Raw genomic sequence first — 72,089 nt, 5'->3', positions numbered from 1 at the left:
CCCTAAGTTCATTAACTTTGGTGGAGTAGAGTTTCTTATTGAGGGCATATTTTGAAGAACAGAGCAGTCCCTTGGATAGCAATATGGTATTCATAGGACTAAGGTCATATCACACTCTAAAGGGAGCATCAAACTTCTGTGCATGGAAGGACAGGATCACAATATTGTTGGAAAAAAATGGGGTGGGAGATTTTATCAAGTAGGCGATAGCGCCACCTCAATATGCCCAACAGCTGGCCCAACATACTAAGAATGACACCAAGGTGAAAAGGATCATTATAGACAGGGTTAGAGACCATATCATTCCTCTTCTCCATGAGAAGAAGACAACATATGAGATGCTTAAGGCCATCTTAGATCTGTTTTAGGGGATCAATGATGCCAAAGATCTAGCTCTCAAAGAGAAGTGAAGAAGTATCTGTATGAGAAAATATGAGCCCATCACCACATATATTTATAGTTTCACTCAGGTTTGAGATGAGCTAGGCGGAGTGGGTTTGATTGCACTAGACAGTGACCTGGTGAGTTTTTCTCTACTAGGAATTCATTAGTCTTGGTATGGCTTCCAAGATGTATTAAGTGGCCAAGAAAATTCTCCTAGTTGGGAAAGGTTATGGACTGGTTGTGTTCAAGAAGAGATTTGGAGATGAATCAGAGATGGTAGATCAGCAAAGACAGAGGACAAGGAAAACCTTTCCCTCATGGGCAAGTCCAAGGGAAAAAATGGCCAAGGAGAGGTCGAGTATAGTGAGAAGGGTAAGAAGAAGAAGAAGGATCTAATCAAGATTAAGTGTTTTCATTTCCATGAGTTTGGGAACTATGCCACTAAGTTTCCTAATCTGAAGAAAGAGTCCAGGAAGGATCATGTAGTTGCATCAGTGAAGGTATATGCATTTTCTGCCCAGTTCGAGAAATACTTCTCATTTATTGCTTGCATGGCAAGCTCAACAAACAACAATGTATGGTATATTGATTCAAGATCATCCTTCCATATGACCAGGAACAAGAAGTATTTCAGTGACCTAAAGGAGAAGGGCATGCAGTTTGATATTGAACTAGGAGATGATGGCATGTGTGTGACTAGAGGATTTGGTATTGTTTTTTTTTAGAGGGATTCACGAATTCCTCTCCATCTCATAGATGCCCTCTATGTTCCAAGACTCAAGCAAAATCTTGTTTCAGTAGCTACCCTTAAGGATAAGAGTTATGATGTCATCTTTAGCAGAGGTAAGGCTTACCTCCAACACTTAGCTTATGGATGTAAGAATCAGATAGGTGTGAGAATGAAGAATCTCTACAAGTTGCAGGTAGAGACAGGTAAAACCTTGAGTGACAAGGCAGGAAGTTCTCAAAATAGAGAAGTGATGGTTGAGCGAGAGTGAGATAGAACTCTCAAAATGGAGTCTCAGCCAGTATCTCAATTTGAGTCTCGGCTACTTGATAGTTGAGTCAATTAGTGGGATGATGAGGACCATAGCCCAGGGTGAGTGGAGGAAACCACTCAGTTGGTGAATCCAAATATAGGGAGAGTTCAATCCAAGTGGACAGAGGATTTTTTTAAGGGAGATCGGGAGAGAGTTGGATCTTCCAGTATCACCTTCAACCAGAGGAAGTAGCCACAAAGGTACACAGGGTACATGGAACTTATGACTAAAGTGATAGACTCGCAAAGCATGGTTGGAAAGAGTAGGTCTTCAGATCATCTTCCACTAAAGAAAGAAAGGAATTCTTCTAGTTCAAAGAAATTAGCTAAAGTAGTGGAGAGCAGAGAATGTGGTAGTATTGGAGATAAATGTAGGTGAACAAGGTTCTTCCAGAAGCACCTTCCTCACTAAGAGGGAGTGTTAAAAATAGTACTGAGAGAAGGTCCTTGACTTTTTCCTTAGTCAATAAAGACTTCGATTTGTTTTCGTTTTTTCAATTACGAGTTCATGAAGTGGATGAATTAGTTTATTCATGTTCAGATATAAAGGCTCAGTTATGTGGCTATCCAAGTGTGAGTTCATATTTAGAAAACACCAAGTTGATGAGCTTCAGTTTTGATTGAAGCAGGGATGAGTTGAACTAAAAGTTGACTTAGTTAACAAGTAAAACTCAACTTGTGGTTCTAAAATTGTATTTGTTAGTTATAACATGTCAATCGAAATGCATAAAAAGAGGACAAAGGAACAACTTGTATCATTCTTGTATGCACAAGGTTGTGTGTTAGAGAGAGCTTGTTTCTAAGACAGTGTATTAAGGAGGAGCCTGTACGCAAACTAGAAGAGAGAATTTCCTTATTTTTTTGCGTTGGGATTTAGGAGTAAATTCATAAAAGATAGGAACCTATTATGCACTACAAAATAGGAGATTTCTAGCACTAGGACATAAGGAGAAACAACTCAAGGAAAGAGTTGTATCAGTGTTATGTGCAGGGTGTTTCAAGCTTAGTCTAAGTAAGGAGAACTAGTGTGTTTTCTAGTGAAACTGTATTTCCTTGTAAGAGATAAACTGCTCAAATTCTCTCAATAAAATTCTACAACAAATAGAAGGTTTCCCAGTTGTGTTTCTCAAGAAAAATAGGTTTGTTTAATTTTGTGTGATTTTTTTTTTATTTCTAGTTCTATTCCACTACAAATTTAAATTAGAGAAATTCAGTGTCTTGGTGAATTGAAGTTGTTTCAGATTGTTCATCATAACAGTGGCAGAATTTCAAGGAAATTGTACAAAATGATCTATGATTGAATCTATAATGATACTTCTAGTTGTAATATCATATTCTCAAATTTTGATTTATCTTCATCTTTTTTTGGTTTAGTGACCTTTCCCTTCACGATACCTAAGAGATCTTCCTTTCCAAGAAGAATATCAATCCTTGTTTTCCAAGCCCTAAACTTTGTAGCTCCTAATTTGTTTTCTTCCTTCATATGGGAACCCATAGCCATAAACAAGCAAATAGATTGTATATATAGGTATTCCTTAAGAGTGATCTCTTACCAAAGCTTCTTCAAAAGTGATCTCAATTCCCTTTTTCATCACCGAAGCTCTGAAACCATGTTGAGTTTTCAAGGGCAACATATACAAGAACAATATCTCTGAAATACTGATAATTACTTCAAATGATATAGATCTTCTTCTAACAATTCCAGTGTATCATTAAGAAATTATACTTTATAAATTAAACCATAAGGACAGTAGGAATCACAGTGCACAAAGAGAACACAAGATTTGCCCTGGGAAAACCCACTTGAGGGGGGAATCCAACAACCTTTTCTTGAGAGAAATTCTTCAGTTCAACAAGAGATACATCTAATGCATCTATTCAACTATGACATACACCAAGCTATGGTCAAACCTGGTCCATAGCCCTCAATTCAAGCCTCCAATCCTCCATGCAACTTGGCCTGATATGATCTACGCTAGGCCAAAATTTGGCATCCCAGAAACTATCCAAAAACGTAAAAATTTGGCCTCCCAGTCTGCGTAGAAATTCAACCCGCCCAGAAAACTGCCCAAAAACACATGTGTGATCTAGAGAGAGAGAGAGAGAGATGTGAGTTAGAGAGAGAGAGAAATATTATCTTCGCCCTTCTTTTCGTCCTTCTCTTCCTTCTCTTGGATGCCTAAAAATTGTCTTGCTTGTGAGAGGTTGAATGGTGCCTTTGTGGAGGATGTTGAATGTCATTATAGTGTTATGCCTTCATAAATGATTGTGTCTCTTCACTAGGGCCGACTTGACAATCTTGGAACCAAAAATTCAAATTTCAAATTACAAAAAATTATCTTTTAAACCTGGCATGAAGAACATGTCATATATAACTTATTCCAAGGGCTAAAAAATAAAAATTACATGAAGAACATTTCTTACAAAATATTTATACATTACAAGGGCTAAAATGTAAATTATGAACACCAACCATAACTAGAAAAATTCAACAACTAGTGGGACAAACACTCTTTGGGAAGTCATGGACTCCAAAGATAATATGGTGGCAATTGACATTTGTTATAACAGAGAACCCTAACAGTTAGTTCGGAGGGATATTATGTTTATTTTTGTAGCATCGAGAGGTATTCTTGCATGCCAAGGAGCCTTTCAAATCAATAAAAAGGAATTATATTGAAATAAAAATTTATTTTCAAAAAGTTCATGTAGGCTTCAAAAATCCAAGTCGACTCCGCCATTAGGAGGAGGTGACCCTTGGTCAAAAGGGCACCCATTTGACCAATATAAATACACATCAAAGACATTCATTTTCATCATCCTATCAATCAACAATGAAGATCTTATCTAATGTTGTTGCACGTGTGGATAGAGAGAGAGAAGACCAAATTTGACTGAGTTGACCATAGTTTGATTTCTTTGAATTTGGACCAATTTTGATTGTTGACCAAATTAACTGCAGCTCATATTTAACCTCAGTATGTTGACCGCAGGTCGAGTTTAGCTTAGGACCATGACCGCAAGTACGAACCTTTCTATTGACCGAAATTATGTATGTAGACCAACGTTGACCAATATTGACCAACATTTACTTCTTTGTCTTGAAGAATTTGACCAACAGTTACAATTTGGTATAATATTGACCAAGTTTCACTGGTAGTTAGGCTTGAGAATTGGCATCGATTTCTAGGCAATATTTATTATTGTAAGCTTTTGTTGAAAATTGAATTATCCTTAAAAGAAAAGTTTGTTTGGTTTTCCCAGGGTAAATTTGTGTCTCCTGTGTCTGATTGTCTCTTTACATTCCTATTGTTATCATCGTTCTATTGTTGAGATTTTCTATATATAATTGCTTAATGATATAAGTTTAACAAGACAACTTGAGAATATAAATCATTGGAAGTAATTATCAAGATTAGAATATCATTTTTTTATAAGAAAAAATCAACATGGTATCAAAGCCTGGTGAAAGAGCAGTCGTCAAAGTGACTTGAAAAAGCCTCCTCTAGTAAAGAAGGTCATCCTAATCTTATTAAGGATAGTCAATAGTGATGTATTTTTTGGAAACACAAATAAATATTGCATTGTTCATTTAAGATAAGTGTTGTATTGAATAGATAACTCGAGTTGAAAAAGAAAAGTAAAATGAGTTTATAACAGTCTTGTAATCGGATAACAATCATTTGATACATCTAAGTATCAAATTCTGAAGTACCAACAAGTTTGGTGATAATATTTGTCAAAGATGTGGGTAAGCAACAGAAAATGAAGAAAGCAAGCTTCAAGAACATGTGAAGAAAGACATTCTGAAACTACAGGGAGTTGAGGCCAAAACAAAGAAATTTCTTTTTTTCCCTCATAAAGAGTGCCAAGGAAATTACAAATAATACAAAGTTTTGTGTTCTAGTTTGAGATTTGAGTTCTAGACAAGGTGAAGAGTTATGTTTGATATACAAAGTTTCATAATGAAGTTTCAGTCTTGATTATGGTCAGCGGTTGTGTTATAATATAACTGGTCAAGATTATGAGGATGTCATATGCAGTGAAGGTCACAAGTCTAAAATACACATATATGGTAGAACGTTGTTTTGGGTTTAAGGCATCCTTGTCATACATGTTCAACAACAACAATATATATATATATATATATATATATATGCAAGTCTGGATGCAACATCGCTGACATATTTCTGGTTTGGAATATCTCATAGCATTATGATTTGTGGGCTTGAGTATGAATAAGAACTCGTGAAGAAAAATAAACGTTGTGATTGATTGATCTTTGAGTATGATCATTAATAGCATTTTATGGTTCTATTCATGTTTTAGTGTCTTGGCTTCTCCATGGTTATAATTGTAAAAAGTCTGGCTTTATGCTTGTCAAGTGATCCATCTTCTTTATAATTTCCTTGAAGACCCACTTGCAGCCTATTGGTTTGGTTCCCAATGGAGGATCAACCAGCTTCAAGGTGTCATTCTTTATCAAAGCATTATATTCTTTCTGCATTGTTTATTTCCACTCATCATGAGAAGTGGATTCTTTGAAGGAATTTGGTTCAAAATCTATAGATAAATTTAATTCGCAATCATACTAAACATCCATATAAATAGTTGAATCAAAATCGTCTACATCACCTCCATTTTATCTGGTTGAGATTCTTGTTCCACTCTTCCCAACCTTATCAAGATGAACACTTTCAAGTGTCTTTGTCAGGGATTTTAGAGGACCTTTCTGAGATGGCCCAGGATACTCATTTGACTGAGATGGGGCTAAATCAAGATTTAGCCTCCCAATTGTGTCAATCACATCACTCAAAGTGTCATATTGATCAATGGTTGGAACTTTATGTGAGTGAGAGAGAGTGCTTCAGAAGAAGATTCCACAAATTGATCTAGTAGAAGGATTCCCCCTTCAATATATGGAATCTCATTATCAAACTCTCGAAAATACTTTGCATGTTTGAATCTATCTAATCAATCAAATTGTCACTCAACAACATTGTCAATCTTGTAAGATTCAAGAAAGATCACATCTCTAGATATTATAAAATTATTATTCACTCCATCATAGAGATGGTATGATTTGGAGGTATTTAAGTACCCCAAGAGGATACATTTGTGACTCATTGCACCAAGTTGGTTTCTTTTTTCCTTAAGTATCAAGGCATCACAGGTGGAACCAAAAACCTTGATATGCCACACCGAAGGAATGTGGTCATACTACATTTTGTAGGGAGTCTTTTTTTTATAGCATGAGATGGACACTTAATCCCTTATATACACAACACATAGAACCACATCAACCCAAAACATCATCTTAGAATTCTTGAAAAACATCATTGAATGTACCATATTTAAGATTGTCTTGTTCATTCTTTCAACTACATCATTATGTTGTGGATTATAAGGCACGGTAGTTTGATGTTGGATCCCATGTTGGCGAAAATAGGTTCCAAATTCATTTGAAGTATATTATTTTCCATTATCGGTACGAATAGAGCCAATATGAGATTGTGCATCATTTTCAATCCATGCATGAAAGTTCTTGAATGTTTCAAAAGTTTCAAATTTGTTCTTCAATCAATAAACCCCAACACATTTTGGTGTAGTCATCAATAAATGTCATCACATATTTATTACCATTTGCAGAAGGAATGGGCATTGGGCCACATAAATTAGAATGAATGAGTTAAAGTTTTCTATGTGATCTAGAATGAAAATCATGAAAAGATTGTTTGTTGTGTTTTCCTCAGATACAAGCATCACATTGCTTAAGTTTCCTAGGAATTGTAGGAAAACTAGTAAAACCATTTTTCTTCAACAAACGAAGGTTGTCATAGTTCAAGTGCCCAAATCTAACATGCCATACAAGACTTGATGGAAGTTTACCTTCATTATAGTGAGAATTGTATGAAAAGTTTTGAGCACGAGCAGAGGTTCATTGTAGCTTCAAAAGTCTCTCTTCTTCTATCCTAGTCATGACAAGTGAGTGATATGATGATTTTCTGACCTTAACCTTTCCATAAAATATGTGAATGGAGTGTCCTTGCTGGAATATGTGGACCAAATACAACAAGTTTATCCTCAACTCCAGGAGGCATAGAACATCATGCAGAAGAAAGTCTAGAAGACGAGGCAGTTTGAGCCTAATGGTGCCAAAACCTGATAGATTGAGTTTTGACTTGTCTGCAAAGTAGACTACTCCATCAACATTGTCAGTGAATTTTTCAAAGAAATCTCTTCTGAAACTCATGTGGCAAGTTGCTCATTAATCAAACAACCAAGCATATTTTTGTGAAGCAAGTGAAGCATTGAATAAGTTTTCAGTTACTCCAATGTCGCAATGTGCCACAACATAATGAGCGAACTTGGGTGCTTTTCCTTTCCCTTTACTAGGTGTTTTACCTTTTTCTTCATTTCTTTCCTACTCAATTCCGTCCCAAGAAATCTTATATGTGGAAGCATCATGTCCATTTATATTACACCATATGCAATGAATATTAGACTTTTATCCTTGGAAATGTTTGCCCCTTGCCTCTAAAATTCTTCCTTTTTCTTTGGCCACCTCTTCCTCTAGAAGAATCTTGCACATGATTCTTCTCTTTCTGTGTAAGACACACATTTTCTTCAGAAAACTTAAGAGTTGTCTTCTTCCCAAAATCCTTCTCTCTTTTAGCAAACTTCTTCTCAAGGGAGTTCAAATAAATCTCCTTAATTTTGTCACTTGCTTGCAATGACACAAGATAATGTGAATAAGTGGGATATAGTACCTTTACATAGGCTATGAGAGGAAATTTATTTCAACACCAATGTATTTTATGTCATGCATAATGGATCTTATTTATGATGCTAACGCAAGAGGGTCATTATTTTTCAACTCGAGATTGAACAACTTGATCATCAATTGAAAAACTTCAAGTTTAAAGTGTGAGTCATATAATTCCTTCAACTTCTTTAAGGCTTCAAAAGCATTTGAAAATGGTGAAATATGACAACTCACCTCTTCATTTATTGACGCTACAATCAATGCATAGGCATTGCTATTTATAAAATTTCAACGCACAAAGGGAATAGCTTACCATTATACGATCACCTTAAAAACTACCAACGCGTAGTCATGCACCAAACTCCATTGAGAACTACATGCAACATTCCACGCACAATGATTGAATGATGCTCCCTTCAAAGCATATGAACCAAAGGCAACATTCAACTTTCGTAGAACAGGAGTTTCCGACAACAACTAATATGGATTCTCTCAGCTACCGGAATTAACCAAGATCTTTTACTTTTGTGATGTTAGGAGAATTGCATGTGAAAGAGTATGAAAAACCACGTGCAAACTTTAAAGAAGAAGAAACACAACAAAAACCATCAAATAAAGGAACAAACGCAAGTTGATAATGGAGTTCACCCAATGTGGGTTACATCTCTGGGTTCGATGTCAAGAGTGAGGAGGTCGCTTCATTAATTGTTGCAAGATGATGATGAATACAGGAAGTGTTCTTTATCAATGCAAGGAATAACTCCCTCAACTAGAGTGACATGTCTCTCCACGAGACGCTTTTCTATGAGAACTCTAACTCATAAAATCTCTCCATCGACATGAAAAGACACCAAACTTTCACATGAAGTGGCATACAAGGATCCTCCAAAATAGTAGGAAACAAGGATCTCAACATCAAAGCATCTGTAGTATACCTAGGGGGGATAATATGGAATACAAAGGGAGGTACCCAAGGGAATAATGTAATAACATGATGGGCCATAGTAATAAATAAAGTGGTTAACCCGTATCATGTAAGGGACCACAAGTAGTTAGCAATAATGTATTAAGCCCATGGTATTAGATAGATGGTATTGAGGGAACCATGGTAATGAACCATGGTATTGTAAGTATGAGACCTGTCTATTCAATTTAACGTCTTAAATTTCTTTACATAAATTATCAATGCGGGTATCGTAAACTGATGAAGTGTGGTGCACCATATGTGCTTAGTTAACCCTTTTTCTTACTTCGTTGTTTTATAGTTTATGTTGTTTTGGAGTTTTGCTTTTGTTGGTCTCCTAAAGTATTCTAATGCAATGGAAATCCTAGTTTCAAATTTTAAGAATACTCTTAAAGATCAAGTGTGGATGTATAGTTAAAGACAAGGTTTATGCTTCTTATGATAATTTTCAAACTTAGCACTTCAAAGATCTCAAAACATGCTATCTATAAATCAGAACTTAAACAAAAGTTTAAACATGCAGCTAAATAAATCAAGCTAAAGATGAAGTACTGAAAATGAGGTTACTGTATTTGCTATCCATCTAATTATAGAAATAAAATGTAAACTACTGCACTCAAAACCAAAAATTGCAGACTAATGAAAGCAAAATCAAATTACTTCACTTATAATCCGATAGCTCGCCAATTAACTTCTCGGGTTAAGCCATGGCACCAGAGATAATGTCAAATAACATGAAGAATTGATATCTAAATTACCTAGTTGCAAATTAATGAAAGAAAAATCAAATTACTTCACTTATAATCCGATAGCTCGCCAATTAACTTCTCAGGTTAAGCCATGGCACCGGAGATAACGTCAAATAACATGAAGAATTGATATCTAAATTCCCTACTTGCAGATTAATGAAAGAAAAATCAAATTACTTCACTTATAATCTGATAGCTCGCCAATTAACTTCTCGGGTTAAGCCATGGCACTAGAGATAACGTCAAATAACATGAAGAACTTGATATCTAAACTAGCTAATAGCAGCAAACAAATCTCACTGAAATCAAAGCATAACAACTAAAATTTAAAAGCTAAAAAATTCAGCAGAGAAGAAAATCTCAGATCACTACTTGATGCAAAAACTACATTAAAAAGCTCGAGCAAAAACTAATAAGCAAATACTAGAACATGTAAAGAAAAACTAATCTACAATCAACTAGTTGAACACACTTGCATGAATTAAAATTGCACGAATGGAAAATATAAACTATCAAACTTGAAAGTAATAAAATGACATACTTGAATGAAATCAAAGCAAAATCTACTCTACCTTACATTCTAATGTGCTCCATGACATCTACTTTATATCTCCTTCCATGTTGAGAACATCAAAGCTTTATTCAAATTCTTCAAAATTACGAAGTATAACAAAGCTCTCTAAAGCTTTCTAAAGCCATCAAAGAATAACTACAAGCTCCAAGCTACCAACTCTAAACTCTAAGCTAACAAATGAAAGAGAAACATCTTCTATTTATATAAAAAAATGAGAAGCCATCTCATTAATGAGAGTCCATGAATCTCTCCCTCTATCTCTAGAGTCCTAATCAAAATAGGAACTGATAAGACACATGTCTTCTTAGAGTTTCAATACAATTAGGAGATGTGACACATATCCTCATGATTCTCTCCACTCAAATTCGAATTTGGTCTTAGGGTGCCACACAAAGGTCCTTTAGAAGCCTCCTTTTGACCTACACATGTCAACAATCTCAACCCAATTGTTAGGTATAAGCATATGCACATTATTTTCTAATTTTTAACCACAAATTCACTGAAAATGGCTTAAAATTAATAAAGTTTGGAAAAACATAAATGTGGCCCAATGATAATGAAAGTGGGATGAATGTGGTGACATAGTAGTGAAATGGAGGTGATATAATGGACATAATAGTGAAAGTGTAATGGAAATTAATGACATTTTCAAGACCCAACATACCCCCCAACTGAAGCTATTGCATGTCCTCATGCAATATATATTACATTAATTCTTTTGACCCTTGAGCTTTGGCTTAACTTTGCATGATATCATTTGATAGCTTCAAACTTTTGCAAAGTGTTTTTCTGGTATTGCAACATGGTTGGTTCTTGTGTTACAACCATTTTTTTTTTTTACATTCTATTTTGATCTTTGAACTTTGCATAATGATATTTTGATTATTGTTGCAAAATATATATTTATTGGATTGCATGATGGTTGGTTCTTGTGTGACAACCACGATTTTGTTTGTATCCAATTTATCCTTTAAGCACTTTTTGAAAAGCCATTGTATGCTCATAATAACAATGTAATAGTTAATATATGTTGGAAATATGTGGGCTCCTGAATATGATATGGACATAGCAAGATATGAATATGAATGTATTTCCCCCCCAACTGATGGTATTGGCAATTTTATGAAAAGAGGAAGAGAAATGTTTTTCCAACAATTATCATTCTAGCTTTTTATGGAATTCTATGGTCAAAAGTTAGAAAATGACGTGCATTAACTTACCCTTTGGAACGGATGAGTTGTATGTGTGGTGGCTACAAAATTTTGATCATATTATTCTTCAAGTGGCTGAACAAGAAGAGTCATGGATAAAGAGTTAAAATGACTTTTTATTGCTCTACTAAAACTTGTTGAATCTGCCCCAAAATGCTGAAAATAATAGTCTTCATGTCTTCAAAACTCATTGGCACAATTCCTACTATGTGAAAAGATGTTCTGATGTCTAACATAGCAGGAAATTGTTGACTTGGTGGCCATTAATAGATGCCACTAATCAACACGAAAACTCTTACCATTGATGACAATGAGAGTCAAGATGCCCAAACACATCTTGCTAGGTACGAATAGTTTTGCCGATGTCGAGTCACTTAGAAGATCTGATGAACAAGGGAAATTAATGTATTCCCATTGTTTGTCAGCATGAGAACTTGCCATTAAGGCATGCAAGCCTCAAGGTGTCTTTACAAGGAACTTGGACTCAAAGGACTATGGACTCAATTTTTCATTGAAGCAGGGCTTATTTGCGAAATGAAAATGACAAGAAAGGGAAGGTGAAAATGGAAGATGGCAATGGAGAGTAGAAATGACAATGGGAAATAAGCATGTGAATGAGTCTCTTACTTTTATTTTTGGATTATGAATGGACAAAAAGAGATGGAAAGTGTATGTGAATGTAAATGGAAAATATGAAGTGAAATGAGGTGAATGGTTTATTATGAGGTATGGATGTGATGGAGACAATAGTATCTGAAAGTTTTTTCAAGTGTTTGGATCTGATTTTCCATCAGCATATTTCCTCTTTGTTGCTGATCATCCTCTTATGGAACAAATTGGTCTCTTAGAGAGACACCATTCTCTTGTAGTCATTTGTCCTTCCTCTTGGAACCTGCAAAAAAAACTAATACTTCTTCTACAATGGAATGTAAGATTATCAAAGGAGAGAGGTGATCAATCTCTCTAGTTATGATATTTACACACAAACTAAGAATTTGTATTAATGAAACAAGTTTTCAAAGGAAAAATCAAAAGAATTTATACTTGCTTTGAAATTAGTGCCTCAAGTTGAATGTTGCTTCTTTTCAGCAATTTATTTCATTATTTACCATTTCAAACTCTAATGATGGATTTCTCATTTTGTAGATCTTGTTGAGATCTTTCCAATGACACTTGAATCATCAAAATCTGATTTCGTATGAGAAAGTTAGGCTGATTTGAACAATGAGATTTTTCAACTACGGAATGGCTTTAGCTGCGGAATGTGCACAGTTTATGTAGCTAAAAATCTTGAATAAAAAGTTAGCCATTCATCTTTCATCATCAGTCCAAAATTAATCAATATCTTCATAAAAGTGAGAAAATATCTTATTCATTTCATTGATTCAAAATTGTTTGTTTTTTTTTTACATGCGGCAACTCAGTGTGGCGACTTGGTGATAACACACTCCTTGACTTCCCTTTGACCAGGGTTTTTTTCATTGATTTGGATCAAATGGATAGGACACCATTCATGTACTGACATTTTCCCAGCTACCCCTGTGGTTCGTTTTGTCTCTTGACACCTATAACCTATAGAAGTATGAAAATGGTTGCGGAATTGCCAGTTCGTTGTGGAACAGAGCTGCATTCCGCAGCTAAAAGACAGTAAACCATCAGTTTTGAAATGCAGCACGCAATCCTCCAACTTCTATATGATCAGTAGCAAGATCCATTGGTACCAAGGCATAGTTCTCAAGACCATTGATTAAAGAAATTCTAGAAACTGGATTCAGCTGTATGCTAATTGTTGATTTACTCAATTTGCTTAAAACCAAAGCATATAATCCAACCTAGCTGTAAGTACAGTTTGATAAAGATGAAGTGGAAAATAGTCATGAACTTGATCAGTGCTTTTTATGGGATTACAGGTTAATAGAGGTTGTTTCATTGCAGTGTTTTTCACGTCATAATAAAATCAAACATGTAAACATTTTCGTTTCAGGTTGAAAGCATAACAAGTGATCGCTCACCCAACCATATCTCTAAGAAGGAGGCCAGTAAACTCACTCTATAGCACCAGCTTAGGATCCCTTTCTTTTGACCCAGATCTTTGACCCAATTTAGCCATGAGTACCAACTCTTGTGCCACTGTTTTAGCAAGTAAAACGCTGAGCATAGGAATAGTCGTTAAACAGATCAATCGGAAAGAGTCGTATTCGATTAGGACACGTCTGACAGGTGTGAAATGAAGTATGAGTTTATTAAAGATGAGAGGTGTGTAATTGAGATTTGAATGCCACCACACAATTGATTCCCAAATCGAAATTCCCCTCTCCAATCATGCCGAATTAAATCAACAACATGTTCATTAATTTAAACTCATTTTTCTTCATGCAGCATACAAAAAGAGGCTTTAGAGAACCGAGTATTTCTCCCAAACTGCTGTGAATTTCTTAAAACCATTTTTGGGTTATCTAATTGACCCTGTCCCCAAAAAAACCCATGTTTTATTTTTCTCAAATTCGTCTCTGTTTGGCTAGATCGTGCAGTTGAAGTTTGACATTTTTCAGTGTTTTGCGTTTTTCCTGAGTTGCTGCATTCGGCTGTGAAATGAATTTCTGAGAGAAAAATTGTTTTCAGATGTATTCTCAGCGTATGAACCAGTGAAACAAATCTCCAAAATGGCATACAATTGTCCTCCAGCATCATAAGCAATCGGTTTTCCAAGTCGACTCAACTCTGTTTCAATATCAGCAATAGTTTTGTTGGTAAATGACTGAAGGCTTGGGATGGTGACTTAATTACAGTTTCAAGATGCTTTGAAAGCATCTTTGCAAGATGTTCTAATCCCATTCTGTGTGCTATATGTTTATAGTCTAGATTATTTGAAAAATATTCCAACTCTCTTCGTCTTGCAACAACCATTTCAACACTTTTGTTGATATCTGCTTGAGAGCGATTCATAACACCAACCCAAGGAAACTACAAACACTATTTTGAAAGCCATACAAGAGTTTTTTTCTTTATTTCAATTAGCCTCATCTTATTTTTCTTTACAACAGTCCAAACAATTCAATCTATTGAATTTGCACTTTTGATTTTTTTTTTTTTAATGTTCTTGCAGGTTTGTTTCAAAGCCAAAGCTTCAAACAGGAATGCAGATTTTCTATTGAGGCCACAGTGGAAACTAGAATTAGGGATAGTCATTGTTTGTTTCCTTTTTTTTTCTTCTTTGAAATTATGAAATTTTATAAAAATGATTAATGATTTTCAATTTCAGGCAGGCAAAGACTTCAAGGTAAACATGCTAAAAACAAGACTTTGACTAAGGTCTTAAGTTGATTTTTTTTATCAATCTGGGTTGGGTGACTAGGATAGGAGCCATGTCAGGACAATTCCGGAGATGCCCATGTGGTCGGTTTCTTCATTGGATGCCTGTAACCTGCTAAACCTTGGAATTAGTTGTGGATTTCACAGTTAGCTGCGGAATCAGGTTGCATTCCGCAACTAATTTACAGAATCTTATTAAAACAGGACACAGTGTTTTGAGGACCACCACAAACCATATCTTGGACAGTTGAACCTATCAAAGCAGTTGGGTTTCATTTTTTTTTTGAATCAACTGAAATGATGAAGTTTATTTTTCTCGTTTTTTTTTTACATAACAATCCTTTTTCTGATCCTCCAAATCACACAAAGTGCAGGAGGAGAGCATACTCAAGAAATTATTACTTTTTTTTAGATGTAAGAAACAAGGTCTCCTAATTACACTTACCCGGCAATGGCGCCAAAATGTCTAGTCAATTTAACGTCTTAAATTGCTCTACATAAATTATCAATCCGAGTATCGTAAACTGATGAAGTGTGGTGCACCATATGTGCTTAGTTAACCATTTTTCTTACTTCGTTGTTTTATAGTTTATGTTGTTTTGGGGTTTTGATTTTGTTGGTCTCCTAAAGTATTCTAATGCAATGGAAATCCTAGTTTTAAGTTTTAAGAGTACTTTTAAAGATCAAGTGTGGATGTATAGTTGAAGACAAGGTTTATGCTTCTTATGATAATTTCCAAACTTAGCACTTCAAAGATCTCAAAACATGCTATCTATAAAATCAGAACTTGAAAAAAAGTGTAAATATGCAGCTACATAAATCAAGCTAAAGATGAAGTACTAAAAATGAGGTTACTATCTTTGCTGTCCATCTAATTACACAAATAAAATCTAAACTACTGCACTCAAAACCAAAAATTGCAAACTAATGAAAGCAAAATCAAATTACTTCACTTATAATCCAATAGCTCACCAATTAACTTCTCTTGTTAAGCCATCGCACCGGAGATAACATCAAATAACATGAAGAATTGATATCTAAATTACCGACTTGCAGATTAATGAAAGCAAAATCAAATTACTTCACTTATAATCCGATAGCTCGCCAATTAACTTCTCAAGTTAAGCCATGGCACCGGAGATAATGTCAAATAACATGAAGAATTGATATCTAAATTACCTACTTGCATATTAATGAAAGAAAATCAAATTACTTCACCTATAATCCAATAGCTCGCCAATTAACTTCTCGGGTTAAGCCATGGCACCAAAGATAACGTCAAATAACATGAAGAACTCGATATCTAAACTAGCTAATAGCAGCAAACAAATCTCACTGAAATCAAAGCATAACAACTGAAATTTAAAAGCTAAAAAGTTCAGCAGAGAAGCAAATCTCAGATCACTACTTGATGCAAAAACTACAAAAGCTCGAGCAAAAACCAATAAGCAAATACAAGAACATGTAAAGAAAAACTAATCTACAATCAACCGGTTGAACACACTTGCATGAATGGAAAATCTAAACTATCAAACTTGAAAGCAATAAAATGATATACTTGAATGAAATCAAAGCAAAACTACAAAGCAAAATCTACTCTACCTTACATTCTAATGTGCTCCATGACATCTACTTCACATCTCATTCTATGTTGAGAACATCAAAGCTTTATTCAAATTCTTCAAAATTACAAAGTACAACAAAGCTCTCTAAAGCTTTCTAAAGCCATCAAAGAAAAACTACAAGCTCCAAGCTACCAACTCTAAACTCTAAGCTAACAAATGAAGGAGAGAGATCTCCTATTTATACAAAAATATGAGAACGCATCTCATTAATGAGAGTCCATGAATCTCTCCCTCTACCTCTAGAGTCCTAATCAAAATAAGAACTGATAAGACACATGTCTTCTTAGAGTTTCAATACAATTAGGAGATGTGACACATATCCTCATGATCTCATCATTCTCTCCACTCAAATTTGAATTTGGCCTTAGGGTGCCACATAAAGGTCCTCTAGAAGCCTCCTATTGACCTACACATGTCAACAATCTCAACCCACTTGTTAGATATAAGCACATGCACATTATTTTCTAATTTTTAACCACAAATTCACTTAGAAAGGCTTAGAATTAATAAAGTTTGGAAAAACATAAATGTGGCCCAATGATAATGAAAGTGGGATGAATGTGGTGACATAGTAGTGAAATGGAGGTGATATAATGGACATAATAGTGAAAGTGTAATGTAAATAAATGACATTTTTAAGACCCAACAAGGCCTATATAGAGGCTAGAGACTCCCCATTGAGAGATGTCAAGGAATATTGTATGAACAAGCATATGGCTTGTGGAGTGTTTTCTTTCCTTAAGGAGTGAATGTATGGTGTTGTCCTACCTTAAGGGTTTTATCAATAAAGAAACATTTCTATATATATTCAGATCTTGTTATTTCTTGGGTTTATTTGCATTGTCTTATATTTTCATATCATATCTATAACAAGTGGTATCAGAGCACTTTTTTGGGAAAAGTAGAGAATTTTTTTAATTTTTTGCAGGAATCTTTTGGGCGGCGAGTTTGTAGATCAGATTTATATGTTCTGGTGAAAAATCTACAAAATCTAATTGTAGATTTGAGTTTTTGACGAAAAAATACTCAATTTGGAAAAAAAATCAGTCGAATCGAAGTCCGGATGAAGGAGATCTCACTGATTTAAAAATCAGTGTTGTTGTAAACATTTTTTCGGGCCAGCGAGTTTGCAGATCAGATATGTATGTTTTGGTGCAAAATCTAATTGCAAATCTAGATCGTTTGTGAAAAAATACCCAAGTTTTAAAAAAATCAGCCGAATCAAAGTCCGGATGAGGGAGATATTGCTGATTTAAAAATCAATTGGGTTGCAGAGATTTTTCGGGGTGGCGAGTTTGCGGAGCAGATCTGTACATTCTGGAGAAAAATTTGTAGATTCTAATTGCAGATCTGGATTGTTTGTGAAAAAATACACAAGTTCAAAAAAAAATCAGTCGAATCAGAGTCCAGATGAGGGAGATATCGCTGATTTAAAATCAGCTCTTTTTTCAGAAATTTTTTGTGACGACGGGACAGTTGCAGTGCGGATCTGAAATTCCAGTGCCTAGATCGGGATTTCTACCACATGGGAAGATGCAGAATGGTTGTTCCATTTCCGAAAATAGGTCATAATAGGGATTCTGAGCAATATTGACGGAATTGTGGCCATTTCAAATTTTCATCAAGTATGCGATTTGTTTTATAAACCCTCTTCATGGCTTATAACAGTAAGTTTTTTAAAGGACAATATGATTGGACTTTTATTGAAAATTTTATAACATATCATAAGTTGGACCGTCCAGGGTGTTGGAAGGACAAAATAGGGTCTTATTTGAGAAATGGTGCCGCTATGTGGTGGCAATCACTTGATAGTGAGTTTTTGAAGTTATGTAACGCTAATGTAATAGAAGAACTACTTTTGGACGAATGGTTTCATACTAGAAAGGAGAAAACCACAAAACTTAGCAAACGTTTTATTTGTACAGGAAAGAAGGAAACCAAGAAACCTAAAGGGTTATTTTTTGCTAGTATCTCCTTATTGCATGTTCATGGATTGATTCAGAAGGAGAAGATCGTTGTGTCTATAAATCCTAGTTGCAAGCAAAATCTTATAAGTGTTAATTTGGCAAAAAGATTGCAAGTTCCAGCAAAACACATTGAAACCGCACATATTGATAATGAGGATGCTCAAATTTATAAAGATTCGAAGATTTCTATGGACAAGTAGGTATTGCATTCTGATTTTTATGCTTCAGATATGGCTATTGAGGATGTTGTTTTGGAATACACTTGGATGGAATCGGTGAGTACTATAAATATTAATGTGCAGAAGAAATTTCTGAAGCTCTGGTATAAAAAGAAGAAAATTACATTACAGGATATTTCTATCAATAAACAGGTAGAGTCTAAGGAGGCTGACGCAGAAGATGTTCCAAGGACTGACATATCAGATGATAAGTTGTTGACAGTCGAAAACCAAACACAAACATCAAACCAGGTACCAGAAAAATAGGGAGAGTCCAAGGAGGATGAAGCAGAAAATGTTACATCGGATGAGGACTCAGTGGTTGAAGTAATATTGGAAGATAAGAAACAACAGCAGGCACCACAACATGTACCAGATACCAGTCAAGTTCCATTAGGTGGTGAATTAAAGAAATATACACCGTTGGTTAACACTTCAGCATATCACCACCCACATCACCCCGCAAGAAAACAACCAACAAGATGGCAAAGACTTAACCACAGGGAAAACAACCCCTGCATGACAGATAGAGAGGGGTAACGATCCACCTACTACGCATCAACACAAAAGAGCTATCAGGGTCAACCTCCATTTCAAGCGAGCGAGGCACCAGCTAGATCGAGATCTCACTTTTCTCTGGGATGGCTAGATGCACGTGCATGGTACCAATGGACTACTCTTTTCAGTAGATCTTATTATTTGTGTTCTTCCCATGTTTCAGGGATGAAACATGTTAAGGGGGGTGGAATGTAGTATACATAGGGGAGATAATATGGGGTACAAAGGGAGGTACCCAAGGGAATAATGTAATAATGGGATGGGCCATAGTAATAAATAAGGTGGTTAACCTGTATCATGTAAGGGACCACAAGTAGTTAGCAATAATGTAATAAGCCCATGGTATTAGATAGATGGTATTGAGGGAACCATGGTAATGACCCATGGTATTGTATGTATGAGGCCTATATAGAGGCTAGAGACTCCCCATTGAGAGATGTCAAGGAATATTGTATGAACATGCATATGGCTTGTGGAGTGTTTTCCTTCCTTAAGGAGTGAATGTATAGTGTTGCCCTACCTTAAGTGTTTGATTAATAAAGTGAAACATTTCTATATTCAGATCTTGTTATTTCTTGGGTTTATTTGCATTGTCTTATATTTTCATATCGGATCTATAACAGCATCATCTCAACAAAAAGAAAAGGAAGACATGACCTCAGTGCATCTTACACCTCTACATCCGGGGATGGCCTAAAAATGCACACCTCTGCTAAAGAAATGAACTACACAGTTGAATTCCTGGCAAAAAATCGTGAAATCTGACTGCAAACTTGACCCCTTTCTCACTTTGTTAAACTTGGGCTCCCCTAGAATCTCAAATATTCCCCAAAGATTCTCTTTTGCGGGCTAACTGAAATTCGGTTGCTTAGATATTGATCACTTCATCACGTTCTTTGCAAAAAACTGAGAAGAATGAGTATAAAGTCGATCTAGTTCTGAAGCTGACATTTTCATGCCTTGATGGAATCTTTTAGCTTCTTCAAGATTCCACAAAAATTATTTTCCGCAGATTGATTGAAATTATGTTGCTCAAACGAGGAAAAATATTACACTGTTAGACTCCTCGCGAAAAATTATGAGTAATTTGAGTATAAAGTTGCCATGATTCTGCCACTGTCAAAAATCAGCTCCAAGGGACTATTAAAAATTCCTCCAAGATTCCCTTATGTTAGGGTTTCGCCTCATTCACTGTCTTAGATCAGAAGTTCTGTTGGGCACTCCCTCCATTGGGTGAATGATGAGTTCTAGTTCTTAAATACATTTGGTGGGTGAAGAAGTCAAAGAAAAGTTCGTTGGGTTGTTGGCTAAACTGGGCAACTATTACCTAGCCCGCCTGGGGTCAAACCCTGTGGCTCCATGTTTATTTTTGGTGAGTAGTATGGAATGGTTCGTTGGCTAAGGTTTGGAGGGACACCCGTTGGTGGGCTAGCCGCTTTGGCCAAGTGAGTTTGAATCTCATTGGCCTTATTAATATGGTGTGGCCATGGTTTGGGATGATCGTTGGTCATTATATATGTTATATATATAACAAATAGAGGTTGGGGGTTGGTGAGAGTGGTGTCCGGCCACCCCACATTTAGTATTATTATATTTTTTATGTTTTTTTATACATTAAAAAAAATGGTCAAAAATCAACGTACATATTTTAAGGGTTATTAGAAAAATTAAGTAGGCAACAATTTCATCAATTCCAGTGGTCAAAAATCGTCGCCACAAAGTGCCAAATTGTTGCCTCATTAATTTCTATCAAATTTAGTGGCTCCGCGAAATTTCGTTGGGCTCCAAATTTAGGTAGCCCATGAGCCTAGTTGACCAAAACTTTCACTGGACATAACTTTCACATACGATGTCGGATTGAGGTGTCATTTACGCCGTTAAAAAACTTTCGACGAGCTCTTTGATTTGACCTTGGTTTCATTGCAATAAAAGGATTTTTTTATTTTTTCTTAAGCCCTCTTTGATCACTAAGTGTTTCTGGAGCCACCTGGATCATTCCTCCCCATTGAAGAGTTTTTGGTCCTCCAAAAGCATGAACACAATTTGAAATTCGTTGTACTCCCTTGTCTGCACAACAAGTTCCCTAGCAATCCACATTTCCTTCTCCTTCACCTTTGTTCTTCGGAGCCATAAGTGATGAACCGGAACATGTGTCCTCTACAAGCTTGTAGTACAATCTTTGCAAACTACATGTTCAATTACATGACAAATCATGACCCAAGCATCCCCATACTTTCCAATTGTTTATAACACACACTCTTTGGTCAAGTTTACATCATAATAGAAACCAATACCCAAGCTATCAAAAAAATGGCCAAAAAAATCATCATGTTGGTTTCATAAGTGATGGAAAACACATCATCATTTTTACAATCATTTCGCAACATATGACTTACAATAAGATGGCCATGAAAAATTACTAAATCTAATAAAAACATCTCTCACTCATCAAAGTGAATGGGTCATCATCATGGAGCTTATTCACTTGTTGAAAAAAATTTCCAACTGATTCCTACACGGGCACTTTTTCCTTGAGACGATGCTCTGGATTGAGCCTCCAACATGTGGTTCTCTGATGTCAATCTTTGTTGCAATGGATGCAAAAAATATTCTTCCTCCAGTCGTGCTTAAGCTTCTTCCTTCCCTTATGTGGAGAAGACCCTTCACGTCTTGTCATCTTTCTTGCTGCCATTCTCTTCTAGCACTCGGAAGCCACATGGTTATATAAGACACAAAAACTACATGGTTTTTTATGCCACAAATTATGATTTATCCTTAACAATGTGCTTGTAATCAAAATAAACATTAGCATAATGAGACTTTTTATACCTCCCTTGGTTGTCTATGATGCAATCCTACCGATCAGAGCTTGCCTCAGCTCTTCCTCTGCAATGTGCACAGTCATGGGAGGATTGTGTTGTGTTCCCATCATCCTCTTTCCTTGATGATTTCGACCATGGCTTGGAAACTTTTTCTACCTCTGAACACTCTTTTAGTGTATCCCAATCCTGCAAATCGAGGTCTTTGTCGAACCTCCATTGGCTAAGTCATTCCTTGGCTATTAACACCAAGTAATCCTCCTTTATATCCCATCTTGGTAAGGAGTCTCATGTCGGATCTTGAAATGGGCACCTCAAGGCTTCCAACAGAAATAATGTCATGTGAAGATGAAATTGAAGAACCACCAACAATTTTTACCTGAGTTGTTGATTCTGAAGCAGGTGATGATGTATTCGCTAAGCCTCCGTTGCGCTTGAATTTTTCTGATGCCTCTTCCATGGCTTGTAATTGAAACTGTAATCTATGCTTCTCCTCTTCTACTTCTTGTAGAAGTCTCTTCAATTAAGCATTCTCTTCTTGAAAGCTCTTGTTGATCTCTTCATTTGCATGATGAGAAGAAGAAGAAGAATATCCGCTCGAAGATAGAGATCGAGCATCGTCCTCTGCTCTCTCGTTCTCATTTTCCTCTTTTGTCATTTTCTCCTCATAATCTGTATACGTTATATCTACTATGTGTGTCATCCTAAGGAGGTCCTCGTAGATATCTTTGTGGTCCTCCATTTTATTTCTTATTGCACGTTCAATCTCTTGTTATCATTCACACTCGCAATTTGAATCAGCAAGAAGACCGCTTTGATACCAAACTTGATCTGGATTCTCTCAGCTACCATAATTAACCAAGATCTTTTACTTTTGTGATGTTAGCAGAATTGCATGTGAAAGAGTATGAAATACCACATGTGCAAACTTTAAAGAAGAGGAAACATAACGGAAACCATCAAATCAAAAAACACACACAAGTTGATAACGAAGTTCACCCAGTGTGGGTTACATCTCTAGGCCTGGTGTCAAGAGTGGGGAGGCAGCTTCATTAATTGCTACAAGGTGATGATGAATATAGGATGTGTTCTTTTCCAATGCAAGGAAGAACTCCCTAAACTAGAGTGGCATGTCTCTCCACGAAATGCTCTTCTATAAGAACTCTCACTCATAAAAGCTATCGATCAACATGACAAGACACCAAACTCTCACATGAAGTTACATACAAGGATCCTCCAACATAGTAGAAAAAAAGGATCTCAACAGCAAATCATCATATTAGCAAAAATCAAAAGAATACATAACATCAGTGCATCTTATACTTCCACATCCAGGGATAACCTGAAAATGCACACCTTTGTTGAAGAAACGGATTGCACGGTTGAATTCCTGGTGAAAAACTGTGAAATCTTACTATAAACTTGACCCCTTTCTCACTCGGTCAAATTTGGACTCCCCAGGATCTCAAAGATTCCCCAAATATTCTCTTTTGCAGGCTGACTGAAATTCAGCTACTCAGATGAATAAATTGATCACACCATCATGTTCTTTGTGAAAAATTGAGAAGAACGTGTACTGTCATTTTCAGACCTCAAGGAAATCTTTTAGATTTTTCAAGATTCCACAAAGATTATTTTTTTGCGGATTGACTGAAATTTTGCTGCTCATATGAGGAGATTAATTACACCATCAGACTCCTTGTGAAAAATTCTGAGTAATTTGAGTACAAAGTTGGCATGATTCTACCACTGTCAAAAATTGGCTCCAAGGGAATCATAAAGATTCCTCTGCATCAGGGTTCCCCCTGGTTAATTGTGTCGAATCAGTGTTCCATTGGGTGAATGTTGAGTTCTGGTACTTAAATACATTTGGCGTGGGAAGAATTCAAAGAAAAGTTTGTTAGGTTGTTGGCTAAATTGGGCAACTATTACCTGGCCCCCCTGTGGTCAAACCCCATGGCTCCGCGTTTATTTCTAGCTTGTAATTTGGAATGAGTCGTTGGTTAAGTTTTGGAGGGCCGCACATTGGTGTGCTGGCCAGTTTGGCCAAGCGGATTCGAATCCCACCGGCCCTATTAATATGGTGTGACCACGGTTTAGGATGGTTGTTGGCCATTATATATGTTATATATATAACAAATAGTGGTTGGGGGGTGGCAAGGATGGCGGCACACCACCGCACATTTATTATTATTATTATTATTATTATATTTTTTATGTATTAAAAACAAAAATGGTTAAAATAACCGAACAAATTTTAAGGTTTATCTGGAAAATTAAGTGGGTGACAATTTCGTCAGTTCTGGTAGTCAGAAATCATCATTACAAAGTCTCAAATTGTCGTCTTGTTAATTTCTTCCAAATTTAGCAGTTTCGCCAGATTTCTCTGTGCTCTAAAATTAGGTGGCGCTCTGCTAACTTTAGCCAATGGGCCTAATTGACCAAAACTTTGACTAACCATAACTTTCACATACGATGTCGGATTTAGGTATCGTTTGCGTCGTTGGAAATGTTGCGACGAGCTATTCAATCTAACTCTAGTTTAATGGAAATAAAACGAATTTTATTTTTGAGCCTTTCTTGAGCTCTCTTTTATCACTAAGTGTTTCTGTAGCCACCTGGATCATTCTTTCCCACTGAGGAGATTTTGGTGCTCCAAAAGAATGAACAAAATCTACAATATGTTGTACTCTCTTGTCTACACAAGAAGAGCCCTAACAGACCACACTTCCTTTCCTTCACCTTTTTTCTTCAGAGGCATAAGTGATGAACCGACAAATGTGTCATTTGAAAACCTATAGTACAATCTTTGCAAACTACATCTTTAATTACATGATCAATCATGACCAAATAATCCCCATACTTGAAAAGAGTTTATAATGCACTCTTTGGTCAAGTTTACATCATACGAGAAACCAATACACGAGCTATCAACAAAAAGGCCAAAAACATTATCATGTTGCTTTCATAAATTATGGAAAACACATCATCACTTTTACAATCATTTCGCAACATATGATTTACAATAAGATGGTCATGACAAACTACTATATCTAATAAAACCATCTCTCACTCATCAAAGTGAATGGGTCATCTTCCTGGAGTTGATTCGCTTGTTGAACAACTTTTCCAACTGATTCTTATACGGCCGCTTTATACTTGAGGCGTTGCTCTGGATGGAGCCTCCAACATGTGGCTCTATAATGTCCATCTTTGTTGCAATGGCTGCAAAAAATATCCTTCCTACAGACCACCTTACCCTTCTTCCTTCCCTAATGTGGAGAATATCTTTCACGTATTGTCCCTTTTCTTGTTGTCATTCACTTCTAGCACTCAGCAGCCACATGCTTATATAAGCCACAAAAAATGCATGGTTTTTTATGCCACAAGCTATGTTTATCCTTAACAATGTGCTTGTAATCAAAATGAACATTAGCATAATGACATTTTTTATACTGGTCCTGGAGATGAGAGTTTGCCTTAGCTCTTCCTCTACAATGTGCATTGTCATGGGAGGATTGTGATGTGTTCCCATCATCCTCTTTCCTCAATGGTTTCAGCAATGTCTTGGAAGCTTTTGCTACCTTTGAACACTCTCCTTCAGTGTATCCCAATCCTGCAAATCGAGGCATTTGTACAACCTCCAATGGCTAATTCATTCCTTGGCCATTAACACCAAGTCCTCCTCCTTTATATCCCATCCCGGTAAGGAGTCTCATGTCGGTTCCTGAAATGGGTACCTCAAGGCTTCCAACAGAAATAATGTCATGTGAATATGAAACTCCAAAACTACCAACAATGTTTACCTCAATTGTTGATTCTAAAGCAGGTGATGGTGGCTTCTCTAAGCCTCTGTTGCGCTTCAACTTTTCCACGCCCTCTTCTGTGGCTCGTAATTGAAGCTGCAATCTATGCTTCTCCTCTTCTACTTCTTGTATAAGTCTCTTCAATTCAAAATTCTTTGCTTGAAGGTTATTGTTGATCTCTTCATTTGAATGATGAGAAGAAGAAAAAGAATATTCACTCGAAGATGGAGATGGAGCATCATCCTCTGCTCTCTCTTTCTCTTGTTCCTATTTTGCCATTTTCTCCTCATAATTTGCATACATTATATGTACCATGTGTGCCATCCTGAAAAGGTCCTCATAGACATGTTTTTGATCCTCCATTTTCCTTCTTGTTGCACGTTCAATCTCTGATTATCATGCACACTCGCAATTCGCATCAGCATGAAGAACGCTCTGATACCAAACTTGATCTGGATTCTCTCAGCGACCTGAATTAACCAATATCTATTACTTTTGTGATGTTAGCAGAATTGCATTTGAAAGAGTATGAAAAACCACGTGCAAAATTTAAAGAAGAGGAAACATAACGACAACCATCAAATCAAAGAACACACGCAAGTTGTGTTAAATTATGGTATGTTCTATGCTTAGAGCAGTTTACTTATCTTTCTTATTATTATCCACGGAGTAGCAATCACATGTACATTAAGTAAAGCACAGATAGAACATTAAACGGTCGACAGAAAGCAAGCCAAGACGAGAGACACAAGATGTGGCGGCTAGCCAGGAACAAACCCCAATATGGGGAAACCATTTGATCAAATCTTCTTTTATCTTCAATAATTCATCAGAGAGAAATAGTACAAAAATCTTATTTACATCAGCAGTAGCAAACCCTAGACCAGCCCTAAACTAGGGCAGTCAATATCTTGCAAACCAATCATCGGATCGCCTTGATTCCTTCACCAAAAAATGCAGCCTTCCAAAGAGAGTCAGGTTCACCTACTATGCAGTCCAAAGAGAGAGAATGATGGTCAATGCTGGTCAAACTTTCGATCTGTAGTTGCAGCCCTAAAATCTGCGTCCTTCCTTCCACACGTGTGAGAGAAGAGTCCTTTCTGCGCAGGGGAGAGAAGAGACTCTTTTCTGCGCAGGAGAGAGAGAGAGAGATGTGATGATAGTGAAGTTTGCAAATGAGGAGAATACTCCTTGTATTTATATGCAAAATGTTGGGGTTGAATAGATGCGACTGTTGGGCTTCTGAGCCTACATAAGTTGTTGGCCGACTTTGACAATTAGTCCATAATCAAAATAAATTCATATCTCCATAAATACTTATCGGAATCGTATGATCTTTAGATCAATCCTACACCTCTCGACGAGAGGAATCTAACAAAAATATCATCATCCATGAATAAGATGACCCACATGAAATTTGGCCCTAGTTGCCAATTTTAACACTCCCTCTCAACTAGAGAGAACTTCATTTGCAATCTATTGGACCATCACCGTTTTCCATCCATCAAATGCACTAACCTGTATGGCTTGACCCTTCTTGCTCTGCTCTACTCTGCTTTGCTCTGCTTGGTTCTGCTCTATTTTTCTCGAATTATGAAGTAGAAGAAATGATCGAGGATGTAACATACCATCCTCCACTAAACCGAAGTTAGTCTCAGAGTGTGTACCACTCTCACTGGTCCCAGACCAGTCTCATTAATCCTAGATCAATGAAGTTCATCCTAGCATAGGGAGTACGGTAGATACAACGATGCATCCATCGGTACTACTATGGTCCCTATCCTCATTTCCCTGCTCATTGATCAAATGAAAGGTACTTCCCATGAGTCCCAGACTGCATGAGTAGGATCAATGAAGGTCATCCTAGCATAAGGAGTACGGTAGATACAATGATGCGTCCATCGGTACTACTATGGTCCCTATCCTCATTTGCCCGCTCATTGATCAGATGAGAGGTACTTCCCATGAGTCCCAAACTGCATCGGTAGGATGCCTCGATAGGAGAACTAATCATCCTGTCCACAGGAGAGCGAATCATCTTGTCCACAGGAGAGCGAATCATCATGTCCACAAGAGAGAAAAATCATCTTGTCCACAAGAGAGCGAATCATCCTGTCCACATGAGAGAGAATCATCCTGTCCCACAAGAGAGCGAATCATCTTGTCCACTGGAGAGAGAATCATCCTATCCCACAAGAGAGAAAATCATCTTGTCCACAGGAGAGTGAATCATCCTGTCCACAGGAGAGCGAATCATCCTATCCACAGTCGCCATGGAGAACACATCATCCAGGCCCACAGGATAACTAATCATCCTATTCCATAGTCACCACAGGGTGTCACAAGGGAAGGTTAAACCTTTTACCCTGTACCAAGTGCACCAACAGGGGATGGTGAGTCACCTTGTGGTCATATGTCGCTCCAAGAAGTACCCCGTGCCCCCCCCCCCCCGGAACTCCCAGAGCTCAGTACATCATACTTGACCATCATCATAGGGTCTCTGAACGACACCAAGTCATTCTCAGAAAGTCAGGAATTTGACCTTTCCTAGGGGCTTTGTCAGAATGTCGACGACCTATTCATCTGTACCAATATGTTGGAGCCTTATTACTCCTCGTTGCACCATATCTCAAATATAGTGGTACCTGATATCGATATGCTTGAAGCGATCATGAAAAATGGGATTTTCTGATAAACGGAGCCCGCTCTAGTTGTCACATAGAATCACGGCGGTATCCAATGTAAATACAAATAGCTCACTGAAGAGCTTTCACAACCAGACTGCCTCACAGGAGGCCATGCTAGCAGCAATATACTCTGCCTCAACGGTGCTTAAAGCCACCGACTTCTGCTTCCTGCTCATCCAGGATATCGAAGCAGATCCCAAGGAGAAACAACACCCGGGAGTGCTCTTACGGTTCACCACAGTACCTGCCCAATCAGCATCAATATATCTAAGCAGTCTCACATCTCCGCCAGCGTATCTTAACCCATAAGTAATTGTGCCACGAAGATATCTCAACATATTCTTGGCACCAATCCAATGTATGTGTTGAGGTTCAACCATATGTTGACTCAACGTGTTGACTGCAAAGTATATGTCTAGACGGGAGTTCACTAAGAACATTAATGCTTCGACAAGTTGACGATACTCAGTGGCATTTCGTAAAACATGTCCAACAGCACTACCGCTTAACTTTTTGAAGTCAAGCTCCATCGGGGTAGTTATGGGCTTGCAGTCCACCATACCAAATCTTTCCAATATCTTGACCACATATTTTCCTTGAGATAGGAAAATTTCCCCTGGCTTCTGCCAAACTTCAAGTCCTAGGAAATAGTGCATCAGTCCTAGGTCCTTCATTTCAAATTCAGAAGCCAACTCCCTCTTACATTTGTGAATGAGAGGGTTTGCACCTGTTAGAAAGAGGTCGTCAACATACAGCACCAGTATGAGAGGTTTGTCATCTTCAAACTTGAAGTAAAGGTTGGGATTGGCTTCACTCCTAGTGAATCCCAGCTTCATCAAGTAGCTATCGATCCTCTCATACCATGCTCGGGGCGCTTATTTCAGCCCATAGAGGGCCTTCTTCAACCTGCACCCATGAGATTTTGAATCATAAATCTCAAATCCTTTAGGTTGCTCCACGTAGACCTCTTCTTTGATTGAACCATGCAAGAACACGGTCTTAACATCCATCTAATGTAGTTTCCATCCTTGTGAAGCTGCAAGGGCTATAATCGAGTGGATGGTGGTATATCTGGCAACAGGTGAAAATATCTCGTCATAGTCTATACCTTCCTTCTGGGAGAAGCCACGAGCGACAAAACGAGCCTTATACTTTTCTGTACTTCCATCAGCTGCATGCTTTATCTTGTAAATCCATTTAGAAGTGACAATTGTCTTGTCCAGGGGTCTGGGAACCACTTCCCAGACATCATTCTTCATAATAGACTCATATTCTCCGGTCATAGCATCCTTCCATATTTGATGCTTGACAGAATCTAAGAATGATGAAGCCTCATTTTGAATGATCGTGCTCATGATGGTCAGGTATCCCTGATACCTGTTTGATTTCTTACTTTCACAAAAGGTTCCTCGGGGTGCAGCATGTCCTTCAGCATCATCAAGTGTCCCCCTAAGCCATGAAGGCCTCTTCCTATAAGAGGAAGGCTCAGGTGGAGGAGGATCAATAGGATCCATGGGTTCTTCCACATCATGCATTGTTTCATCATATTTTTCTTTCGATTCCCTGATGTCAGCTTCTTGAGAGCTCCTCACAGTAGGAAGATTGTTCACCTTGCCGAGAGCCATATCTTCGTCAAAGGTGACATCATGACTAATCACGACTTCCCTTTGACCGGAAACATAGATTCTATAGCCCTTAGTATTTTCACTATAGCCCACGAAGATTCCTTTCTTTCCAGATGCACCCAATTTGTTTCTTTTCTCTTTCGGAACATGAAAATATACAGGTCTTCCAAAAATTCTAGAATGAGATATGTCAGGTTTCTTACCGGTGAACATTTTTTCGGGAGTCTTCGAACCCAATGCTTGATGGGGGCATCAGTTTTGTACATATACGGTGGTGTTTGCAGCTTCGGCCCATAGAAACTTCGGAAGTCTTTGATCATGGAGCATAGCACGAACAGCTTCCACAATCGTACGGTTCTTCCTTTCCGCCACACCATTCTGTTTAGGAGTGTATGGTGTAGTAGTCTCCCTCTTAACGCCAGCCTCTTTACAAAAGTCATGAAACTCATTAGATTCATATTCAGTCCCATTATCAGTCCTTAAGATCTTGATCTTCTTTTCGGTTTGATTCTCGATCAAGGCTTTGAAGTGTCGAAACAAGGAGAACACTTCATCCTTCTTTTTCAAGAAGTATATCCAAGTCTTGCAAGAATAGTCATCTGTAAAAGTGAGGTAATATGAATATCCTCCCAAGGAGTTCACAGGCATCATACCATATATGTCTAAGTGAACTAACTGCAATATATCGAAGGTCTTGCTTTGGCTTGAGGGGAATGGTCTCCTTTTTAGCTTTCCTTCAGCACATCCAGGACATACACCTTCCTGCTCTAATCTGAACTCGGGCATCCCGGTCACCATTTTTTTACATCAGGTAGAGCTTTATAATGAAGGTGAGCAAACCTTTGATGCCATAGTTCGGACTGAAGAGATGTGTCACAAGACATGACACCTAACGGACTTCCTCAAACCTGATATAACAAATCAACTTGAAACCCAAGAGTGAAGGCATTTTTAATATTGTTTTTCCATGCACGTACCTTGCCATCGCTGAAAGCCACCTTGTAGCCTTTGTCTTCCATTGCCGAAGTGGACACCAGGTTCTTTTTGAAATCAAGTACATATAATACATCCTGTAGGTGGATTGTATTACCTTGATTCAATTTAAGAGAGACATTGCCTACACCTTTCACGGGATATTTCATATTATCTCCAAGGACAATTTCCAGGTTGGTTTCTTTCTCTATCAGATTATGGAGAACTTCTTTGTAGCGAGTGAAGTGCCTTGAGGCACCACTATCAATAAGCCAATTTCCCAGCGAGTCTGGAGGAGCAGAGGTAGATAGAGCAGCTAGTAGATAATATTCATCTTGCTTATTGTCAACAGTGTTAGATTCATACCTGGAATTTCTTACCTTCTTGAATGGTTGTCCTCCTCCTTGATTTCCAGCACTCCTTTTACCTCAACCATTTCACCTGCCATTTCTTTGATTGCCTTGAGAGGGATTTTGATCATCATCCCAGTGTGAGTTCCTTTTATCAGGACACTCCCTTGCATAATGACCTCGTTTATTGCAATGATAACATCCTCCTTTTCCACCCTTTGGTCCAGTCTTCCTTTTGGAATGGTTTCTTCTTTTAGCATGAAAAGAAAAGGCAGCGAGATGACCTTTAAGTGTGGGCATTTCCTATTCTTCCATCATTGCTTCTTCTTGAATGCATCTTGCCATTAATTCCTCAAATCCAGGGATTACATTATTGTTGAGGAGAGTAGTCCTGAATACATACCATTCAGATGGTAGTCCTCCAAGAGTTGTGAGTGCCATTTCCTTGTCAAGAATTACTTCTGCAATAGATAGGACATCGTTCTTGATCTCGATGATTCTTAAGAAATATGTTTGCATATTTTCATCTTTTCCCTTCTTAATTTCCTTCGGCTTATTTCTAAGAAACAGAACTTGATTTGCATCATTAACTTTAAATTAAACTCACCAGTCTATCGTAGATTTCCTTGGAGGTGTTCAACTCAGAAACATAGGCCACCAGTGCTTGTCGATAAAGTCTCGGATGATCTTCTTTGCTTTGACTTCTCCGGATTTCCATTTGTTCCTGGCAGCAGCGGGTGCATTTGATGGAGGCTCAACAATATTGCCTCACATGGTCCAACACTCCCTGATCTTCTAAAGTCAGATCGAGGGACATCTTCCATCCATGATAGTCAGACTTCTCACGGAGCTTGTCTTCGGCAGGGAAGAGTGTTGAGGACCCCATAGTTCTTTTAGGATAGCCTTGCCAATCTTCTCTTTGGTGATTTCTCTTGCTCTTGCTTAGGCTTTGTCTTCACCTTAGCTCTGATACCATGTTAAATTATGGTATGTTCTATGCTTAGAGCAGTTTACTTATCTTTCTTATTATTATCCACAGATTAGCAATCACGTTTACATTAAGTGCAGATAGAACATTAAACAATCGACAGAAAACAAGCCAAGACAAGAGACACAAGATGTGGCGGCTAGCCAAGGACAAACCCCAATATGGGGAAACCCTTTGATCAAATCTTCTTTTATCTTCAATAATTCAGCAAAGAGAAATAGTACAAAAATCTTATTTACATCAGCGGCAGCAAACCCTAGATCAGCCCTAAACTAGGGCAGTGAATACCTTGCAAACCGACCGTCGGATCGCCTTGATTCCTTCACCAAAAAATGTGGCCTTCCAAAGAGAGTCAGGTCCACCTACTGCGCAGTCCACAGAGAGAGAATGATGGTCAACGTTGGTCAAACTTCCGATCTGCAGTTGCAGCCCTAAAATATGCGTCCTTCCTTCCACACGTGTGAGAGAAGTCCTTTTTGCACAGGAGAGAGAAGAGACTCTTTTCTGCGCAGGAGAGAGAGAGATGTGATGAGAGTGAAGTGTGAAAATGAGGAGAATACTCCTTGTATTTATATGCAAAACGTTGGGGTTGAATAGATGCGACTATTGGGCTTTTGAACCTACATAAGTTGCTGACCGACTTTGACAATTAGTTCATAATCAAAATAAATTCATATCTCCATAAATACTTATTGGAATTGGATGATCTTTAGATCAATCCTACACCTCTCAACGAGAGGAATCTAATAAAAATATCATCATCCATGAATAAGATGACCCACATGAAGTTTGGCCCTAGTTTCCAATTTTAACAAGTTGATAACAGAGTTCACCCAATGTGGGTTTCATTTCCGAGCCTGGTGTCAAGAGTGGGGAGGTTGCTTCATTAATTGTTGCAAGATGATGATCAATACAAGATGTATCATTTGTCAATTCAAGGAAAAACTCCCTTCACAAGAGTGGCATGTCTCTCCACGAAACGCTCTTTTATAAGAACTCTCACTCATAAAATCTCTCCATAAGCATGATAAGACACCAAACTCTCACCTGAAGTGGCATACAAGGATCCTCCAAAATCATAGCAAACAAGGATCTCAACATCAAAGCATCATCTCAGAAAAAATCAAAAGAAGACATGACATCAGTGCATCTTATACCTCCACATCCAGGGATGGCATTAAAATGCACACCTCTTCTGAAGAAATGGACTGCACAATTGAATTCCTGGCAAAAAATCGTGAAATCTAACTATAAACTTGACCCATTTTTGACTCGGTCAAATTTGAGCTCCTTGGAATCTCAAAGATTCTCTAAAGATCTCTTCTGTGCACTGAATGAAATCTGGTTGTTCAGATGAATAAACTGATCACAATATCATGTTTCTTACAAAGAAATGAGAAGAATGAGTATAAAGTCAGTCTAGTTCTGAAACTGTCATTTTCGGGCTTTAGGGGAATCTTTTAGATTCTTCAAAATTCCACAAAGATTCTTTTTTACAGATCGACTAAAATTGTGTTGCTCGTATGAGGAGACTGATTACACCGTCAACCTCCTTGCGAAAAATTCTAAGTAATTTGAGTATAAAGTTGGCATGATTATGCAATTGTCAAAAATCAACTCCAAGAGAATCTTAAAGATTCCTCCAAGATCCCCTTGCGTGAGGGTTCCACCTCGTTAACTGTGTCAGATCAGGGTCAGTTGGGTGCTCCCTCTATTGGGTGAATGACGAGTTTTGGTTCTTAAATACATTTGGAGGGCGAAGAATTCAAAGAAAATCCCATTGGGATGTTGGCTAAATTGGGCAACTATTACCTGCCCGCTTGGGTCAAACCCCCTAGCTCCGCGTTTATTTTTGGCGTGTAGTTTGGAATGGCTCATTGGTTAAGTTTTGGAGGGCCACACATTGGCGGGTTGGTCAGTTTGGCTGAGCGGGCTTGAATACCGTCGGCGCTATTAATATGGTGTGGCCATGGTTTGGTATGGTCGTTGGCCATTATATATGTTATATATATAACAAATAGTGGTTGGGAGAGCTGGGGGAGTGGCTGCTCGCCACCCCACATTTATTATTGTTTTTTTTTTATTAAAAACAAAAATGGTCAAAAACCACTGAAAGGATTTTAAGGGTTATCTGAAAAATTAATTAGGTGACAATTTCGTCAGTTCTAGCCACAGGAAACCGTCGCTGCAAAGTGACAAATTGTTGCCTCATTAATTTACGCCAAAATTAGTGGCACTGCTAGATTCAATGGGACTCCAAATTTAGTTATTGTTCTGCTAACTTTAGTCAATGGGCCGAGTTGACCAAAATTTTAACTGGCCATAACTTTCAAATACAATCTCAGATTGAGATATCATTTGCGTCGTTGGAAAGCTTGCAACGAGCTCTTCGACCTATCCCTAGTTTCATGGCAATACAAGGAATTTTATTTTTTAAGTCTCTCTGAAGCCCTATTTGATCATTGAGTTTTTATGGAGCTACCTGGATCATTTTTCCCCACTCAAGAGTTTTTGGTCCTCCAAAAGAATGAACACTATCTACAATTTGTTGTACTCCCTTCTCTGCAAAATAAGTGCCCTAATAGGCCACACTTCCTTCTCTTTCACCTTTGTTCTTCGGAGCCATAAGTTATGAACCGACACGTCCTCTACAAACCTATAGTACAATCTTTGTTGGTTAATTACATGACCAATCATGACCCAAACATCCTCATACTTGCCAAGAGTTTATAACACTCTTTGGTCAATTTTACATCATAATAGAAACCAATACCCCAGTGATCAACAAAATGGCCAAAAACATCATCATGTTGCTTTCATAAGTGATAGAAAACACATCATCACTTTTACAATCATTTCGCAACATATGATTTACAATAAGATGGTCGTGACAAACTACTATATCTAATAAAACCATCTGTCACTCATCAAAGTGAATGGATCATCATCCCAGCACTGATTCGCTTGTTGAACAACTTTTCCAACCGATACCTGCACGAGGGATTTGTCCTTAGGACATTGCTCTAGATGGAGCCTCCAACATGTGGCTCTCTGATGTCCATCTTTGTTGCAATGGCCACAAAAAATCTTCTTCCTCCAGACCTTCTTAACCTTCTTCCTTCCCTAATGTGGATAAGGTCTTTCATGTCTTGTCCTATTTATTGATGTCATTCTCTTCCATCACTCGGCAACACAAAATTCACAAAAAATATTGGGTTTTTTATGCCACAAATTTTGTTCATCCTTAACAATGTGTTTGTAATCAAAATGAACATTAGCATAGTGAGACATTTTATACCTCTCTTAGTTGTCTCTGATGCAATCCTAGCAATGAGAATTTGTCTTAGCTCTTCCTCTACAATGTGCATTGTCATGGGAGGATTGTGATGTGTTCCCATCATCCTTTTTCTTCAATTGGTTTTGAAAATGGCTTGGAAGCTTTTGTTAACTTCGAACGCTCTCGGATCTTCATTGTTTCCCAATCCTGCAAATCAAGGTCTTTGTACAACCTCCAATGGCTAAGTCATTCCTTGGCAATTAACACCAAGTCCTCCTTCTTTATATCCCATCTTGGTAGGGAGTCTCATGTCGGTTCCTGAAATGGGTACCTTAAGGCTTCTAGTGGAAATAACGTCATGTGAAGATAAAACTAAAGAACTACCAATAATGTTTACCTTAGTTGTTGATTCTGAAAGAGGTGATGATCGTTTCGCTAAGCCTCCGTTGCACTTCAATTTTTCCAAGGCCTCTTCCGTGGCTCCTAATTGAAGTTGCAATATTTGTTTCTCCTCTTTTGCTTCTTGTAGAAGTCTCTTCAATTCAACATTCTCTACTTGAAACCTCTTGTTGATCTCTTCATTTGAATGATGAAAAGAAGAAGAATATTCACTTGAAGATCTAAATGGAGCGTCGTCCTCTACTCTCTCTTTCTCATGTTCCTCTTTTGTTATTTTCTCCTCATAATCTGCATACATTATATCTACTATGTGTGTCATCCTGACGAGGTCCTCGTAGATATCTTTGTGATCCTCCATTTTCCTTCTTGTTGCACGTTCAATCTTTGGTTATCATTCACACTCGCAATTCGCATCAGCAAGAAGACCACTCTGATACCAAACTTGATCCGGATTCTTTCAACTACCTGAATTAACCAAGATTTTTTACTTCTGTGATGGTGGCATAATTGCATGTGAAAGAGTATGAAAAACCACATGTGCAAACTTTAAAGAAGAGGAAACATGACGGCAACCATCAAATCAAAGAATACACACAAGTTGATAACGAAGTTCACCCAGTGTGGTTATGACTCTAAAACCAATGTCAAGAGTGGGGAAGCTGCTTCATTAATTGTTGCAAGATAATAAGGAATAAAGGATGTGTTCATTGTCAATGCAAGGAAAAACTCCCTTAACTAGAGTGGCATGTCTCTCCATAAGACACTCTTCTATATAAACTCTCACTCATAAAAGCTTACCATAAGCATGACAAGATACCAAACTCTCACATGAAATGGCATACAAGGATCCTCCAACATAGTAGCAAACAAATATCTCAACATCAAAGCATCATCTCAGTAAAAATCAAAAAAAGACATGACATCAATGCATCTTATACCTCCACACCCGGTGATGGCCTAAAAATGCACCTCTGCTGAAGAAATGGACAATATGGTTGAATTCATGGCGAAAAACCGTTAAATCTAACTGTAAACTTGACCCCTTTTTGACTCAGTCAAATATGGGTCCCCGGAAATCTCAAAGATTCCCCAAAGATTGTCTTCTGCGTTCTCACTGAAATTTGGTTGCTGAGATGAAGAAATTGATCGCACCATCGCGTCCCTTGGGAAAACCTGAGAAGAATGAGTATAAAGTCGGTCTAGTTCTGAAACTGTCATTTTCGGGCTCAACGGAATCTTTTAGATTCTTCATGATTCCACAATCCTTGCCAAAAAATCCTGATTGATTTGAGTATAAAATTGCCATGATTCTACCACTGTCAAAAATCAACGCCAAGGGAATCTTAAAGATTCCTCTAAGATTCCCCTACGTCAAGTGTTAAGTTATGGTATGTTCTATGCTTATAACAGTTTACTTCTTTTTCTTATTATATTCCACAGATTAGCAATCACATGTACATAAAGTAAAGTGCAGATAGAACATTAAACGATCGACAGAAAACAAGCCAAGACAAGAGACACAAGATGTGGCGGTTAGCCAGGGACAAACCCCACAATGTGTGGGGAAACCCTTTGATCAAATCTTCTTTTATCTTCAATAATTCAGCAGAGAGAAATAGTACAATAAATCTGAGTCATATCAACAATGGCAAACCCTAGATCAGCAGCATCAGCATTAACGACTTCATTATCAAACTAGGGCAGACGATATCTCACAAACCGACCGTCGGATTGACTTCATTCCACCACCAAAAGTTGCTGCTTCCAGAGGAGGTTCAGATGAACCTACAGTGTAGTTCAGATGAGGAGATCTTCTAGGCCACGCAAGTCAATCTTTACTTCTGCAGTTGCAGCTTCAGTTTCAGCGGTTTCCGGCTTCAAACTAGGGCAGTCGATATCTTGCAAACCATTCGTCGGATTGACTTTATTCCACCACCAAAAGTTGCGGCTTTCAGAGGAGGTTCAAATGAACCTATAGCGCAATTCCAAAGAGGAGATCTTCTAGGCCACGCAAGTCAATCTTTACTTCTGCAGTTGCAGCTTCAGGTTCAACAGCTTCCGGCTTCACATGTGTGAGAGAGAGACCCATTTCTGCACAGTATAGAAGAGACTCATTTCTGCGCAGTAGAGAGAGAGAGAAGTGATGAGATGAGTGAGTGCAAATGAGGAAAAGTCCTCTTATATTTATACACAACGTTGGTGTTTGAATAGATGCAACTGTTGGGCTTCTGAGCCTACATGAGTTGCAGGTCGGCTTGATAATAATTCCATAATCAAAATAAATTCATATCTCCATGAATACTTATCGGAATCGGATGATCTTTATATCAATCCTACACCTCTCGACGAGAGGAATCTAATAAAAATATTATCAGCCATGAATAAGATGACCCACATGAAGTTTTGCCCTGGTTGCCAATTTTAACATCAAGGTTTTGCGTCGTTAACTATCCCGAATCAGGGTTCCATTGGGCACTCCCTCCATTGGGCAAATGATGAGTTTTAGACCTTAAATACATTGGTGGGCAAAGAATTCAAAGAAAATCTTGTTGGGTTGTTGGCTAAATTGGGCCACTATTACTTGGCTCCCCTGGTGTCAAACCCCGCGGCTCCACGTTTATTTTTGGCGTGTAGTTTGGAATGGGTCATTGGTTAATTTTTTGAGGACCACCTGTCGGCGTTCAGACCGGTTTGGCCAGGCGAGTTCAAATCCCATCGGCCCTATTAACATGGTGTGCCCACAATTTAGGATGGTCGTTGTCCATTATATATGTTATATATATAACAAATACTGGTTGGAAGGGGGATCGGGGTGGTGGCATGGGTGGTGCCCCGCCACCCCACATTTATTATTATTTTTTATTATTATTAAAAAAATGGTCAAAAACCACCAAACAAATTTAAAAGGTTATCAGAAAAACTAAGTAGGCGACAATTTCCCCAATTCCGACCGCTAGAAACCATCAACGCAAAGTGTCAAATTGTTGCCTTATTAATTTCCACAAAATTTAGCGGCTCCGCCAAATTTCACCGGTCTCCAAATTTAGTTGGCAATCTTTAGCGAATGGGCCTAGTTGACCAAAACTTTGATTAGCCATAACTTTCACATACGATGTCGGATTGAGGTGTTGTTTGTGTCGTTGGAAAGTTTGCGACGAGCTTTTCAATCTTACCCTAGTTTCATGGCAATACAGAGACTTTTATTTTTTATCTTTTCCTAAACCCTTTTTAATCACTAAGTGTTTCTGGAGCTACCTGGATCAACAACCAACATTAAGGTTGTCTCTTTATGATCTCACTGTTATCATTGTTCTACTGTTGAGATTTCTTATGTATAATTTCTTAATTATATAAGTGGTATAAGACAACTTGAGATATAAATCATTAGAAGTAATTATCAAGATTAGAATATCAGTGTTTTATAAGAGAAAATCAACTAGTTATTAGTTGGTACCCTATCAAATGGGAAACTTATGGGAGATTACTTTTAGCTGAGCTACAACACAGTTGCAATGTTCAAACATTGGAGATGTTAGATTCCCTATTTAGTAGTTGGATCCAAGAATTTGTCCTAGCATATAGATTTTGAATTTCATCTCAGTGATGCAACATGGATTCTTTAGGTTCAATTGGGATCCTACTAACGGGGTTAGAATTGTTTGGGGTCAAGCACTTTCAAGAAGGGAAGATTGTAATGTCCTTTTTTTTAACATTTGAAAATGAGAGTATCTCATTAGCCTGGGTTACAAATTGAAATTAATTATGGGTTATGGGATACTTAATTAATTAAAAGTGACTAAAGAAAAACAAATATTATAAATCACTTTAATAAAAGAAGGAAAAATCCCATGGTATTATGATAGTTTGTGACCATTAAAGGATATGAGAGCTCACTCCTTAGGCACGCATTTGGCATTATTGTATTGTTGTTATTGAGTTCAACTCATGGAGCTTGTTTGGGTGAGAGCCCACATTATGGAGAGGGATAGTTTCGGTGATTGTGAAAATGGGTTTCAATATTGAGAGATATACCCTAGCCACTCAATGAGGGAAAAATCAGATCTGCTCATTGGGCTTAATGTGGAAATCGCGAGGAGAGGTCAATCAGATCTCACGCAGGGGCATAACTTTGGAGGAGCTATTGTCAGCGATTCAGATATTTGCTAGTGTTTTTATCAAGTTATGAGAACCATATTTGGCGTGTATTTCCATATCGAGATTTAAGATAATAAGGCTGATATTTGTTGCATGTCTCATGTTTATTTTGAGTTGTTGCATTTCTAAGTTTTCATATTGCCAAAATTTACTTGTGCCAATAATTTAATGGTGTAAATTGTGCAATTTTATTGGTTTTTAAATAAAGAAATTTATGGTGCAAAATTCCTGAAATTTTAGTCAATTTATTTTTTGGGATATTACAAATATTAAACAAAGGAAACAATCTCTTATTCCCGAGGTTCTTAGAGCAAAGCAAACTCTTAGGGAGGTTTGCAAATGAACATCTTATCTCTAAACATTCAATGTGTGGTGGAGCTTAAAAACTTACCTTCAAACAATTATTGATGTTGCACAAACCAAAGTTGGCACTATGATGGCTAATGGTGGACGTCCAAGTATGGGGTCTAAACAAGATCTTCCATATCCTTAATGCGTAGGACCCTGATGAAGGAAAACTAAACTTTTGGGAGAATTTATTAAATTCTTAGGCAATCATGGATTCCAATTTTATTTTGGTGGAGATAAGAATTTCACTCTAAATCATGGCGAAACCTAGAGTGTTATAGCTCAACCTAATCAATTAGTGGACTTTCTCAATTAAACCTTCAAGCGATTTGGGTCGATCGACTTAATACCAATGGAGGTAAAACCAACATGGTTGAACCATAAGACAAAGGCAATTGGAATCTCAAAAACACTAAACCATTTTTTATTACATATCCAGGTGCTACTAGAAGTGGGTGGATCCCAAATTTGGGTGGATAAGACTATTTTTGAACCATTTTTCAATAATTTAGGAATTTGAAGAAAATTCTAGAAAACCGGACACTCAATTCAAGGAATTCCAAGGTTTGGTTGAGTCTAACTAGACACCATTTGACACACAATCAGGTCTCTTGGCACCAACAATTCATGGACTCATTGAAGATTTTAAAATTGAAGGTAGCAAACTAGGCTCGGATTCAAAATGTGAGACCAGAAGATCAAGGAAGTTGAAGAGGATTTGACAATTTCAATGCAGAGGAAGGGTGTTTGGTCACTAAAGAAGCTTTTAAGACAATTAAGGAGTTGGAGATAACTAAAAACAAGCTTCGATTAGAAGAGATGGAATGGAGAATGAAACGCAGAGTAAGATAGGTTGCAAAGAGGGCAAAACCACCAAGTTTATCCATAACTTTGCTACCCACAAGACTCAAAAATACAATATGGGAAGTTCAAGATGAAGGTGGAAGACAATTAAAGAATTTGGGGCTTTGATAGCCTTGGGAGTGAGACACTTTAGTAGGATTTTTGCATAATTGACTAGATGTAATTTGGTAGTGATAATTAAGGGGATCCAAGATTTTCGAGAGTTCACAAGGGTGTTGGAAGACGAAGAGTTCTATTAGGGGATCTCAAAAGAAGAATTACTTGCAATGACAAAGACTTTCAAGAAGGATCAAAACCTTAGACCTAATTGAAAAACGCTTGAATCTACTCAGCGTTCTTTGATCTACTAGGTGCGGACAAAGTCTTAGAGGGGAGATAAGGAAAGGAGGACAATTTCCAAGTAATATGAACTCTACATTTATAACACTCACTTTAAAAGTGGGTGATCCAAAGAAGTTTAGTGACTTTAGGTTGATATCACTATGCAATATGATTTGCAAGATAGTGTCCAAAGTCATTGAAACAAGACTTAAACCCTTACTTTCTCTAGTCATCTCAGCCAAACAATCAAGGTCTTTGCAAAATAGGCATATTCATGAGGCAATTGGTTTTGCTCAAGAGGATTTGGATAGCGAATTTAGATATCAACTAACACTTGTACTCAAAATTGATCTTTCAAAAGCCTGCGACATAACCTCGTGGACTTTCTTATATCTTGTGTGTCTACACATTGGTTTCTCATATAGAGTTGTCAAGTGGATCATAGAATGTGTAACCAACACTAATCTCTTGGCACTAATAAATGGTTATGCCACTAATTTTTTTAGTCCGTCGAGGTGCCTTCACTATGGATGCCCCTTGTCTCCATAACTTCTTTTCAAAGGGTTTGAGAAGGCTAATGGAAAAGGTTATTGAAAGCAATCTAATAAAGGGGGTTCTAATGGGCAAGACATTGTCAATATCACACTTATTATTTGTTGATGATGTTTTAATTTTCTACTTTGGTGATTTAGGGAAACTAAGGAGAACTTTATATATCATAGGGCTATTTTATGTTGGTAATAGGATGGAGGTTAGCTTTCAGAAATCTACATCGTATACCCACAATATTGGGGGAGGACTTTTTAATTTCCATGTGTGGAGGAAATCAGATACTACAGGTAAATCAAGAAATCGCCACAAACAAGATAAGGGGAAATCAAATCACAACAACTTATCGACACCCAAATCATTGAAGCAGATATCTCAACCAATTTGCAAATCCATATCACTTAGACTAAAGGCAAGTGACTTATGTTCCAAAGAATATCGATGTCACCATAATACAATGTTATGATAACAATTCATCTCAAGTTTTTCAATGACCACAAGATTCCACTGAATATTAATTTGGGATGGCTAGATCATCTTACTGTGTGACAATTTTCTACCATGCTCAAAAATTCATATTATCTTGTATCATCAAAGATGACAATTCTAAGAATTGAAAAAAATGAGAAAACATTACGAGACAAAAAAAAAGAATATATCAAGCATTGTCATCAATGAGTTTTGAGAACAAAGTTTTTATAAAAAGGAAGGCAATGTTATGAACATAATATATAATTAATAATTAATAAGCATATTGAAGAGTTTTGTCTTAAAGGACATGACTTATTCATAAAGGGGCCCTTCTTTAATATATAAGCATGGCCCTAATTTTTAAACATATAGTATAATATCATGTACATTCGTACTAAAAATTGATATTTACATATTTAATATATTTTAAATTTTTTGTTGTGTATACAAACCTTGTTCGTTACAGTGGATGGAAACTAAAAAATGATGTCCTAATATTTAAGACACTAGATGCACAATCTCGCTGGAACTATCTACAAACTAAAACCTTTGGTGCAAGTTACAAGTTAACAAATATATTGCACCCGAATCAATTATGAACTAGATCAAAGCACATAATAGAAGTATAGAAAATGCTTCCAACCCCCGGAAGGCTCTCACTTAACATTTCCAATAATAGGCAAAATTTTGACATGGAGAGTGGGGCTGCAAGACAGGTTCGTATAGGAGGAGATGGTATTATGGAAGGTAATGTTAAGTCGTTCCCTAAAAGACTAACACAGTTTTTACAACAATTTTATGCGTCATCATCTCTTATCAACCACGATTTGGCACTCAATGGAACAGTCAAATATCCTTAGTGCGAGGAACATTAGAATCTCCTATCAACCGCGATTTGAAAACAAGGTTGGCACTCAATGGAACAGTAAAATATCCTATAGTGCTAGGAACATTGGAATCTCCTATCAACCGCGATTTGAAAACAATGTTAGGCACTCAATGGAACAGTAAAATACCGTATAGTGCAAGGTGCATTGGAACAATTTCTTGTAAAAATTAGAACTCTGGTAATGGCCTCGCTAATTCAAACCATAGAGCAGAATTTGTAGCTTTACGAACACTTAGCTGTTTTCATTTTAAAAAATGTCGAGATTACAGGGGAAGGGGGCTCCAAACTGATAATTGGCTAGGCAACAAATAATACTGTTTACTTGCAGCGCCCTTCTTTATGAATAAAGGAGGTGATGCTCTCTTCTGAATAACTGTTTTCACATGTGCTCAGATAACGGAACTCAAAATCTGATGCCCTCTTCAACGAAGCTCTGGAACTCTCTGTGAGATCCTTTGGCATTACAGAATTTGTAGATGAAGATGAGCATGAATCTATGGATCTTCACTTAATCAAATTTCATGCTTAAGAGTTTTTTTCCGGGCATGTTACATACTCTTAAGGGAATGTTGTTTACAAGACTGTATGAACTTTTTTTCTGTGAAGCAAAAGACCACACATGTTACACTACAAGGAAGAGAGATGTTAAAAAACTCTGCAGTTTTGTTTGGTGTTGTTTTTGTCTGAAAAGAGAGTTCTGTCGGAGACAGTAACATGTATATTCATCCCTTGAAAGATTTATTTTTTCCCTTATGAAGAAATAAATAATATATATATATATATATAAATATAATTTTAAGATAAAAAAAGTATTACATTAATAAATAACTTTTTAATGTATTTTCCAACTAACATGATTAAATTAATTTAAAATTAATACTCAGCCTACAAATTCATTCACAACTACCATGTCCAACTCCCAACACTTCATACCTGGTCCTCTTTAATCCAGTCAATGGGCTGCAGAATGCTGGAATGATTTAATTTTCCACCTTTTACATGTCTTAATACAACAGTGCCTTTGATGAACATATCTTAATAGGAAAGTGCCTCTTAAAATATCAGGTGCTCTTTAAAAAAATATGTTCAAAGATCCTTTATGGAAAATATAGAAGATATAAAATCCAATTAACATATCTCAAAAACCCATGCTGCAACGATAACAACACTAATAGTAACAAAAACCTGCCCATATACTCGACATTTTAATCCAACGTTGGAGAGGAACTTAAAAGGAATTCCAAAATAGCCACTTTTGAAATGGACAAGGCGATAAAGGAGAGTAAACAAGATTTTGATATTCATTTTACACTACCAAAATTCTTCAATAAAGGGTGCCCCCAACATTACATAATATTAGCAATTAATTGGCCCAAAAACCCAAAAATGGTCTCCTACACAAGAAAGATGATTCAGCTAAATGAATTGATGAGTTAATGAAACCCCAAAAGCAAGAAGAGTGACCTCAGTGCTAGATGGAAGTAGCTGTGCTTGAGAGGAATGCCTCCAGTGGTACTGGAAGACTGAAAATTCTTGACTTCCACTGGTTTTATTTTCTATGCCTACGGTAATGGTGATTAATTTTTTATGCCCACGGTAATGGAGTTAAAATGTGTGATGATCTAACGTAGTAGCGTACAGCCTTCGTAGGTGTCGGATGTGACGTGTGCCGTTCACTTCCCAGCTTACAAAGCAAATGAATATATAAGAATAAGAAGATAAACCAACATACAAATTTGTACCTGACATCACTTTATCCTCACAGAAACCAACTGCTTTGTATTTACAAAGCAAATGAATCCATACAAATTTGTACATGAAATGACATCACTGGACAACGGTTGAAAATGGAAATATATGCAAATACACAAACAATTTAATAGAGTAACTCATGAGGTCTACTAGTTTCATTTAATAAAGTAATTCATGAGTTTTATTAGTTTAATTGGTTTGTGTGGGGTTTAATCTTTAATAGGTCATATGTTCAAATTTCATAGAGAGGGGTTGAGGATGAGAGCCACTTTTAGGGGAAATAAACCATCCCAAAAGACATGCAAGCTTGACTGAGCTTTACACAAAGTGGTGACAACATCCTACTGTGAGCAGACCATTTGCTGACCACAACCTAGACTCAGCCTAATTCACCCTAATTCACCGAAATCAAATAAAAAATAATATATATATATATATATATAACCCACGCAAATAAATAAATAAAATGAATTATAACCAAATCACATGGCTTGTTCATGTGCTAAAGAAAAGATTGTACAAAACATATTGGTTTGTTTATACATAATCAGGAAAGGAAAATGGTATATACATAATAACAAAAAAGGCACAGAATATGATGGAGATGTCAGAGAATGTAATGTGATGATTAAAATATATAAAATTTAAATAAATTATGAAATAAAAACTTATGTGTTATTTGACATGAAAAAAAATTATATATATATATATCTTAAATCTCGATTATATATATATATATATATATATTTTAAATCCTGATTTATTAAACATAAGTCTATCAAATATTAAAAGAAAGATCCACTAGATTCTTAATAAATCCAAGTTTTTTTTATTATTATTATTATTATCTAATTTTAAGATCACAGTCAAGCCAGACACCAAACCAAATTGATGTATGAGACCCCCTTGTTTGTGGGACAAAGGACCCACCTCCGTGCACTGATTTGACTGCTAAGTCTACGAAGGCATCCATACTCTACCCTCCTCTGGTTTTCAAACTATGACCTCTTAACCCTTAGGCCCACTCAATATAAATCTAAAAAAAATCTAAAAAAGAGACATTAGATTTTTAAATATCTAAATTTAAGACATATATATTGATCTACTTAAAATGTATTAAGTATTAAGCATAACATACAGATCTAAGAATCCAAAAGATCCCCGGATTCTTAATAAATTCAAATTTAAGATAGATCGTAGAATGTATTAACCATAACATCATCTTGTCTCATCTATATATATCTACTAACACAAACACCTGTCTCGTCTATGTACATTGACTAACACACACACCTGATGCTTGGGTAGCCTTATGTAGGTCCTAGCTATCAAAACATCATGGAAGTGTTCAATGATCAACTTTGTCCACATGCATGCAAAATTTCGAGGAACTAAGATCCATAGCAGCACATTAAAATACTACACATTACACAGTTGCATGTAAAGCAACCGTATAATGGAATTTTTACTTGGCGTCAAACTCATGATGTGGAAGCAATAAGATTAAACAATATTCATACTAGCCTAGGAAATAACAATCCAATTAAAAGTTTAGAACCTTCTACTAGGAATTTTAAACCAATATTGAGAAACTACTAAATAAACTACATGGCCGAATTTTAAATCAATATTGAGAAGCTACTGACTAAACTACATGGCCGAAGGTTCAATTAAACTAATTGTTAAAAACTGCAAATCTGTCTAGACTCTACTCCAACTCCTTCCAAGAAAACCCCTGCTAAAATTTTATACACAACACTAATTTTAATTCCATTAGTAGATATATCGAGTTTTCAATAACTTCAACATTACTTGATCAAAGAAAGGACATCTGATGTTCATCCAATGTAGAACATACTAGCGTTTCCCTTGAAAATGCCCAGAAGTCAATTTCTTTCGTTTCTTGAAAAATGCGAGGAGCCTTCATGACCATATTTGGAGTTACTTTTCTTCGGACTTTAGTTACCAAATACAAAAGGAGCTTGAAATCAGACTAAAAATTAAAATGGAAAACATCAAGGCTTATAGATGTACATATGTGGAGATTTATAATGGTGCAATCATTTTGAATATATATCTTCAATGTACACCTGACATCTGTTTTGATATTAGAAATGTGATTGCTTATCTGTAACAAGATAACTGAAGGAGGAATATGCCTTTTTTCATCAGTAAATCTAATAGATATATGTTGTTTTGATATTATAAATGTGCTTGCTTACCTGTAAGCAGATAACTGAAGGAGGAATATGCCTTTTGTCATCAGTAAATCTAATAGATATGATATGTTTATGAAATGGAAAATGGAATCACATAAGATATTGACACATTGATATTAGAAATGTGATTGCTTACCTGTAACAAGATAACTAAAGGAATATGCCCTTCTTCATCAGCAAATCTAATATATATGGAAAGTTTATGAAATGGTAAATGGAATAAGACATCACAAAGGATATTGACACAACAGCATTTCAAAACTCATCAATAAAAGATTCCCAATCCCAATTATTAAGGCAGAACAATTATTTGCAAAATGGCATCGCTTCAATCATGAGACTCGTATAATGAATGTTGCGGCAAGAGCAGCCACTGTTACAAATTCAGAAGCATCTTACTCTTCAGAAAGTGCCAGGTAAAACAATGGACCTACCAAAAAGGGCACAGATAGTCGTCTGCTGCAGTCATTGAAGCATAAGACTGCACTCATGAATGCATGCTGCTTGGACGAAAACTTATTATGCTCACTTGCACAAGTAATTGAATCCTACAGAATTGGTCGCTGTAAAATTGTTTCCAACAGCAACCCCTTTTGTCATGATAGCTATAGATGATAAAAGTAACAACTGTGCTACTGAAATATTCTCTATTCACACTTTAGCAACTTTACGATGACTGAGCCACTATTTTAATGTCTCAATCAATCCTGTTTTTCTAAATCTTGTCAGACATTAAAACCTACTAATTCGTTGCATCATATTCCTGCATTGTTTTCGAATACAAATCCCGACAAATCTACACAATTGATAGTGTTACCATCACCTTAAGGCTAAGAATCGGAATCAGAATCAGGCTCAGAGTCAGATGAGCTCATACCAGATGACACACTCTCCAAGCTTCCAACAGGCATCTGAACTGGCACATTTTGAAGTTTGTAATTACCCTGACAAAATGTAGCATCAACCCCCCTTGATTTCATCTGCTGCATATGGCCAAAGCATCTCATTAAGAACAGTAGTAACATATTGTTCTGTTTTTGCTTAAATATGATTCATGCAAAATAATATATTGAAACCACTCTTTGCTTATTCAAAATTACTGGTAACTTAAGGTAAATACTAGAAAGCACGGGAATTTTTACCTCCTGATAGAATGAATTGATTTCTTCCTCTGTTAGTGCTTCTTCCCCCCCGGCATTTTCCTCCCACCCAAGAGATCGAAGGAAGGCATTCTCCTCCTCTTCAGATCCACCCATAACAGAGTACCTGTTAACAGATGTTGGATTGCCAGTTTCCCTAGAATCCACAGCAGCATGAATTTCTCCATGGTCAACACCATTTGCATCAGTCACATTGTTGTTCCAAGAGCATGCTATCTCAACAGTAGCTAAAGATATACCAGAGTTCTCACCCACACTCTCGACGGAACCATTTTCATTTGCTTCTGTTTTACCCTCTCTGTATGGGGCACCATTTCTTTCTTGGTCAAGAGATTTGGGCTCTGTTGATGTACTTGACTTATCCTGGATCCTTGTGACCGGACCTGTTCCTGAAGCCTTCCTTCTCAAAGCTTTGAAAAAATCACTTCGATTCTGAGCCTGAGATGGATGTTTCTTCTCTTCAATCATTAAGCTGTTATCCTTTGATCGTTGCCCTGTTACACAGTCAAATCCAGTTGAAAGAGATGTTGATGACACAGGCACTGTTTTCGAATCCGATAAGGGTTTCACCTTCCTGGTAATTATCAAACCAGCACTTCCACCTGAACTAATACCAGCAGTTGGGGCACCAATAGTGCTGTTGTTGACATTGCCTCCCTTTGTGGGACTGGAACTATCAGATTTAACAGATTTAGAAACTCCATTCTTCTCTCTCACTGGCTTCAGAACTAGAAGCTTCCCCACTTGAGGCTGCTTGGGAGTATCAGGTCTGGCAGTTTGTCGAAGTGGAGAATTGAGCTGAGATGACCCAATCTGTCCAACCTTACCACCAGTTGATGGAGAAGAATCAATTCCTCTTAGTGATTTTGGCTTCAATTTTTCAGATGGGCCAAGTCCCTGCAATCAAAACAAATTAAATATAAGTATTTCTTTGTTCTTAGTTGAAAACTTAATGTACACAGGCAGATTAATGACTATAACAAGGATTTATATTTCTACTGATCAAGAATATATCAATTATACTTCCATAGTACAAATCTTGCACATCAATGCAACAATTGCTCTCTGCCTTCAAATAAATCTGAGATAATAACAAATTTGTTTTCCAAGCACTATACTACTGTAGAATTTATATGTCATGCACTTTTACTGCCAATGTTCTAGACTCCTTGGCATTCAATTAAATTTTTAGAATCAATATTTCCAAACAAATCAAAATAAAGTTTTGCTAAAACTCACCTAAACTTTCAATCCTGTCAAAATCTAAAATAATGATTGAATCAATGTTGTCAGTGGAATAATGATTGAAATATGCCCAAAATGTTGAAATGCCTGGTTCCCTATATAGAAGGCTTCAGAATTTTAGTTTTCAGGTCTGGTTAAATCTGTCCAGAACAGTCCAAATCTCCTAGATAAACAGTTTTGATGGCAAACAAACATATAGATATGTCTCTGCTCAGAAGCAATTTATGCTCTGCACTAGTCTGTCTTTCTGATTAATAAAAATCTTTCTTACTGACCCAAAACTAACAAAAATAAAACATGAAAAGGATTCAAGATTCAATAACATAAAATAAAATGGCCAAACTAATTTAATGATCAGTTAGAAAGGTAGCCACATTTGGTTTGGTATGTGATCAGAAAGGAAACCACATTTGGTTAAGCACGTGATTGATCTGCAATGGTCAGTCGGTCTTGATTGATCCCTGCATCATTTTTCCAAGTTTTTCCCTTGCAATTTGCATCGATCACCTGAGAGGGCTTGTTTATGTTCTAACTTCTAAGACACTAGGTTGGCATCTTTGAATTGAATCAGAACACGTGCATTGAATCTTTTCTTCTGTTCCCAGAGGGACTGATGCTGTTGTCCATGTCTTGAGCTTAAGAAACTAACACATATATAAGCTCTCCCACCCATGTCCACGTCCATTCTCGGATGTGCACATCTAAATGTGTGCATTGCATTCAAGTTTTCAACCCCTGACTTGGTGTCGTTGAACTGGGATCTAAATGCTCAGGTGGTCAGTAAGAAATATGCTTTAAGATATCCCCACAGAGCAAAGATCAAACTTGCCAATCAATCCCACTGCCGACCACTCAATAGATATTAAAACGGATTAAATTGGGCACCATCTATTTGATTACATAGCATCAATCACATGTCCAGATATCTTTGCTATTAAGTATTTGTCACAGAGCATGTATTCAATAATCAGTTTGATTACAGAGCACTGGCATTTCAAAACAATTGCAGACCAATTTTGCCACAGAGCAGATCTTGACAGATCTGGGGATCCATATCAAATTCTGATCAACGGATCTCCTTGGCCCCACAGATCTGGTAGCATAGCTAAAAAGTAACGTTTCGAATAGTAACTAGACATAGTTAATCAGGCCTTAAGATCTAAATTTTACTTTTTACCTGGAATCTAGAATACAAATTTGCTTATTAATAACATTTGCAAATGAAAATCTTATGCAGATTGAGTTTTCCCACAGATGTCAGTGAGCATCAAACTATATATTGAATTGTCATTAGAAAAGGAGAAGCTTATGCATATTGTACTGTCCCACAACTATCAGAAAACAGAAAATGTATCTTGAATTGTACTGGATGAAAATATCAATTTGAACATCTTTTGCTTCCCGTTGCACATTTATAGGGCAATATTACTGCCCAAGTCAGACTACACTCAATTTAGGACCCTTTCTTTGAGTGCCCTTGTTGAGTCATCATATCAAGTAGGACGCATTATCTTTCCTGTTGCACTTGTGTGTGTGTGTAAATATATTGCACCTGTGAGGTTTTATAAATGGCATATGTATTATCTTTCCTGTTGCTTTACATGTTAATTTAGCCTAAGGTTCCCTAGAGCCTACATAAAAATGGAAATGAATCATTCATTTTAACAGTACACAGCAAAGAATTCAAAATTAGGGCATTTGAATCGGTTTACTGTAAGACAATGAAAGAAGTTGATTCCTGATGTCAAAAAAAATTGTCACCACATCATTGCATTTTGCTTAACTTTGGAACGAAAACTCCACCTCCAGAAGCAGTAGATAACATACATTAAAGGTAGAGTAGGATGAAATCAGCATGTACTGTAGATTCAATAGCATGCAAGCCCAAGGGGTTAATGCAACTGGTTGTCACCACTGTTGTGGCTAGTTCTGTGCCAGCAAGTGCCCAGTTCAAATCCCCCAAGGAGAAGCACACTAGCCTCGGCCAATAGGCTTACCAGGGGTGACATCCATAAATGTGGGGAAGCATCCCTTGGGTTTTCCCATCAGGTTTTTTTTTTAACTTTTGGAGGGGAACGGGGAGGGAGGATTCAACATGCCATATGTAAACAAGCTCTTTAAATTTCCCTCAAAGAAATGGCAATTGAAATGCTAGGAGCTCAAACCAATAAAAGAGCATGGCTTGCATGAAGTTTCTACAATTGAGAATATATAACCACTTAAAAATCCCACAAAATGAAATCATAAATGCCAAAGTATAAATATGCTTGCCAATCCTTTGATAAACTGCAACAATGGAACTTTAGACCACTGAAACTGCTGCCTTTACTGGATAACTCTTTCAGACAAATATTCCTCACTGATTTCCCTTGGCAGGGTTGTTTAAACCTATGTCACACGGTTCAGGTTTGGGTTCGACAATAATTAGGTTTGTTCCACATTCAAATTTTTCAATAAGGTTCAAATGAGGTTCATCATTAAGTTCAACTACACACACACACATACGTAATATGCATTATACATGAAAATAACGATAGTTACAAGTATATGGGCTAATATAAGTTTATAAGTAACCCATAACTCATCCGCTAAAAATTTTATCTTTTCATGTCAAATATCATAAAAAATAGAATATAAAAATGCAACTTGTTATACTAGTTAAACCCAAAGGTGATACTGATTCCAAATTCCTATGCCAGTAGTAGAACCTATATAAAGCCAACCCTCGCAGTCAAAATGAAGTTGTACTTGTCAATGACTGTAACCCAGCACTCTTCATGTAATTCATGCCGACCCCATAGTAACCGGTAACCTTCACTGGTTCTTGTCAATGTAGAGACCAAAATGCTACCAGGTCTCATAAGTTTCATGCCCTCCCCTTCAAATTTTCAAACTCACGAAATTTTGTATAAAGTTCAGGCCTGGATTTGAAACCCAATCATTAAATCTGACAAATCCACCAGACAAATCATGAAGTTCACATTTGACAACTGTACGAAGGTCCAAAGGTCGAGAACTGAACAGACCTATGTTGCACGGGTTCGCGAACCTAAGGGTGGGGTTCTCGAACCCGTCCCAGGTTCTCGTCCCCAAGTACCGGATTCAGGTACGGGTTCTTCTGAGAAGAACCCATAAAAACTGAGTTCTTCAATGAAGAACCGGGTTCTCCATTAAAAGACTGGGTTCTTTTGTCTTGACAGGTACAGAGAAACCCGATGACGGGTACATGGAACCCCAAAATCGAGTTCTTTAGGGTTCTTTGGGGTTCATTTTAGTTTTTATTTTTAAATTTTCAATAAATTTAACGGGCTTCCCCTAATATTCCAGGTAGCTAGTTCTTCATCTCGCGAGAGGAATTGGAGTACATGTGCCTTTATACATTCAGTGAAGAGAAATAGGTTGGGCTCAAAGAAGGCAGAGAACTTAGTGTACATTCATAGCACACTTCGACTCATATCTCGAAAAGACCCTGGGTACAAGGAGGGTCCTTTCAAGAGATGGGACCAATACGTAGATGATGCTATGTGTGTGGACGAGGAGATACAACCAGATGGCCTTGTTAAGCTACCTCTATTTGCTATGGATGAGCAGGAGCCTCAAGATGAGAGTGATTTCTACCTGGAGAGCATGCTAACTGAAGATCTAAGTGACGTTGATGACATGGCTTGAGGAAGCCATTGTTCACTACTAGCTATTTTTATTTTAGTATTTTAAAATTTCCTAGTTCTTGTTTGGAGATGCCTTAGGGCAAATTTTGAATGTAGTATGACAATGGACATATATCATGATTCTTATTAATATGTAAACTCCAATTTGCACTTGATATCAAACTTGAAATTTTGAAATTTCATTGTAAATGTTGAATGTTCAATGTTGTGCATGTTTAAATATATAAAGTCTAAATCATAAATATTTTAGTTTTCTTGCTTAAAGTTGAAAAATATACAAATTCATATATATTATAATTTATAAAATATAATATTTATATATTATATATATAAATTATAATATACCCCCAATGAACCCACGCACCCTGTTTCCAAAAATGATGTCCCCGTCCCGGAAACCATGTTTCCTGACAACATAGGAACAGACTAAACAAACCCTTTGCTACAGTGATTCCAAGAAGTGGATTATTTTAAGGTGAAATGCATGCTCAATGCCATGTAAAATACCAGTGTTTTAAGGCCCGGGACCAATCTTTGGTTTAGATTGGATGGAGAATAAGAAAGTGTTCAATTCCTCATTCCCTGATTTTAAATTATAGTAAGGTTTTAGAGGGAGGTGGGGTAGACTTTGCCTCATTTAACCCCCACACAAGAAGCTTCTCAAAGGGGCAAACTGATGACTCACCCCAATGTCAACCTCACTCCATATCTCATCATGGAATGCAATGGTTTAATGAGGCGGAGCTCCAGTATGAATAACTTCATTTTTTTGGGGTGAAAAACCCAGTGTCATATTGTAGGGTCTTGATTTTCTCAATGGTAAATGCATGACAAGGGATGTAATGGTGAGGAGATACAAAATGGGGCATCACCTCCCTCATACTCTGACATTCCCTTCCTTCATTCTACAGGTACTCTCTTTGCTCTCTGTGCTCCAGATATGTCGACAAACAACATTCCAGAGAAACGTGACTAGGACAGCCATGTAGACTGAAGTGAAAAGCCCAATTTATATCCCAGGCCCAGGAAGACAACAAAGCTCATGATAGATTCACAGCCAAGTCTAGGAAAAATATCAAAAAACTGTGTGATTGGGAACAGTTCTTTGGTTTCCATTCTGTGCAGGAAGTACCTTAGGCTAGAAGCTTCAATCTCAGCAGTGCAGATCTTCCTAGTCAGGGAATCAGCTTCATTAACCTTCCCCCACAAAATGTATTTCCAGAAGCCCCAGGCTCTCAGGAGTCAGGACACTCCAAGTGACTCTCAGGATGAGCCAGACTCTGCCACTCCTGCCACTCATAGCCAGTACTCAATGCTCATATAAGGTTTTAACTTACTGTGATCCTCATCTAAGGTTTTAATTCTCTGATCTTTTAATTTTTCTTAACATGTTTATTTTGTTAGGATAGTTCAAAAAACTGTATCCCAGCAAATTCTGGAGCAGGAATTTTTTATTGTGTGAAAAGCAACAAGTCTATATCTCAGACCCAATCTCTTAATGAAATGTGCAGGAAGACAATCTTAGGACCATATCAGATGCTGTACAGGTAAGGCCATAGTGAGTGTTTTTGGAGCAGGAATTTTTGGTTACATGAAAGTAACAAGTCCGATATCTACAACCTGAATCTCTTTTTGAAATCGATAGATGATAATCTCTGGACTCAGTACAACTGTGTCAAGTTATAGAAAAGCTAATAATTCAAATGCAATGTGGTACAAATGAGCAGTGATGTAATTATGTCCTACAAAATCTGGGACATGAAGGGGGTATTGGTATAATGAAATAATATACCACTCACATTTCACCCATTATGTCATCAACTGAAATTTGTATCATGTCTCCATTGTACTCACTCTTGTTCATTCCCACACAAGGACAAGTGAATAATTTGAAAGAAGTCCAGACAAACAGAAAGCTTTGATTCTAATGCAACCCAGGATGTCCAGCAGAAGTTGGCTATGCTCATCAATGCCTCAAGAAACAACGAACAACAACACTGCATTATCCAGTTCATAAAACAGCATCCACTGTTGATTTGTAGACAAGACAAATGGACTCTGATTATTTATCATTAAGGTATTATATCCTATGAAATTTGGAAGAAGAAGCAATCTCTGGGTGTAATCAAATAATACAGATAATATAGATCTTACGTTCCCCCTTTTTCATCAGTTTGCATTCGTTTTTTCTGCCAGGAATCCTATTCTATACTAGTAAAAGTAACCGAAAACAGGATCCTTTTATTTGAGAGTTTTATCTTCAAGCTTGAGATACTTAGAGAGAAGGCGAGCTTAAACTTAAATACAACAGAAAAAACACAAACAAAGAGCAATATGGGGGCCAGGCATCAGGTACAAGTAAAAACCATAGACATGTTCTAGCCAGAGGCAGGTATCCCCTCTGCACTCCCTATTGATCATTCACACATAAAAACAAGTTGGTAATGATTTGAAATAGAAACATGTTCAGAAAAACAGAAAACTGTGAATGCAACCCAAGATGTCTTGAACTAAAAGTAACCGAAAACAGGATCCTTTTATTTGAGAGTTTTATCTTCAAGCTTGAGATACTTAGACAGAAGGCGAGCTTAAACTTAAATACAACAGAAAAAACACAAACAAAGAGCAACATGGGGGCCAGGCATCAGGTACAAGTAAAAACCATAGACATGTTCTAGCCCGAGGTAGATATCCCCTCTGCACTCCCTATTGATCATTCACACATAAAAACAAGTTGGTAATGATTTGAAATAGAAACATGTTCAGAAAAACAGAAAACTGTGAATGCAACCCAAGATGTCTTGAACAGAATTCCAAACAACTTTGCTCCAAAATTGCTTCAAGAAACAACCACACTGAGCTATCTGGGATTTAGAACAGAGTTCGTGGACAAGCCAATAATTTAAGTCCAATGTACTACAAAGGGACTATGATTATTACGGGATTCTATCCTAAGAAATCAAATTGGGCTGAAGGATATGAGGAATGCTGACCGTTAGCTGCATTGGCCAGGAAAAGAGCAGAAATGTCTATATATGAAGGAAATTCTATAGGTAAAATGTAATAATATATTATACAACTAACACTTCCCCCATTGTGTCATCAACTTACATTTGAATTTCTGCCAGGAATCTTTCTGGGTATAATTTTTCAGCTACTATTCTATGCTACTAAAAGTAAACAAAAACAAGGTTCCTTTATTTAAAAGTTTCATCCTCAAAATTGAGATAATCACAACATGTGGAACAAGCCATTGGTTCACATCTCTAAGATGAAGCGGAAATGTAAAAAATTAAAGAATATGCAGCATAAGGTTCGGCTTCCACATGTCACTGCACCCAACTAAGTTAGATATAGCAGGACATAAATATTGTTCTTCTCGTGTTATGCACTTAACAATGACCCTGGATAAACTAAAAAGATTATAAAAAGCTACAGACTATTGCAAAATGTTCAAAACACAACAAAGTTCCCCCATACTGAAGCTAAACTGTACCGTTGTTTTTGGCATAGGGGGTGTCACAGGTATTAGTTGTCGTGATTGCTTCAGGGCCAATTCCTCTAGCCTTTGAGTTTCAATAAATAACTGCAGCAAAGAACACAAATTTCTTCAGTGATTATCCACAATACAAAGAAAACTTGATAAACTTAAAGAGCACGAAATTTACTCAACCTGAGGAGGAGTGCGAACTCTAGGAGGATTCTGCACTAATGCCTCGGCCATATTAAGTCCACTTGTAGATGTTGGGCCAGAGTTAACAGGTAAAACAGAAGTTCCTGATGCCACTTGTTGAGCAGATGTAAGCATGCCATTGCTACCTCCATTCAGACCAGAAACATCTGCAAGTGCAGAGCTCCACCCGTCAGCTCCGAAAGCAGATAGCCCACTTCCTGCTATGCCCTGGTTTGAACCCGTAGAAACAGTAAGGCCAGGTGAAGAGGCTCTACCCACATCAGCCGCCCCAACAATACCCTGACCATGCCAGATTGAGTTTCCACTTGGATTCAATGCCGAATTTGATTGGTTACCCCCATGTCTATCTTCAGACCCAAGAGATGGAAAATTTCTTTCAAAAGCAGCTTTCTGCATGCTATTAACCATATTGCCCAAGACAAGCGGGGAAGTTATACTCCCCAATTCATTTCCAGATTTCCTTGATCCATTCTCCATCTTTCTGTTCGAAATCATAGACTGGGAACGTTTAAGCATTGGATCATTTTCATATTTACTAGCAAGAGATGAACTGGACCATTGATGATTATCAAACCTATCACTGTCTTTCTCTCTATAATCTCTTCCAAACAATTTTTCCCTCTCTCGTAAATCAATATCACGTTCCCAATCCCTATCACGTTCAGGTGCATCATAACCTCGTAATGAAGAACTGCGACTAGAACCAGAATAAGCCCTGTCATGGTTTGAACGATCACTTATCCCTCCATTGGTACTGGGACCTCTCCGAGAAGATGAGATGAGGGTTCTATCTGTCAATGTGGAATACCGTGATGAATCATAGTCATTGTGACTTCCTCTTCTACCTGAAAATGGAACACCAGAATCATCTACACTGGATCAAATAGACAAACCGAAATATTCAAAATCGAGATTTCAAAGTTAATTCAAATGTGCAACAGCTAAAGGCTGAAGAGTCAAACAAACCTGACTGCAATGACGACGAGGAATGAGAAGTTGTCGAACCGCTCCCGCTTCCACTAGCTACCTTCAGCCATTGTGGAACCAAAGCAGGCTCACTTCTATCCATAACTGCTATAGAACATGATCAATTGCTGGATTGAAAACCTACTGAAACAACCAAATAGCTGAACTCCTACGATGCTGCCTCCGCTCCTACAAAACGGACCTCCCAATGTCCTTGCATGGTTGGATGAAGGACAGGGAATTTAACTTTTTCCTGTAACTGTAATAGTAAAATACTTCAGTTAACGCTTCAAACCAATCGCCTAAAGCTGTTCTCGAGCACATGAGTAATATCAACAACCGCCAAACTATGAGTGACTCATTTTCCTCGACCCTTTATAGGAATTCGACTCTTACAGTTGATTGTAGTATAATTTTGAAAATTTCACGAGTATATATGCTCCCAAAAACCACAAAAAAAAAATCAAAATCTGCTGACAGAAGCCACAGACTAGGCAAAAAAAATATCTTTGTATTTTATCAATTTTACACCGGAGCTCCAACAACTGTACAATAACGACCAAAAAAATCTGCTAAATTCATCCACTGCTGTAGATATATAGTCCAGATTATTCACATAATTCTCTTATATACTTTCCTCAATATACATTTAACATATTTCTTCATTTCATGGTATACATTTTGAGCAAGTTAAAGAATGATATTACAACTTAGGTCCTAACTGAATCACCCGCCCATAATGCCCATTGCCAGGCTTCCAGTCAGAGATACCATATGCCCTAAACTTTCTCCCCACTAGTTTTGTGTGAAAGGACACATGCTATGAACACAGTAGGATAAATCCAAATATGCGCCAGATCTTCAACCACGAAACAACAAATCTTGCGCACATTGAACACGGCAGTAAGAAAGGCTAGCACCACACCGATTCTGTCATATAGCTGAATGGCCCCGTCTCCACATAACAAACGTTCTTCTATACTGTCTCCAGAAGGTCCGGTTCAGGAATCAAAAGCCCTCCCGGGAAAAATTACAGAAGGTTTATACCATTCTTTCTCCAACCATAGCAAATTTCACGGGAAAACCCCCAGTATTAACACCACTTTAAAATTCAAACCCTGGAATTAGATAAAACCCCTCACGCCTCACAAAACCCTAGCCGTGTTAATGAGATTTTCCCACCTTACCAGTCTTCCAAACAAAAAAACACTGGCGAGCCCGAAACCACCTAGAAACCACAAACGACCAGGTACCGCGGAATTCCGGAGGTATATCAGACATTAAATCCTATAAGCCTAAAACCCTAGTGAGACTCCAATTGGGGGCGGAGAAAAGGGGCCAAATTAGGCTTCAAATTATCTCGGCGTTTTCCTTCTAAATACAAGGAGGTTTTCAACAATGGAACCCCAGAAATTTCAGAAGATCAAAAATCTTACTCCGCGAAGGGGTGTTTCGAGCCGGTAAGAGCGCAACCTCGATTAAATTTGGCGGAGAAAATTGCTTGGATAACGCCGCGACTGCCTGTTTTAAGGAATGGCGATAAATTCTTGGACTGTAATTGGAGTTCGCGATGGTACTTCGACGGTCCCGATATCGAAACTGCTCGTTTGGGTGTTTGTTATTCTCGCCTCGAGGCTCAGCCCCTTCTTCTTAAATGCAGGAGGAAAAATACAGAGAGTTCCTGTGAGAGAAAACAAAACAAAAACTCAGCTCCACTCACGCCAAAATACGGAGGGTTCCGGCAGCTAAACTGTCGGCCGGCGGGAGAACTGCCGGGGAATTCCCCGAGAACCTATTCTTTCATTGTCCTCGTCTGGAGAACAGTTACTTCCCACCCCTAATCCCTGTCCCTAGGATCTTCAGAGATGTACGGTTAAGATTTTAACACGTGGAGGCTGATGACGTTTTAGCCATCGTGCATGAATGCCACGTCTGCATATCCGTATCGATTTTTTTGACCGATCGTGGTGGTTTTTTTTTGAAATTTTAAATTGCTCTTTGGAAAGTTCGGTGTAAAATAAAACAAACAGAGAGAAATGATAATAAAATCTTATTGTCTAAGATTGAGCAATGGCTTTCCTAACCGCAACTAGGTAATCTACCGAAAAGTAAAACATCTATTCACATTCCACATGCATGCTTCTTTTATGGTACCATCAAAGTTGGAAACCATATCCTCTCACAAAAGTGCTTTACAATTTTTAACACCACTCGAAAAAGCCTATCGCTTGAATCAAAAGTATGCCTTACCATCCTTAAACTATGACAACAAGCTACGTTTAAATATGTTATAATTTGATTTGTAGTTAAAAATTAGCAAATGGTAATGTGTTTTTAAAATTAGAAATAGGATTTAGCGTCATTAAATATTTATGGGCACTCAAAATCTTGAAGTTTGACCGTTGTAACTTGGATTTACAAAAAAATCTGCCATCTTTTACTAAATCATGCTGAAATTCTCATAGTTTTCAAAGCAAATTTGAAACTTCTTTAGACTACGACCAATTAGATTCGGTTACAAATGGTTAGAATTATAGGTTTTAATTGTTGAAATTACATAATTCAAGTATAATCAAGTTTTTTAAAGGGGCCAAATCCATTTCTGTAATCAAAAACATCAATCTAATCACAAAAATTGGAAATTCAAGTAAATGTTTTATAACTAGATTCTAATAAGATTGGTAAAACAAAATCAAACCAGCGTTAAACATGGAGAATATGCTCTACTCTCTAACACACCCAAAAAAACCCTCATTTAAATAATATCCTTTAGGCTCTAGCCAAGGGTCTATCCTAGGGATGTTGTTCCAATATTTTTGAGTAACACTGGCACCACCATGCCATGTTTGTGTGGGTAGGTATGTTGAATTTTCCTTTGCTTTTGCCAATTTCAAATTTATTCATGTAAATTAAATTGAGAGTACTTGCTGAAGTTTTGGTAATCCTCGTGCTTAAAAGAGCATAATCACTCTTACTTACCTTTGTTATCAAAAATTATTTCAAACAAAATTGTTACAAAATAAGATGATTCTTGGTGAATTCTAAAACTTAATCATGGGATCATAGCTTTTAGATGGCATTCCATGTCAATGACATGATAGTTTATCTATCAAATGCATGTCCTAAGGATCCTATCTCGTGAGGGGAGAAAAGGGAAAACCGATCAACCCCATGGTTGGAATCATTCTCCTATGAAACCTTGAGCAATGTCTTATTAGGTATTAGTGAGCCCTAAGCCTATGACCTTAAGAAAGCCTCTCACCTTGACTTCGAAAGCAAGGAATAGTTCGATGACTATAGTTATGTCTAAAGAGTCCAGCCTTAATATATAATTTTTTTGGCTAATAAGCTTTAGAGGATTAAAGACTTTGTTTGAGTTAGATACCTCATACCTAGAAAGGGACATAGTCCCAATGATTAATCATGATGAAGATTAAAAAAAAAACAATTGAGTTGCAACTAAGATTGGCCCATTCAAATAGTGGAAGATTGTGAAAAAGAAGGGGGGAAAGGTATGCACATGAATGTCTATGATTCTCATCAAAGAAATGGTGTTATTGTTAACATATCTAAGGTCCTAATGTGGACTTGACTAAGCCTAATTGTCACTAGCTACTATGACTCAGTAGAAGGGGTTACACATCAAATATTAAGATTTGAATGTGCATCATATGAATCTCTAAACCAACCTTGCTTATTATATTGTTTAATTTAATTATGTTACTATAATTGTTTGTGCTTTAATTTACTAAAAAAACACATTAGCAATTCTATCTTACTTTCTAGCCCACTTTTTAAGGTTAGAACTTTTCAATCTCCAACTCAAGATGAAGAGCTACAATGAATTCTATTATATGTATCCCTAAGTAACAATAATATGAAAAATGATAAACACTATATGCTCTAGACTTTTTCTGGTTTACCATCACTAAAATTTAGCCAACCAATCTTTACAAAAAATGTTATTATGAATTTGATGAATTCATTGTTTTTAATGTGGAAATGGATTCATTTTCCTCAAATACCCCAATTACGACTCAATTGTGTGATGTTAAAATATGATATGTGTGATTCCATTAATACAATATGATTCTGGATGGATTTTAGGCCAACAATGTAAATTTCTCTTCTTGTTATTTTGAGTGGCTAGAGAAGGGCCAATTTGTAAGGTGTTAAGAATATGACATAATAATATTAGTAGTGTCAATATGACTAAGGTAGTGCTCAAATATTTTTGGGTTATGATCTACTATTTGAGACAAGGTGTTGCTGCATTAATTGCCTAAATTTAAACCAGAACAAAAATAAAACCCTTGAATATAAATTAATTAAGTTTAATATAATTTAAAAAAAATATAACAAAAAATGGTAATGCTTAGCACGATTAAGAGTTATAGAAAGATAAAAAAAGAAAAAAAAAAAAAAAAAAATAATAAATATATATATAATTAATTAATATTGAACTCAACCAAAATTTTATGAAAAAATATATATAGAGTGGTCTCTCTTAAGGTTTGAATTCAAGAAAAAAACAAGTAATATATTATAATGATTATGTACTTTAAGCAAAGTCTATACTTTGTATTATATATAAGATTTAATCTTTAAGTGCTCCTTTCAATAGTAACATGATCCACATGTAGTTTCTAATTTACTTGAGGAAAGGGTTCATAAGACAATAGGATTCCAATAAAGCTAAATCTTGGGCAGGTAACATTTTAGGAATTGAATAAACTCTTTAATGAAAAGCACAACATAGTGTTTTGGTCTTTATTATGAATTAAAAAAAAAATCAAACTCCCACGTATCACAATGTGAGAAATGTGTTATTCTCAACTTGTAACATTCGATAAAGAGACCATTTTATCAGGTAGTTCCACTCAATCAACACCAAGGTCAAATATTAATAATGTTAGGGTTTAAAACTCAACATGTTGCCATGCCTAACTTGTTTTATGATATCCATAATTGCTTTTACTACTTTATAAGATTAAATAACATCCCATTTCTTTATAGATATTGCCATTCTCACTTAACCAACCAGTGATGCCCCAGGTGTTTGAATTGAGATTTAAAAGTCTATTTAAAAAGTGTGACGATCTCTAAATAAACAATCACATCTAGAATAAATCTCATAATAAATCAAATAATAAAAAATAAAATGTCTTTCTTATTTAGATTTCTCATTAAATAACTTATCTACATGATAGTTATCATATATGATAAATATTTTACATCTTTAATTAATAAATTTATATCTATATTATTTAAAATGAAAAATTAAAAAATTTACAGGGTATAGAATAAACAATCACAGAGTGCTTTGTTAAGATACTTTCTCATGAAAAGTCACTGGTTTGAAACTCTATGCACAAAAATCTAGTTATGTTAAGGGCTAGTGTGGCCCGTGTGATCATCAAGTGATTTTGATAGCTTAGATGCCCCTAAATTGCGATTACTTAAGCCACAAGTTAAACATGTCAGTATATCAAGATTTACATTACTTAATAAACAATAAATAAATAAACATACAACTTGAGTGGGCCTACTGGTTAAGAGCATGTGTTTCCTCATAAAAGATCATAGGTTCAAAAGGAAATAGAATATATATGCCTTCATATACTTAATGACGCAAATCATTGCGCAAAGATGAATCCTTTATCCTATAAACAAAAAAATCTCATACACCAATTTGATATCCAATTTAACTATAACCTTAAAATTAAATAATAATTTAAAATATATTAATAAAATTTAAATACAATATAAACTTACTTTATAAACTCTTATAATTATTACATTAAAGACATATATAATTACGTAACCTCTTATAAATATCCAAACCAAAAACGGTGCAAATAAAAAATTACACAATAACAAAAGATTTGGCAACCATACATGGAAGAGAAGTTGCGTTCAAGATGATGGTACATATCTATTAAAAAAATTCGAAAAATCATTATGGAAAAACCCATATATACTTGGTTCCCTTAATTTATTATTATAAAAATAAAAATAAAAATGTGGGGACACTAAGGATTATTATTTTTATTTTTTTTAACCCCCACCATTTTCTGTTCCCCTATATGGATAGACTAGATTTTGTTGGCCAATGGCATCACATCTTCCCAATATAGAGATTTCCCAAAATAATGAATAAATACTTATCATGTTTATTTAATTTACATTAATTAGAGAGAGACTTATCATGATTAGAGATGTTGAATCCATGAAAATTAGAGAAAGCCTTATCATGATTTTTTAGTTTAAATTTAATCATCACTCCAAGAAGTGTAGAGTAGGGTCAATTGTTCAAATCAATCTTTTGTTTTATTTGCTTAACTTGAATTTATATGGTTTGATTTTATTATTTAAATGGAAAAAGGTAGAATAGAATAATATTGTTGTTATCTCTTCTAATAAAGTAAGTTTGTGTTATAATCATGTTAAGTGGGTTTTGATTGTTTGGTTAGTTATTAGTGCAAGAGAGGTACATTGAGATTCTACATAATAGATTCCCTCCACCATCCAATCATCTCATCCTCACCCCATTCAAACGGCAAAGCATATCTGAATGTACTACACATCAGTTATTTCACAAGGACTTTATATAATGATTGACTGCCATCATTAGAGGGTAAATTTATCATCATCTTTGTCCATGTCCTTGACTATGTATATTTTGGAATTATATAGTAAATGCCAAAATAAATGCCTTTTCATTATTTTAAATATTAGTGAAGATATATAAAGGAAAAATACATGGTAATGAATAAATTTAGAGGGTCTTTTTACAAAAGAGTCAAATCAAATGTTTAAACTTATAATGATGGGACCACCACATCAAATGATGAGCCAAACTTTAAACCAACCAAGATGAGTCTTCTCATCTATAAATGAAAGAAATATGGTATGCAACTAAAGCTTTTCTTTGTGATTACATTATAAGTGGGGCCATTTCTAAGGATAATGACATCTAGAAAGAAGCTCAAGATATCCCAACGTCATGAAACTTCATTACCAAGGCTTGAAAAGGTGGCAAGCCCTTTTTAACAATGAATTATATAAATCCCTTCATGTGATAAGGGAATTTTTATAGGAATGAAGTGTAAATGGGACCCATTTTACAGTTTCTAACAAATGCATGCCTAATATTGTAATGGCCTTTATTATATATTTCTCACTGCATTCACTCTGGAACATATGAAAGAAACATCCATAAGACATAATATACGATAGAGATTTAGAGGATGACACTTGAGAGGAAGTGTACTGCTTTAACATAATATATAATTTATTTATTTTTTCTTTCAAGATTAATTTTTAAATATATCATGATAAATTGTTTAGTTAGTGTTTGCTTGAGATTTGAATTTTAGAATAAGAAAATATAGGTTGATTGATAAGTTACTGAGAATATATTTGTAGATAGTACATTCAAATGGTAAATGTTTATTTTATTGTTATTTTTAATAGTGTTCATATTAATATTTATTTACTTAATTTATTATTAAATATTAGTATAAAATTAAAAAGATATATATGAAAAATTATTAATAATAAATAGACAATATCTTATTTATTTTCGAAAAAATATCAATACAAAAAATATTAATTTTTTTTAATATATTTATATAAGAAGATCACAAATCCTTTGGCACATGAATATAAAATTTCCTTATTGTGTTTCTTTTACCACTCAAATTGTTCAATAGAAAGTGGTGAAGAATTTTTTTTAATTGTTTTCCAAGATTTGCCTCAAGAAAGTCTTCTATTTTGTCTGTTTACTCTTAAATAGAGTTGTTTGGAAAGGTATTCAAATATGATCGAAGATATGTTCTCATTAAAGTATATTAACCATATTATATAAAGTCCTTTTAATCAATGTTAACTAAATCAAACCATTAAGTGTATTTTTTAATAAAGCTATTAAATGCAACTCTAACTTATTTTACATCAAATGTTAATCCACTCTCCAAGGCATGGCACATTTGTCCAAGACAAAATCAACTTTGGTTTCTCCAGCCATATGACACAAACATGTGTATATCACATGGGTTTCATTCATTTGAACCATCAAACTTAGTTGTTTTTTTCTAACCTATCCGCGCTTTGTGATTTTTATCTTATTAACACCTCAAAGTTTATATGTGGTTCTTTAATCCATTTAAGATTACACCTCCCCAGTTTTTAGGAATTTGGATACCACAAAAACTCAATTATGAAGAAGAAGGTGGAAGCACATAGCTACAAACATTTTTTCCAAGTCGACTTCCCTATCCTAATTTTGAAGTACTCTTCTTCTCGTTGTTGCTTATTAGTTTCTTACCCATACCAATTTGATCATTTTGCTCCTATACCTTAATAAAGTAGGTCCCACCACCTTTTAACACATGATATTCACTCTCTTTTATAATCCCTATCCCATAGATAAGGGCTTCCAAACATCACACCACATGTGTCAAGTGATGCCACATCACATTCAACTTCATCAACAAAATAGACATCATTGGTGAACTAAGCTTTACAACATCTCATGATTCTCATAAATTAATTATTTTGCAACAAACTCAATGAACATAGATGTGGGTGCTTATATATTTCTATACAAAGTTCAATAACTAAAGTTGCATAAATCATATTGCATTGAGAACAACTATTGAAAATATTTTTTTACCTTTCATGCTCTTCACATGAACCTTGAGATGGAAGAGTGCATTCCTTTCTCTAAGTCCTCCTATAGACAATCCCCTATACAAAGTTTTATCCATTCAATATTCAATGTTCGACGAGTTAGAGCTAGTCGGCCCTAATATGCACAAATTATCTATATTAAGGATGTTGGCTACACTCTTATTGTACATTTTTCTTTAGCTCCATTCTTGGGGTTCAAATTTCAAACTTTTAGTTTGGATAAATTCTTTATGTTATGCATTTTGCTTTATGTTGGAGTTGTTTTATGTTTTCACATTATATCAACACTTTTGTACTCAGTAGCCTCGTTAACTTAATTTTGTGGTCAATTTTGGACATCAATAAAATAATATTATATTATCTATCTCTAGTTGCCTTTACTCTTATAATATAACACATACAATGCTTTGATCCACATCAGAGTTGTCTCTCATCTCTTAACCTTCCATTCTCATCATTTTCATTGATCCTTTCTTGGACTTGTACCATTATGGATGCAACTCTAGGTGAAGCTCCCAGCACTTTTCATTTATGTGTTCATGTACATCACAATGTTTTCATTGCTTCTTGGGATCTTTTCCCTTATGTTCAATGGCTACAACTTTCTTTTCTTTTTTGGGGTGTCTTTTCCCAATCATTATGTATTTCCCACTTTTCATGCCTAATTCAATGTAGAGAAGTTTATTTCTTTCTTTACCTTTTCTTCTAACATACATATGCTACAACTACCATTATATATATGACCATGTAAGCCTCTAAGGTACTTCATTACTACCCTAGGTCCTTCAAACAATATATCTAACATGAAGGCTTCCTTTTGGAACTTGAACACAATTCTAAACATTCTATCCTTAGTCTTGCTAGTAATATTGCCATCTCATTAGCTAAAACTCTTCATCGTGTATGGGATAAATTTATGATTTGATCAAATTCTTTAAAGCATTCCCATTTAATAATGATGAATTTCTTGTTCGACTACAAATCATATACATAACTCTTGCACCAAATCAAAGCATGTCTAGACATCTTTAAATGATAAAATCAAATGTGTTGTTCTTATCTTTAATTTTATGCACATTGACATATTCTTTTAGCTACTTTCATCAACTACTGAGTTTTTAGCATATATGTGTCCATCATAATAAGGTATTTCAAGTGATGCTTTTAGCTTGAATGGGGCATTAGCATGTTCCCATTTAATCATGACAGATTTCTTGCCCAACCATAAATCATCTACATAACTCTCTCACCAAGTCAAAGCATGTTTAGACATATTTAAATCAACAAAATGTATTGTTCCTCTCTTTTTTCATGCACATGGTTTAGCCACTTTTGAACTATTGAGCTTAAATTTATAGCATATGTTTATCCATCAAAATAGTGCATATCAAGTTATGCTTATAGCTTGAATGGAGCATTAGAAAATGAAAGAAGATAATTATTATTATTGGAGATTACAAGTTGTTTACCTTTTGTATCCTCATGAATAATAACTTCCTCTTCATACTCAAATTATGTTTTAAAATATTCTTCCTTCTTGTGCTTTGTTTCCATCAGTTGTAATAGTGTTTGATTAGCTAATGTTGCTATGTTTTACTCTAACCAAGTGATGCTAACTTTCAAGGATGTTGCACCTTTATTTTCATGCAAATACCTTCCCATGATTGATTGATTGCTTTCCTCTATTCCTACTAGTAACATGTCACTACTTGCTTCACATTAACTATGAACCTTGACCATGTAGGTATAAGAAACACCCTGTTATGGTACCAACACAATTTGTAGATCATTGAGGCTATGCCTCTAGATAGATCATCAAAACATTTTTAGTGGAAAATTGATTATTATATTTCCATTTATAACATTAAAACTTGAACCATCACTCATTCAATCTATTTTTTTGTTGAATATTAGGTATATAAATAAAAAAGGCCATACATGGAAAATCATTTTAACCTTACAAAAAACAAATAGTACTCCTAGTTTATCCTAGAGAGAACCTCGATTAAAGAAAATTTGAAATAAATATTTTGTTTATTACTCACATGGGAAGGTTACAAATTCCCAAACACATGAGCCAAACTCTTCCATAACAAAGGTTTCCTTATTAATTTTCACTCTCCCATATGGATTATTGAGCATATAGTGATGACGATTTATTATCTTTGACTACTTTCCACAATCTCCATCTATAAATCATTTCCAAATCAAGTGGGCTTAATGTTTAAGAACATGTATTTCTTCCTTACAAGGCATAAAGACAACAAGTACCAGATATTTTAATCACTTATCGAATTTATATCAAATGTCCTTACTTCACACTTTAAATCATGACTATATTCTATAAGACAAATTCAATCAATCACTCAAAACATAAACACAAAGATATTACATACTACATGAATCCTCGAGCTTTAATCTTAAGCATTTAAGTGTATGCATTATGAAGTAGAATTCAAGTTGTAAATTAGACTACAATAAATCATAAGTTCTACATGAGTTACAACTAAATCCAAATACAACACTCTAAATCATAATCTTGATGACAAGGTGATGGAACCCCAAATAATAAAATCTCCCACCTTAATAATTTAAGTGGATTATGACTTACATGGTATTGTTAATGCATATGTCAATCCCATCAATGAGTGAGCTCTTCAGTGGTTTCCTTAATGATACTTATGTAGCATAATGAGCAACAAAATTTAACCTTGTCTCTACAACTCTATTCTATCAATATCTTCAAACTTAAAAGGAATTAAAAAATAAAGTAAAATAGAAGAAAGAAGAAAAAAAGAATAAAATGGCATATACCTTTTATATATATATATATATATATATATATATATCCTTGTACTAAGAAATGGTTGAAACAATAATAATGTGAAATCACATATTAATTATATATTAATTTTGAATTTTAATATAGAAAAATATTTAAATATAAATTTCATTGATAATTTTTTAAAATTAAAACAATTTATTAAATACTTTAAATTATTAAAAAAAACAAATTTTCTAAATAAAAATATTTTCATTAAATTAAATTTTAATAGTATAATAATGTATACAAATAACTCATATATTAGTCGTGAGGGTTAGCTTAATTGGTCTATTGAGAGGTCACGGGTCCAATTCTCCTCGACACTCTTGGTGTTAGGCTCTACTAATAAGCTTGTGGGAAGTGATCCGTTTAGATAAACTTGCCTAGTATTGCACCTGACCTAGACCACACAAGTCGTTAGCATGACTGGATTTTTTCCCATGGAATTTTGAATCGATAACCTTTTCACCATAGAGTGTCTTAACAGCACATATGTCACCACCTATTCTACTCCCATTGGACTATATATATTCGCCCTGACTTTATCATGGAATTTTTTTATTTGTAAATAGACTTTGTTACAATATTATTGGCCAATACTATGATTAATTTACCACATATGCAAAACATTATAACTCATTTCATAGTAAAAATATTTTTTATCTTAATTTAATCATTACAACATTTTTAAAATTGAAAAGTAAAAAGGGTATAACTACCTTGAAATATTCTTTTGATATTTCATAAAGTTTAAATCTCTACCATCCATTTATTAGTTAGTGATTGATAATTAAATTAAAATTTTGGAAGCCCTATTTCAAAACTATTAAATTAAAATTTTAAAACCTATTGACATAATAAAATAATATTGTTTTGTTTTTAATTGTAATAAATGAGTCAGTTACAATATGTCTTTAAAGACTTGAACCCATGTAGTTGGGGAAAGGAATTGTTAACCAAACTTCTTAAACTAAAATCCTTTGACTTTAAAAAAAAAAGCATGGTGTAGACTTTGATCCACTTTCCACCAATAAATCCAACTTCTTTAACCATAATGAAATTATATTTTTAACAATTTAATTTATTTATAAATTTTCTCAATTTTAATTAATATTTTTTAAAATTCATTAATAAAAAAATAAAAAATAAAAATAAATAAATAAATCCAATATTATTTAATATTATTTTAAATTTAAATAATTACACAAATATTTTTATTTTTATTCAATAAAATTAAAATTATGTTTTTCCTAATAAATATTATATATAATAGCCCCGAGGGATAGCTCAAATGGTCGAGTTCCCGTTGATAGTACTCTCCCGATTTGGGAGGTCATGGGGTCAAATCTCCTCGACGCCCTCGGGGTTAGGCCTGATATGGCCGACCGGCAGTTCCCTTCGGGTGGAGCTGCCCCGCTTCTCACTGTGGACGTAGCGGCCCACCTCCGGTGCCCCGTGAACCACATCGAAAAAAAAAAAAAAATAATAATAATAATAATAAAAAATAAAAAATATTATATATAATCACATTGATATTAATATAGGGAAAAATATATAGCCCCATTAATTAATATATAATGTATATTATATATAACCCATTGATATTAATATTGGGAAAAAATATATAGCCCCATTAATTAATTGGAATTGAAATAGGAGACCTTTTTCCAAATAAATATGGTCTCTATACACTTTTTATGTATATGTCATATATAATCACATTAGTACTAATATGGAAACAAATTTATATAATCACACTCAAGTATATTATCAGAATGCCTTGGATATTTAATTAGACCATCACTATCTATTAGTCCATCCTTTAATGAGGTCAAAATCCTCATCACACATTCTTAGATAAACTAGTTGTTTGGTTATTAAAAGTCATAACATAAATATGCCAACTCCAAAACTATACCTAATCCAAGGTCATACGAATTGCATGTTTCGACACATAATCAATACATTAATTCAATCAAG

At 36.0% G+C, this 72,089-nt stretch overlaps 1 protein-coding gene across 5 annotated transcripts; it reads right to left on the bottom strand.

Annotated features, from left to right (window-relative positions):
• Positions 1-48,125: 48,125 nt before the first annotated feature.
• Positions 48,126-60,327, bottom strand: LOC149157813 (C-jun-amino-terminal kinase-interacting protein). Of its 5 annotated transcripts, none has more exons than XM_089436028.1 (6): positions 58,592-60,327; positions 57,605-58,494; positions 57,428-57,517; positions 49,001-49,915; positions 48,736-48,838; positions 48,126-48,421 (listed from the first exon to the last, which is right to left on the bottom strand). In XM_089436028.1, the coding sequence occupies exons 1-6, from the start codon at positions 58,692-58,694 to the stop codon at positions 48,384-48,386; spliced, it is 2,139 nt and encodes a 712-aa protein (XP_089292154.1). In that variant the 5' UTR covers positions 58,695-60,327; the 3' UTR covers positions 48,126-48,383. The 5 variants fall into 5 exon arrangements, with proteins under 5 accessions (XP_089292154.1, XP_089292153.1, XP_089292151.1 ...); XM_089436027.1 differs by having other exon boundaries at positions 48,736-48,841; positions 58,592-60,326; XM_089436025.1 differs by having other exon boundaries at positions 48,126-48,841; positions 58,592-58,850; positions 60,028-60,324.
• Between the last annotated feature and the right edge of the window lie 11,762 nt (positions 60,328-72,089).

This window comes from Pinus tabuliformis, chromosome 5_2, assembly GCF_031772625.1.
Source record: "Pinus tabuliformis cultivar Carrire ecotype Pingquan chromosome 5_2, CPIR1, whole genome shotgun sequence".
Classification (NCBI taxonomy): Eukaryota; Viridiplantae; Streptophyta; class Pinopsida; order Pinales; family Pinaceae; genus Pinus; species Pinus tabuliformis.
Note: the sequence above shows the minus strand (reverse complement) of the source record. Positions and strands in the feature narration are given on the sequence as shown.

What these genes read in the sequence shown, in the direction of transcription:
- LOC149157813 (XM_089436025.1), bottom strand. Translation starts at nt 58,694, where the DNA reads ATGGATAGAAGTGAGCCTGCTTTGGTTCCACAATGGCTGAAGGTAGCT. An exon ending in CTCGTCGTCATTGCAGTCAG is followed by an intron (nt 58,495 to 58,591) that starts GTTTGTTTGACT and finishes GATCCAGTGTAG; the next exon opens with ATGATTCTGGTGTTCCATTT. An exon ending in TCAATTCATTCTATCAGGAG is followed by an intron (nt 48,842 to 49,000) that starts GTAAAAATTCCC and finishes GGCCATATGCAG; the next exon opens with CAGATGAAATCAAGGGGGGT.